General features: G+C 40.3%; 3 protein-coding genes across 4 annotated transcripts; 2 read left to right on the forward strand and 1 right to left on the reverse strand.

Moving 5' to 3' along the window:
* Positions 1 to 31,902: 31,902 nt before the first annotated feature.
* Positions 31,903 to 48,134, reverse strand: smad2 (SMAD family member 2). 2 transcript variants are annotated; one of them, XM_041058576.1, is made up of 11 exons: positions 47,995 to 48,134; positions 44,798 to 45,337; positions 39,878 to 39,967; positions 39,037 to 39,230; positions 38,618 to 38,752; positions 38,278 to 38,340; positions 37,916 to 37,969; positions 37,415 to 37,627; positions 36,873 to 37,010; positions 36,011 to 36,155; positions 31,903 to 34,358 (listed from the first exon to the last, which is right to left on the reverse strand). In XM_041058576.1, the coding sequence occupies exons 2-11, from the start codon at positions 45,052 to 45,054 to the stop codon at positions 34,235 to 34,237; spliced, it is 1,413 nt and encodes a 470-aa protein (XP_040914510.1). In that variant the 5' UTR covers positions 45,055 to 45,337; positions 47,995 to 48,134; the 3' UTR covers positions 31,903 to 34,234. The 2 variants fall into 2 exon arrangements, with proteins under 2 accessions (XP_040914510.1, XP_040914509.1); XM_041058575.1 differs by having other exon boundaries at positions 38,266 to 38,340.
* A 1,707-nt stretch (positions 48,135 to 49,841) lies between these two features.
* On the forward strand, positions 49,842 to 51,182 carry LOC121195246 (N-acetyllactosaminide beta-1,3-N-acetylglucosaminyltransferase 2). The gene has a single exon (XM_041058577.1). It carries the CDS (start codon positions 49,842 to 49,844, stop codon positions 51,180 to 51,182), a length of 1,341 nt encoding a protein of 446 aa, XP_040914511.1.
* Positions 51,183 to 53,599: 2,417 nt separating this feature from the next.
* On the forward strand, positions 53,600 to 54,259 carry LOC121195610 (heat shock protein 30-like). Its single transcript, XM_041059185.1, has one exon. The coding sequence runs from the start codon at positions 53,615 to 53,617 to the stop codon at positions 54,257 to 54,259; it is 645 nt and encodes a 214-aa protein (XP_040915119.1). The 5' UTR covers positions 53,600 to 53,614.
* The last annotated feature ends 17,830 nt before the right edge of the window (positions 54,260 to 72,089 follow it).

Consider the following 72,089-nt stretch of genomic DNA (forward strand, 5'->3'; position numbering starts at 1 on the left):
ATAACTGTGTAATGTCCCGGTAATATAAAGAGCTGATTTTTTGTAAATCAAACCGTGAATATGAAACCTTCCATTACTGAGCAACAACAAGGACAATTTATCAAGGTAAAAACACAACTGGGGCAAGTAATGACACAAACATTAAATAAATCGCTCCTGAAAATCACATCTAAAGTAAACTGTGGACAAAAACAAATAAGCTGACGCTCAGAATACATGATTGAGAATAAATTACAATTCATCTCCATTTACATCTACAAAACTTAAGCCTCTCTCTCAGCTGTCTTTGGAGAGCAGTCGGAAATATTAATATTTCTCACAGGTGGGCAATTTTCTTCTGTCGCCATGAATATTGAACACATTTAAAATGTAACAATACAAAACAAACAAAAAAAAAAAAGAACAACTCTAGTTTAAGTCCCTAAACCAAGAAACCAAAGAAGAACGAAATGAAGAACAATATGAGAATAAATGTAGGAGGAAACAGCTGACAGTCATGACTGAACCAATCAATACGTGGTTCCTTTACTTCCCTCTGGCTGCTGTGTTAGAGCCAACATCTGTCAATTAACACACACACAAGCACACACACAGTAGCATAAAACATATCCATACACAGAAGTTCACATGCACACATTCTGTACACACACACACAGTTTATAACAGCCAAAGGGCAATAACCTCCTATGAAGCTCTGTGGTTTGGATCAGCAGTATTGACAGCTTTCACATTAGACCTATTGAAATGCATTGTTGCTGCAGCGACGACATGAAAACACGAACACACACACACACATGCACAGACACTCTGAACTCTCTGGTATGCTCCACCAATCAATCTGACGCCACAATCGCATTCTTTCCACCTGCTTAAACGGAGAAAAAGAGGCGGGCGGGTCTCGCGACTCAGTGTCACCAATCCGACCCCCAAACCTTGACCTCTAACCTTTGGAGGTCGTGGTCAAGGGTTTAAGAGATGGGAGGGGAGAAGAGAAAGGATGAGGATGAGGGATGATCAATGGATATGTTCTGATGGTTACGCCTGCTTTAGGAGCATAAAAGGCATTATACATCAATTAGGTCTGACATCTGTTTAGTTACGTGTCTATGTTTGCTCACTTGTTTATTCATTTTTACCTCTAAAAATAAATAAAAGCACTTCTGGCTAATAAAAGCTAGCAGCTGTCATACAACACTTAAGAAGACTATAAAAATTAAATAAGGGAATGAAATAAAACTGTAAAGTTTAACTGGTTAATTAGTCAACGTACTATTTCTTTAATGAAATATTTTATAAAAAAAAACTTTAGAGCTTAGAGCGATGAATGGGTCATAAAAGAAAGTGTGATGAAGAAGGTAAGATGGAAAGAAGAAAGGATTTTGCGTCACTAATTTTCAAAACAACCTCGCAAGTGCAGCATGGGTAAACTCGATCCATTTATCGGTCATGCTGCTCGCTGTCAGTCATGGTCACGTAGCTGCACCCCACCCACCCCACCCCCACAGGCACTGTGTTAGCCATCCAAAGACTCATTAGCATAACACCACCCCTGACAGACACACACACACCTCAGGATATCCATGAATAAATGAGCCTATATAGCAGATTAGAATAGAGCAGATTAAACTATTAAAAGACTGGACTAGATCAATGGGAAAATTATTTGAGTTACAAAGGGAAGGTGTAGGTGAATTAACTACACAGGAAAATACTTCTGTATTAAATAAAAAAGTTTCATCCACGAGCTCCCCATATAGTCGCTTTTTTCCACACTTCAGTCTCAGAGTAAGTTGCACTTTTTAGGCCGGTCTTTTCCCTCAGCTTCTGCTCCTCCAAACCCTGGACTGATAAATGAGTCCTACTGAGTCTGTGCTCCATCCACTTAACAGCCTCCACAAATATCAGCCAGATATATATACACACACATCAATGAGGGGTGTCTTACGCCACGATAAACATCTCCCCTCCTCTCCTCTGTCTTTCTTTTATTGTATTGTATTATATCCAATTCCCAGAGGACCGTTGGGTAGCATCCCTCTCCCTCACATTCTCCGCCAGCCGCTCTGCACATCTGTGTGTGTGTGTGTGTGCGCGTCTGTTGTCGCATTGTCAGAGGGGTAAACGGGGAGTTAAACAGATATATCCAAGCGTAAAATCTAAAAAGGCTCCCCAGTGGGCGCCGGAGGGGGTTGTTGGGAATCAAGCACATATCAATTGAGAAGCAGAGAGAGACGAAGTACTGGTGAGAGAAAGATGGTAAAAGAAATAGAGACAGCGGCCCTGCTATGGTAAATTCTGCTCCTCTGACAACTATAAATTACAGGCTTTTTTTCTGAGTCCTCTTCCCCCATTTTCCTCCTGCACCTCTTTTCTCCACCTCCTCCTTTGGTCTCTTCACACTTTCTTACTCTTCGCCCTCCTCTGTCTTCCACTCCAGATATTTTCTTTAACCTGCTTTCCCCAGAGAGATGTAAAGCTGAGTTTGTTGCACAGAACACTGATGGTGAAAGAGAGATTTTCTTGTTTTGTTTTTTTTAATTTTCTCTCATTCTCCTTGCTGGAGCCAGAGTGTGATTGTTCACATAACACATAGAAACACACTGTATGACAGGGAGAATTTAGAATGGCATGAATTGTGTATTGTGCACATAAAAAAAGGAATAAGGTCGGCAGGTATGAGAGAGGGACACACACACACACACATACACAAACAGCTAGCCCTGCACTGTGCGGTGTAATGCTCTACTTGATTATCTCATTGTTGTCTGTAAGTACAAGCCCAAATTGAATCAGCCTGCACTCCATTGTCTCTCTGCAGCTGGTGTGTGTTTGTGTGTGTGTAGGGCTGGTAATGAATGGCCAATCTAGTCTATCTAGAGAAAACCTTCTCATCACAGCGCTCCCATAATTACTAGCTCTCTGCGAAAACTACGCACTGCTTTATTACTTTGCTATGCAGTGCAGTCAAAGCTTGGGACCGAAGTGATGAGATAAACACACAAAGTGTTTCTTTGTGTGCGCACGTTCATTTTATATTTGAGTCATTTACTGCAGCTGATGTTTGAAGCCAGTGAAAGATGACTGATTTACAATGTGTGCAAAGCCTCTGTGCTAAGAACACCAACATAATGAACAACAAATGGTACAAACACACACACATCATTCTACTGGTTCAATCAAAATGTGTCATGAATGTACACTGGTAATTAGTGCACTTGTTAATATTCGTTACATTTCATTTAAAGTTATTATTTGCAAACTGATCACTGCTTACATGTTAAAACATCAATAATTTTACTCTGAAAAGAAAAACTGATATTTTTGATGCTTAAGTGCATTATACTTAAAACACTGCTACTGATTTACACGCAGTATAGTATCAAAAGGTGAAGCTCCACTGAATAACAGGGACTGCAATGCCCAGCCTTTCTGTAACAACTAATTACTAAATGTCACTTACATTCACTTTAAATGACTATCCAGAAGAAAATACTGCTTTCACAAAACACAATCATGATTAATGGGAAGAATATTATCTTTTTTTAATGGCTAAGGCCAAAAAACTCTAATGCACAAAGTATGTGGTTGATTTTGTGAACAAAACATTTAAAAGGTAGATTGTATTATTCAGAGCAGTCCTGTGACTACAGCATCATATTATTTAGCATTCTGTGTGTTCCCTGTAAACCTGCATCCATGAGTCCTCCCTCCTGCTGGGAGCCATCAGACCAAGGGACCAGCCCGAGGCATCTGGGTACCATGAAAGAAAAGAAAGGGTTGGAGTTGATGGGAGGAGAAAGAGGAGACCGAGTGACAAACAGGGTTGAGGACAGAAAAAAAAAGATGAGAGAAAAGTGGGTGAAAAAGAGATGCACAAGAATTTGAAAAGGGGAGACGAAATTAAAAAGACAGGAAGTTTGAAAGCAAAGTTAAGCCCCTCAGCCACCTCCTTCATTTACACTTTGTAGTGTTGTTTCTCTGCTTGTCTCCAGTCATATGAGATACTGCAATTCTTTTATTTAAAGATTAACAAAAGTATTAATGTAATATGATTAATGAGGAGTTGCACGCTCTGGGAATACGTGTTTATTTTTATTATTAAAAGAAAATAATTTGATTTTCTGAATAAATTGATATAACACAAAAATCAGGGTGAAAATCGAATTTGAGCAGAAACTCACTATTAAATGAGGCTTTATGACAACCTGGATGAAAATAAGATTAACCTAATGTTCTTTGAGAAAATCCATGTGTTTTGGGGGGAAAGTGGGGTAAAAAAAAAAAAAAAAAAATTAAAACAGTGAGCATTACAAATATACTATCCAGGATGAGTCCATTAGGGGCTGCTTAGGTGTGCTGATATGGCTGTAATAGTAGTGATTAGTACAAACCCAGCCAGCCATAGAGGATGACAAATGGCACCTGAGACAGAGCGTGATTACAAGCATTTATATGAGCAGAGACAGTATCAGCACAGAGTATGATGGATGACGCCCGGAGCACAGTCAGAGCTGGCTCATAATTAGACCTTGATGGCATTAGTTGCATTTCCTAGTGGGTATGTCACAATAAATGTGCCAGACTTGTTAAAAAGGGACACCTTGACATTTTGAATTTGTGTCTGTTGTTTTTACTCTGCAGGCGACTGTCAAATAAAGCTCTGTACTGACATACAGGCTTGTTAGAGTTATGAATGATTGTGATTAAAACTAAGCAGCATATTTTAGCAAATTACTAATGGACTTCTGTTTGTTGGCATCCTGCTGTTGGTTCTCTTTTAGAAATCTGATCGCAAAAGGCTTAAATTCACAGAAGACTGCTGGCCTGTGATGTTATACAAGCTCTCAATGTGTCTGTGTAAGCTGAGGTAATTATTAAGAAAGGTTACACTGTGTGAAGGTAAGGTAACAGAGTGGAAGGTAATAGTGTGTATCTGAGGTGGCTCAGGTGATATGTTTTCTGGTGTGAGTTTCACCTGTCTGGCCATGTACCTGAGAAGCAAGTGAAAGTCCGGAGTGTGTGTGTGTCTCATGTATCTTTGTTGCTGTTGTAATCCAAACTAGGATGACATCTAATATAAGACTAATTTCATCCAGGAAAAAAAAAATAAAAAATCAGTATCAGTAGTTTGAGTTAAAATAAACCAAATAAATAAAATAGTGGTTTGGCCCATCAGACCACAATCACTGACTATAACTGGTTGAAAATTGTAAAAATGAAGCTCACTTTGAATGCATTTATTTCAGCTTATAAGGTCCAAAATAAGATCTTGTCTGCTATATAGTCCAGAAGTGTTAAAACAAATTACTTTCACAGTGAAATCATTTTAACACAAATCATCTTGTTTGCACACTTTCCTACAATCTGAGGAAGTGTCTTGCTTGTTAACATTACAACTCTAGTAGCACTGTAGCAGCAGAACTACAATAGAATCAGTATTGTGTGTGTGAAATAGTGTGTGTTATTTGACTGTATAAATGTGATACTGAGAGAAAGATGGTGTTACAGTCACAATTCAAACTCATTAGTGCCACACAAACTCTTCTGCATCTGTGTTTACTCTCTCCTCCAGTGATGTCCAGTATATTTCTAGCAATCAAGTGCACTCACCCATGTTTTCTCTCACTCAGATATGAGTTCATACAAAAACATACTGGGAAAATACAGGGCAATGCGACTCCTTCTAGACACATACACACACAGACAAGAACACACATACACACACTCACACACAGAGGAAGCAGCCTCTCTAACCTTATGAGTCCGGCTGTTCAATTAGTCAGTCATAGCGCTCAGCCCCGGTCAGGCTGAGATCATGTTGCCAGTCTAGTCGTAACACAGTCAGGTCAGACAGGTCAAATACCTGTTCAGATAACACACTGTGACCTGTTACTGTTATTTTACCTCAGCTTACAGACAAGGTAACACTCACCTCTCTCTACCTGTTCCATCTGAATGCCTTCTTGTGTCCACAGTTTTTTTTTTTTTTTTTTTTTTTTTAAATGGCATTAAAAGCACCAAAGATCCCTCAGGATGTTGGTAGCACTAGTGTCACTTAAAATAAAGAACAAATCTCAAATCTAGTAGTTTTCTTCTACAAAAAGGAGCATATTGCATGCAGCCCCTAGACCCCACAGCGTTCATGCACCTGTGTGAATGGGATCATTTTGGTTATATTAAAGTGATTTGATTTAAATGAGTTCCCCAATCCACCTTATTTTGCATCATTAATCATGCTATAATCTCCTTTTAAACTCATGCTGATAAAATCTTTTCTCTTTCATTTCCTTTACACATTTTTTAAATAAGTTTTAATTATTTTTTTTTAACAAACAAATTTGAGTTTACAGAATTGCCCCCCACCCCCCCAAAAAAAGTTAAACTGCACTGAAATCCCCACAGGCAGATTTGTTGTGTACAACTACAAATGACATGACTGCACTGCTGTTTGGCATCAATCTGATTAATAAGTAACATCTGGTGAGGTCTTGACCGCCAGTTCAAAGAGGCTTTTGCCTTTCAAGCCTTGTTTTGACTCAGTGAGGCCAAACAAAGACAACTCATTCAATCACAGAATGGTCTGCATCATTCACATGCACACACACAAACATGTACACAAGAATCTAAGTGTATACTGCAAAAGACAAAAACATGAAAATATGTTATTTGATTACTAACTTGATCTCAGAATTTGGTCTTTCGTATTATAACCAGAGCTCAGAGTTGAAATCTGAGTTTAACACATATAAAAACTACGGGATCGGTGCGGTTGAACGAATGTTTGAGTAATTGTTTTCTTTGTAAAGAGGCTTTATGTTGCATTTCATACTATAACAAAATGACATGCATGCATCAAGCTTCCCTAATTGTTTTACTTCAATCACTCACAATTCAGTTCAGTTGCTCAGTCATAAAGTTAGCACATGGGATATGGAAAAGTCCTTTTGTAATATTATTATTTTGGTCGATGATTAATGCCTGTATTACTTCATGACCTTAGAAGCAAGAACAGAAAGCGGGAGTAGGAAAGAGAAATATAGAAACGTGGAAGAAAAAGAGAGCAAGTCACCTGTCTCAGGATTTACATTTGCTGTGGTACAGTCAAGTATAAGTCTGCATGCGTAACCTTTCAAGCTCAATGACACACACACGCACAAACACACACACACACGTAGTAATTAATTTGGTGGCTTCTGATTGCCAGGGTTGCTTACTGGTTGTAGAAGCCAGATCAGGGGTGTCACCTACCAGATTGACTCTGCAAGATTCACATACAAACGAACAAACGAACAAACGCACACACACAAATACACACACACATACACACACACACACACACGCATCAAACCATGAAGACACAGAACTTTAACAGAGAGAAGTGGAAAAAAAAAACTTGGACAAAGTAGAAGAAACCGACAAATGGAAAGACAAAGCACAACCAGAGATAAAGAAAAAAAGATGAAAGAAAGATGGAATTAAAAAAAGAGAAAAACTGCCCACTCTGTTTCTCCCTCTCTCAGTCTCACACACACACACACGCTGGATGAGTGACAGGGCCTTATTGCAGGTGTAAATTGAGGCTGTGAGGTGTGTGTGTTGTTCATTAAAGCAGAGTGAATCTCTATTGGTTTTCATTAAGGGGCCTGACCACACCGACTCGATGGTTAATCTAGACAGCTACGTTCCTCCGCTCACCCCATCTCTATTTGTCTCTCACACAAACACACACAAATGATAACACACACACACATTAAAATTCTCCTCTCAACACACACACAGACAAAACCAGATTCTTATTTATTAAGCAGAGGTGACAGGTACTGAATAAGTTGTTTTCTGGCACTGCGTGTGTGTGTGTGTGTGTGTTTGTCTAGGAATGTTTTGGAAAGTGAGTGTGCCCCTGCATGTGTTTCTGTACAATAATTTCTGCATGTGTACACATTTGTATGTGCATGTTCACATCCATTTGTGTACCACTGGCTTCAGTCATGGGGTGAATTTTTTTCACATAGATGCATCCGTGTGTGTGTGTGTCTTTGTGTCCGTGTCTTTGTGTGTTTGTGAGTGCATATGCGTAGGAGGACAATTGGCGTCTGTGGTTATGAGTTAAGTCTAATTTCCAGGAGGCCTGTCCTGGCTAAACAGAGCTGACACAGTGCTGCTCCAACCAGTTATCTGTCACTGAGAATTAGACATTAACACACACCCTGAGAGATGAGCTTGGGCTCTCTCTCTCGCCCTCTCTTTCTCACACACACACACACACACACACACACACACACACACACACACACACACACACACACACACACACACACACACACACACACACACACACATATCACTACTGTTTTCCCTCTCTTGCTGCCTTACATATGTGTACGTGCAAATATGTACATCAAATGAACAAATGTACGTGGACACCACAAGATTAACTATCACATACAAATGGGTGTGATATCTCATTATGCTATAACAGGCTCAACTCCCAGATAATTCATAAACTTTGCAGTACTTAAAGCATAAAGCCTAAATCACTGATTCAGCAGCGAATCAATGCAAAAAGAGATGATTGTTAATTGAATTTAATTTTTGGCTTTTCAACATAATGGATGTATGGGGAAAGATTTTTTTGTCTGAGGTTTACTCATTTTGGAGAATATTTCACCAAAAACACTGTTACTGCTACAGAAGGCAGCCTCAAATCAGCGTTGGCGAGGGGGAATGTGTGTGAACTGTGAAGTGTTTACAAGTGTCTAGTAACCCAGTTGGATACCAGGAAATACAGCTTGTCTTCTTATCTTTCCATCTCATTATTCCCTCTTTCTTTCTTTCTCTCACTCACACAGGAGACCTTTAAAAAAAAAAAGTGTGTAAGAAAGATGGTTTATGGATCCCATCTGCACTGCCAGAAGTATCTGGCAGCGCAGATGGGATTGTGGTAATACAGCGTCTGATCTCGCTGTCTCATTATTCCGGTTCAGACACTCGGCCTCTTCAAGTGGTCTTGCTGCACTTTTAGCCAAGCCTCAATCCAATCATCTCAATCTATTGTGTGCTCTGAGGGGCCATCCTGTCACTCTCTCTGAGGCTTTGAACATGAGCAGCACCATCCAGTTAGACCTGATACTGATGGAAAATATAAAATTACATCTACAGAAGTCTCTGTTGTATGCTTTGGGCCCCTCTGTCATGTAAGAATGGGAAACTGAAGAGTTTCCAAAATCATATAAAAGAATATTGGATGTTTGTTGCAGAGTGATTGAGATTATAGAAACAGGAAGTAAAGTAAGTGGCAGCATTTTGAACACTACTACTTGTGTCACTTATGGCCTTTTGAAAGTAATCCATTAATCATGTGAGGAGGTGTAACCTCCTTCAGCCTCAACAGGGTGGATATCTCTTGCTGAAATAAAACCAATTACCACAGATTCTTTCATTTTCAGATTTACTCTGAACCACAGTCTCCTTCAATTTGCTGCAACCTTATGTAAAAATGTATTTTTTCAGATTTTTATTTTTCATATTTTGACAGTATAGTACATAACTGAATGCAGTTTAGCATTAAATCCTGGATGTCATATTCTCTCACTGGCACACCAGATTCACCAGACTCTTTGCTGAGATATACTCTGTGATTCGCCTTAAGTGAATCACTGCACTTTCTCAGTCTCGTCTGACTTTGAAATGGAGGTTTAGAAAAAATGGCCAAGCAGTGAATTAATGGACTTAAGATCAAGTCTATGTTGCAAGAGCCAAACACAATACCTCCCCCATCAGTCGTACTCATATTCCATCAACAATACACTACATTAATTCCACAAGAACTAAATAAAAACTTGAATCAGGCACTTAGAAGTAACAGAGAGCATATACTCATCCAGCCCTGCTCACACAAGTATGGCATTAGTAATGCTTTACTACTATTAATAGAAATAACTAAATTCCCGCTTAAGCATTTTGAGCAAGGTCCTGAACCTTGAATGAGAACATTAACTATGCACATAAAATGTAAAAATGCTTTACTGTGGTGTTTTTACAAAGTTGAGATAGTGTAGGGACGGTAATATAAAGACACACAAAAATTGATATTGTATGAATTTTCATTTAAAAATACTGCTTTTGTTTTCAGAATCAAAGTAACACATTAGAGAGAGATTTTATTGGGCTGTGGCTACTTGGAAAGAGGGATTTAGGAGTGTGTGTGTGAGTGTGTGTGTGTGTGTATTCCCAAGGCCTGGACAGGCTATCAAGCATCTATCCATCCTTTGGATCGATCAATATTTATAAACCCCAGAGGACCTGTGGTATGAAGCATATAAACAAGCAATGGAGTAGAGCAGGACGGACCACCAAGCAAACACATGAACACACACACACACACACACACACACACACACACACATTTATATATAAAAGCAAGAACATATTAAAGTGCACACGCAATCAAACACCAATTTAAAAAATACAGAGAAAAGAAGAGAGAGAGAGGGCACAAAGAGGCAGAGGAAGCAGAGGTTCAGACTGGCAATATTTGTCAGAAAATTTCATAATCACATAAAGAATATTGTAATTAGTTTCTCAGAGTCCCTCCCAGTGTGATTTGCTTAAAGCCAATTTACTGTATGTGAAATCAGGTGAAACAATGACTATTGATTATCATTGCAACTCTGCATTTTATTTCTGGCTCAATGATGTGGCGCTGGTTGTTTATTTTATATTTGACAATTTCAAGAGCTGTTTGCACATGATTACCTATGTTTTTTATATTAGCGTATTATCTGTTACAATTCCTGTTTGCTTAATAACAATTTAACAGCTGAATACATTATTGGCAAAAGGACTGCCATTGTGGAGTTACACTTGTCTTTTCTTTAACTTCAATAAGTTAAAAAAATTTAAACAAAAACATTTTTCTACCTGGTCTATTTAATAGTGTTCAACAATCAATAACCATTTATGTTTTTAAATATGTCCCAACATGAAAAAAGGTGATTGGATTATTTTATGCAGATGACAAGTGATAACGGTAGCGATCGTAACGTTTGTATAAAAACACTCATCTGCAAAATTTTAATAAACACACCAGCAACAACAGGAAAAGAGCACATTCATACACACAAGAAGGTAAACTATTCTGATTTTAATGAACCCATGGCCACGGTTTTAGTCCCAATGCTCAACAAAAAGCAAACCTGTCAGTATGTTTATGGGGTGCCAAGAACATTACACCCTTTCTTTTAATTTTTAGTTACCACGCTATACATACATGAACGGCCAGGAGAGAAATGGCCAATTTTAAACACAAATACAATATTATGACTTAAATATCAGCATTATCAGAAATATCACAATACAACAAATGCAGTTTCCCATGATGCATTTGATGCATACGTCAGTTGCCTGCAGGTAATTACATAGTTACACTGGTACAGTTGACCCAAACTATCCACCGCAATTACAACATCTGAGATATCTCAGTCATGACTAGCTGTTTGCAGCTTTGCCTAAAGATTTATATGCACTCACACAGACACACACCCAAGCTCAGACATCTCGTACGCATCCTTGCTGGTTCACAGCTTCTCTGGGCAATGAGCACACATGGTGCGTTCACACACAAACTCACGGATGCATAGAGTACACCTTTTAATCTGCGTGTTGTGCCATCAGAGCAGGTGGAAACATGGTGTGTAATTAACATGTCATAATCAATGTGGGGGAGTTTGACACCTTGTAATCACTGTGTGGAGATTAGCACCCATAGCCCCAGGACACACACACACACAGACACGTGCACACACAGATACACACCTTTGACAACATTTTCAACATGCCTACACATGCACAAACAGCCAAACACATGCATACACACACACAAACAGAAGAAGACATGTAAGAGCGTACACAAACATGTATGCATATACGTGCACCTGGCTTCTCAGGCTTGCATACACACCAGAAACACACACACATGCACACAGAGGGCCTGTTTAATATCATTTACATAATGAGAGAGCAGCCACAGTAATAGCTTTTCCATTCTCTTATTATCATAATTTCACCCTGGGCACCAAATGACAGAAAGAGAGAGACAGAGAAAGAGAGAGGGAGAGAGAGAGAAACACAGCAGCGGTGTCTCGTCCTTGTTACCCTGAAACAACTCTTCCTCAAAGTCAAGGCCAACTACCCCTCTGGTCTTCCTCTGTTTCTGTCTGTTTCTCTCTGTCCCCGCTGTTTGTCTTTCTGTCTATTCTCACTTTTTTTTTTTCTTACAGTTGATGATTAAAAATAAAACAATATCTTATGTAAATGGGTATTCACAGTAGGGCTGGCTGATATGGTTAAGATCAATACCACAATTTAAAAAGATGTTAATAGATCACAATAGAGAAAATGTGCGCAAAATCACAAATAATCAAAGTGATGTTCAAAGCAATGAGCCACATTCCACTGTTATGTATTATATCAGACAAAACTCATGTTGTTATTGATTCCAAGCAAACTGTGATCAAAGGCTAATTTGGGCAAACAGTGTTTTGTAAAACAAAAACACAATATGGTCATATCATCACATTCTAAGACTCAGATACAGACTCCATAGAAACATTTAATGACAAATAAAGGGTGTTAATGTGATACCTTAAGAAAATTTTCAAATGAGGAGCATTTTTTTGATTACTACATATATTACTACATATATAATCAAACACACATCTTTGAATGTTATTACCAAACTGATTTTGTGTTAAAATTCATCGGTTGTGGTTTGGTGATTGAACTGTATCATAGTAATAACTAACATTTAATGAACCTAATTCTCACACACCTACAACAATTAAATCAGTCTCACTACAAGTAACTAATACCACTTGTTTTTGAAAAAAAAAAAAAAAAAGAATTCAAAATAAAAAGAGGAAGTGGACTGGAGATAAAATCAAAGGTAAATTGTTGCTGTGTTTTCCTACATATTGTACAGTAAACGGGTGAAATCTTTCCTGCCCATTTGACTGTGGGCTCCTTCTGTCTTGTGGCGTAACTGTACACCACAAAACCACACATACCGCAATCTCAAAACGTAAGGTACATTTTTAAAATCAATGGGTAAATGTCCGTGAACTCCTTTTAAAGCCCCGAGATGATGGTGGGGTCATGTTCTACTGAAAGCTAAAGAGTAAAAGACATATCGGACTCCCGTGTCTGTGTGTGTCTGCAGAATGTCATTGATTTATGACAAAAATAAGATAAAAAAGACCATGTTTCATCCGTAAAAGAGGGATCAAGTGTTGGACGCTGAAAAGAAAGAAAAGCAGGGGAAGAGAGGAGGAGGTGGAAGATGCATTGGTATCTCCTATTTGTACCTCTTCTCTTTGTCTTGTTCTCCTTACCCCTCTCTCCCCCTCTGTCATTTTTCCTTAGCTTCCCCCTTTTCTTCCTCATACCTGTCATTCCTCTCCTCTTCTCTCTTTGTCTAGATTTTCTCCTTCTACCCTACCCATCCTCTCTGTCCTTTTATCATCTAATCACTGTTTTCTAAATTGTTACTTCGCTATTGTGTTTTCTGTTTTTGACCCTTTTCCCTTTTCTCCTCCCTTTCCCTTGAATCTCTTCCTTTCCTATTGCTCATCCCATGCAATCTTAATCCTTTCTCATCTCATCCCTCTCTTCTATCAGTCCCTCTCCACCTCACTTCCTCAAGACTGTACTCCTGCTGTATGCTAACCAGGTACCCCTGGCCCATCCCGTCCTGTAATACCACTTTGTACCTCAAGAGGTGATAGTGAGTCACTGTGGCATCCAGTCTGCCCTCAGTCCTACATGAGAGGATGAAGAAGTAGTAGCTCTGTGTAGGCTATAAACCTGTGGTGCAGCCAGTGTCTCTCAGTGACATTCCTCCACTATTTCCTCAAGCTCAGCGATTGATGCAGCTGTTCCAGCTGCTCTCCCTCGCGTTCCCTCAACCTCTCGTGGCTCGTCCTCTACTCCTGCCACCACTACATCCTCCCTGGAAAGATTGTGGTCTGCTTTAACACAGTAAAAGTTAACAGTGACTTCATAAACAACATGTTCATTTACTTTTAATCAAAACCACAACCTTTCTCTAACCTTAACCAAAGTTAAAGTTGTATATAAACCCACTCATTATAACTTCTTTCTTACCATCTTTTTCTTTTCTCTCTTCCCTCTCCTCTCCTTCCTTACTCCTGTCTCCTCACCCTCTTTCCTTCCTCCCATCCATTCCCTCCTTCTGTTTCCCTCCTCTCTTCCTCTGTATCGACAGAGGAGTCTTGCATTTTGCTAAAACATTGGCTGATGAATCATTGATGTTGCTGTTGAGGTTTCAGTGGCGCAGGGGCAGCCGGATGTAAATAAGTGAGGACTAGGTATGAGGTATAGCTAGCTGATATTCAGCCCTCCCTCTGAAACATTGATGAGATATGCTGGTGTGTGCGCGCGTCTTTGCATTGTGTGTGTGCTCGCACACGGGTGCAACTGTGAGGGCTATTTAAGAAGGCCAGATATGACAGTTGTTTACAACTCGGGCCAGACAGTGAAGAAGTAAGGGAGGAAGGGAGGGCTGAAGAGAGAAGGGGACGAAGGATAGATGAATGGTGTAAAAAAAATCAGGGGACAGGGGAAGGTGAGGAGGGTAGGAGAGGGAGGGGAAACAAGGAAATGAGGAAGGAAAAAAGGAAGTGAGGGGGTTGTAGATAATGTTACTCGTCTAGGGGACAAATGTTAGACTACAATGACATGAAGCAGACAGACATGTCAGGATAACAGACACAGGAATGCACTCACACTCGCACACACACACAGAATCCCAGTTTCAAGCATACACGATACACATCCCCATTCTTACTCCAACCTCCCCATGCAATACGTGCTGAAGCAAAGATTAATGCAAAACACATATCCAAGCAGCAAGGGAGAAAACATATTTGTAAGTTGTAGGCTTTGTTCTGATAACTTACCATGTCACAGTGTTAAAAAGTATAAAATGAAAACTTATAAAACTTTTTGAACTATAGAACTTTTTGCCACAGCAGTCAAAAAGACTCCAGTTATGCCTTCATTTGCTGCCAAGCCCACAACGGTATCATGTTAAGCAATATAACACAATTAGTGATGTCAAATCAGGCATGTTGCCTCTGAGAGATGCAGAATATCTGTGATTTGATTTGGAGTTGTCGTATTTCCCTTTAAACAACTTGGGAATCCTTGAGAAGTGCCCTCACTTGTGATGGATACTCTGATGTTTCAAGACATTTTGCCCTCACAAATACAGAAATTCAAAAACTCACACAGACAAAACACACACACACAGACACACACTCACCCAATCACTGTTCCACTCATTCACTTAAAGCACTTTTCAGTCCTCTTAGTGTGCCTCCCACCCTCCACCCCTGCATTGAGAACCATTAATACAGTCATTTAGTCCACTAATACATCAGTGTGGTCAGTGCTGTTACATTATGCATCAGTTGGGGTCAGTGCACATTGAACTGTGCTGGTCTTGACTCTAACCACACATTGTAAAAACATTATCTGTTTCCCACAGAAAACAACACTGACACAACGGTGAGTGATTTAAGAAGACATATGCATAGATGTGCCAGTGTGCACACACACACACAGCAGTAAATGTAAACATGCAGGATTGAGCATTCACACTGATAAATAACAGCATGTAGCAACTGTATATACCTTTAATATATACCTATAGTTTGGGCAACCCTGGGCAATTGCATGTATTGCTGATTTTGAATTAGTAAATACAACCCTTACAGGAAAGAGACATAAAAAAAGGAGCATTTTATTTTAATCAGCATGTATTCAAATTTTAATGAAGTATCGCCTTTAATGAATTTAAAAAATAGAAATATAAATGGTAATTGGGTGCTCTTCTACATGTAATACCCTCAGAACGTCATTAACTAACCCTTGTCAGAAGAAATAGCAGTGAAGGGGAACTGTGGAAGTAAGGACAAGATGTGGAAGGCCAAGAAAACTTTCAGATCAAACTACAAACAGGGTCTTAATATGGAAGAGTCATGAATGCTAAGCAACATCTGGATAAGGCAGAGAGCTGCTGTGGACAGATGAAGTTAAATCACATTCACCAACGGCTTGTTTGGAGAAAAAAAAAAAAAAAAAAAAAGGAGCAGCATTTAATGAAATGAGAACCTTTCTAACTATTAAGCACGGGAGTGGAAATATCTGCTCTGGGGCTGTGTGGCAGCCAGTGGCACAGGAAACACTGGTTAGACGGAAAAATGGATTCCAGAAAATATCAGTAAATTCTGCATGCGAAGGTCATGCAGTCAGACCAGGAAGCGAAACTGCAAAGAGGCTGGTCTCTACAACAGGGCAATGATCCAAAGCCGACCTCAAAATCCAGCGTGAACTACTTCAAGCAAACTCTGCACAGAAAGGCTATATGCAGCAGGGTTAGAAGCCAGACCTGGAGACAGCACTAACCAATAAACCACTACATTGCCTCTTAAAGATTAAATGTAAATGAAGGCCTGATATACCATAAAATTATAAATGACACCCTTTTCAGGACAAGACAGGAGGTTTATTTACTAGTCACAATCTGATTACTTGCAGACATTATGTAACAAGATCCAGCTTCAGCTCCATTCTCAGAAAACAAAGTCTGTGCTTGTTTGTTTTTCCTAAACCAGAATTTCTGTTAATTCAGTAATAGTCAACTAACAGTAATACATTTCATAATTATGTCTTACAAATGTTAGGCATTATTATGAACTTATCAATTAGCAACACAGTTATGAGCATGTACATTTTTAATTTCTGCAGCTCAAATGAAATCACTGCTGGCACTAATCTCTAAACATGTAGCAAACACAATACACACATGCATGCACGCACGCACACTCACACACACCACTCCTAACCACACAGTAAAACCCCATTATCTTTTAACCACAGAATACAACAGCACCTTAAGGTTAAAAAACCAAACTCTCTGAAGCACATTAGCTATTCACCGCAGAGCAGAGCACTTTAGACTGGTGTTTTACAGTTAACCACTGTTTCTGCAGCACATTACCTACTTACCGCAGTGTATGTGTATGTGTGTGTGTCTCTTGTTACAGTATGTGTTTGTGTCTCATGTTGGCCATGTGTATCTCAACATGTGTGTGAGTTACTGAGTATCTAAGTGTGATTGTGTGTTACTGTTTCCTGGCTCCGTGTGTGTGTGTATGTGTGTGTACATGTAATATGACACTTTAATGAAGGGAGAAAAAGACTAGAGTGAAAGAGACAGAGGAGAGAGATGACAGAGGAGAACAATATTGAGCGACGTAAGAGGGGAAAAAAAATTCAGATTATAAAGACACACAACACACGTGGACATCAATACTGTCGAACCACAAAGTACATCGGGCACACGAGACAATACCCAGACTGTGTTACAGTGAGTGACAGAGAGATCAGAAAACAGAGGAAGGTAGGGAGAGTGAAACAAACACAGAGGAAAAGAAGAAATACTGATGTTGGGATGCAAGAAAGATAGAAAATGAGAGTGGATGGTGAAAAGAGAGAAAGAGATACTACATACGGAGATGGAAACATACCGTATAACACTGAGATGACAGACAGAAGAGCTGAGCAAGAGAAAAACTAGAAAAAAATAGAAGTAGAGAAAGGATGAGAAACAGAGGGACTGCAAAAATGAAAGAACGGGAAATAGCAGGAGCACAGAGTGTGACCAAAAAAGAAAAACCTGACCATATTAGATAGATATTCTAACTTTTACATATTTGTTTTACTATTATTAAGAATATAACATAATATGTTTTTTCCTTTAATTCTATTATTTCCTTATTTAAATGCTTCTTTGTCACACCAACAAAAACATTGTGTCATGTAATTACAAAAGATGAAGAGAAAAAAGAAGGCAAGAACGAAATTCAAAGGCAAATGAAAAAAAAAACATGGTGAGGGAGACAAAGAGAGAGAGAGAAGTGAAAGAGAGCGAGTTAACAGTGAAAGTCTAAGAGAGAAACTGTGACGAGGCGGCAGCAGTACATCTTGATCAACAGATGACTGATCATATCAGCACTGGCCATCTTTCACCAGCCGCCGTTTGACGACACAACGTGACCCCCTGCACACACACACAAACATACGCAAGCACGCTCCCACACACACGCACACATCCATTTCCCCCGACGTACCCCGAGGCAGGAGCATCAATAACGTATGGCCTGGCCAGGGGCCTCCATTCACACACACACACACACACACGCACACAGACACACATTCATTCATTCACACAAATGCTCGCAAGCATGTGCACAAATACACTCCCATATGTGACACTCGTTCACATATTCATGCATTCATTTGAACATACACACACACACACACCATACCCCCACAATATGGCTCTGTGCCCTCAGGCCTGGGGGTCTTACCCCCCACCCCTGGACCCTGTGTCGTCCTGCTGCCCTGCTGCAGCGCCTCTGTGTTTAGTGACAGCCGAAATGAGGAAATAAGAGGTGAATTAATAGGAAATATAGATGTTTCTATGATAGTAAAGGTGATATGGAGACAAGATGAGAGGGAAACAATAAAAACATATGGAGGGAGTAACAGAAAGAGCAACAGTAACAGAAAGGAATTTGACAGGAAAAGCATTTTGTGCATGTCCATGAAAACTTCAAAAATCAAATTAAAAATATGGATGAATAAATGTCTATAAACAATTACCATTATTTATTGTTAACTAATGTGCCATATTTTATTCTTTCATCAGTGGGATGGGCACACCCTTATGTTTTTTAGGTATAGTATATTTTGAATATTAGTAAGGTTGTATCACAGGGTATAAATTAATCCATCACAATTTCAATATAATTTAATTTAAATGCAAAATGACAATTTCTAAATTAGGTAAGATTAGAAGTAGAGTAAATTAGAACATTTCCTACTTTTAACTTTATTGTTGACTGGTAATAAAAGTTATTGCCACTTAACATTAATTGCCTTGAGGCTGTCTCTGTCAACAGTCTGGATGGGTGTTATATCTTTACATGAAATAGAAACACAGTAATGGCCTGGCTAATATCTTTGGTTTGGTTGGCTGGCTTGTAACACGGTGAAACTTTCCCAGTCAAGAAAAACAAGAGTCACACCATAGTACAAAACACACAAAATGCACCTTATGTTTGTTTTTCATTCTATTCTATACTCAATATTGTGTTTTGTGAAAAACAGACAAAAATTTCTTGACTTTGTCAGTTTCATCGAATACGGACCAAGACTACTTTGCAAGGGACTGGAGCAGCACTAACACAGGCATCACATGAACCCTCCCTACATTTGGTTGGATAAATGTGCTACTTGTTTGGCCTGTGATTGGTCCTTATTTTTTAACCCGAAAAATCACGGCAGCTATTCTAGAAATGTCACATTTCAAGTATCCATGCAATCTGTAGCAAATCTGTAGCAAATCTGCAGCGGTCATGACAGTCATACCACAATGCCTGTCCTACAGGAATAAGAAAAATATGCTAGCAAATAGCTGGTAAAGCAAACTGATAAGGCGTACTATTCAGATGGTTCAGACAATTTGAAACCGGTTCTCAAAAGGAACCGGTTCTCGATTCCCATCCCTAAGGAGGACAGTGGCTCGGTGTCTCTGACCTTGAGTCTGACGACTCCTAAGTGTAATGAGAGTGTACTTTAACACCTGAGTCCACCACATGCAAGCATATACATGTGCATAGAGGTTTTTCACTGTTTATATGATCTCTTTCATATTTTAGTTATATTACAGACTGTCTTTTGTTTGGTTATCCTTTTTCCCTATTCCTTTGACGTTATTAAACAAACACACCTGGTGTCTTGTTACTTGAGGCCACACATGGGTTCTGTGCACTCTTCAAACACAAGAACAGCACTAGATCAATTCTTCACAGCACACATCCAATCATCTTACGTCTCTCTCTTCTTACCTCTGTGTGTGTCTCTTTGTTCAGTGTTTCTCCATGTCCACTTCACTTACAACTAACACTGTTGTCCAGAATGATGTCCAATCAAAGCGGGTCTGGAAAAGAGAAGAGAATCAAAGGGAAGAGGGTCAACTCGAACTCTGCAAGCAGATGTTGTCACAAGTACGTGTAAGTAAATGAATAACAGTCACTGGGAAATTTAGCTGATACAAAATTATTTTGTGGGAATGTTCTTTTATTTAAAGAACACATACTGAAATTCATGGTGTTTGTATAGTTTGCACATGCTAAAACAACAAATGTCAGTACTTATTCATTCTGAGAAGCATTACATTATCTTAGCGTTTCGAACAATGTGCATGGAAAGAATTCTGAAGTGCAAAAATATCATGCTTGGACACTTACTGGTAATAGCATATAATCAACTATGCAGCTACCTCAACACTGCACACCCAAGTCTTTGATACCCACCTTTATCTGATTGTCAGACACATAATGTTCACTATAGCCACACACCTTCACTGACATGTTTTTACTTGTTAATATTTAACCATTCTTTAACTTTAATACGTGATGATTTTGTTTTTGACTATTAAGTGCATAGCTTAAGCCCCAAATAAATGTAATATTGCAACGTTTCATTCTCGCTAGTATCTTCATCGAGCATTGTAAACACCACAAGAAGAGAACAAACATACAGTACACACACAAAGCCACTCATCACACAGGTGGTCATGATCCATATAGTTAAAAATAAATTTATGTTTCCAGACTGGACCAACAGACCTAACACACAGCAGACAGTGTGTCCCAGGCAGAGCAGGGTCAGTGTGTAAGCGGGTGTGTGCTACACACTGCTGCAGCATGTGATAGAGCTGTCCCCGTCCCTCACACACAGGGTCTGACAGAGAGAGAAATCTCTCTTCTGGATGGGGAATAATGAAAATGCATCACAGACAAACGTCTTAATCAGAAACAGAGTTGGTGAGATAAAATGTGCAAGATAACTTTTATGTAGCAATAATAAATGGGAAATCTGTTTTCTTAATTTCTCCAATACTGAGAACAAAACCAATAACGTTGGAGCTTTAAGATACTACTGCCTTTAATAATTTAGCCCCGGGGCCAGTTTCATCCTGGATTTCGGTACTCATCCCTACAGCTGATCAGCCATGTGAGTTAAATGGTTGCTACCTCAGAACTTACATGGCAAAAGTGTCTCCATCTCCCATTAAGTGCTTTAATTCTCTTTCAAAAAATGCTAGAACAACCTCAAGCAAGAGCAAAAACATTTTTTTTTCATATTTTGCCTTTTCCATCAACCATTTCTACTTCATGGCTAGCCAGCACGAACAGTACCAGGATATCCTGAAACTCAAGCAGTTAAAGCCAAGTGCAGAAGGGATCGATGTGTGTAGTTTGACCCAGTGTCTCTAAACAGAATGTGCATGTAACTATTTGTACTTGGCATTTACCAAATTTATCACTGATACAGAAACAAATTAAACTGATCTATAGCAGGTGAGGCACTGCCTCCTCTGGGAAGCATGGCCCACCCATGACTATTTAATAACAGACACAAATTTGCAGCACATAAAGCAGTCCCTGCTTTTTAATTGGACTCTTTAGTTATTCCTGTTAATGTTAAATACTGGCAGAGAGGGTTTAAAGACTCATTAACACACACACACACACAGACTCACACTTACATACACCTTAAGGTTGTATTATGGATGGATGAACTATGCACACAGACACAGATACACGCACAAAAACGATGTTATAGGTGAGCTATGACACACACACACACACACACACACACACACACACACACACACACACACACACACACACACACACACACACACACACACACACACACACACACACACACACAGGATAATTATTACCTTCACATGCAAACGCCTGCAGTGCCCGCCTGGCAGCCTGACGTTTTTTAAAGTGTGTACTTTTCTTATTTAATTAATTAAAACAATCGTCAATGAACTTTAAATTAGTCCAGCATAGAATAATCATTTGCACTGTGTGTGTGTGTACAGTATATGTGTGTGAGTGTGTGTGTGGTGGGTGTGTGCACGCGTGTATGTGTTAATAATTAGCAGGCAGTAAAGCGGCTATGTTAATTGCATTTAGGATCCTGCCTGGGGAGAGAGAGAGAGGGGAGGAACAGAGCAGGGAAGAAAGAGAAAGAATGAGGGAGAGACGGGAAGACAAAGTGCTAGAGAGAGAGAGAGCGAGAGGGGGGAGAGAGAGACTATCTCTCATCTCTTGTTCCTGAAATAGAGAATTCCCATGTATTCTGAGATATAAAATGGAGCGTGGAGCCCCGAGGAGCAGGAAAACACACACATACAGTCTCTCTCACACTCTTTCTCTCACTCACACACTCACACACACACACACAGCCCCTGGGAGGATGGAGCTAACCTTAATTAGCCTAACTCTGTGGTGAAATTGATTGAAATGCAGAACATCAATTATTAAGCCTAACTGTTTTCATAACCCCACACACACCCCGCCATGTAGCACATGTAGGGGGAGGGGAGGGATAACAGGGAAGCGGAGGTGTGTGCGGAAGAAAGGACAGGTGTGAATATACATTTGTGTCGGTGCTTGTGTGTGTGTGTGTGCTACAATATCTCATAACTAAGAAGAGTAATAAGATAAGATATGAAAACAAAGTGTATATGGATCAGAAAGTTTAGATGGTTCTGTGACGGCAGAAATGCATCAGCACCTTCACTGACTCCCACAATGTTGATTTGACTTATGAGTTTAATGATTAAAAAAATAAATCTGTATTATTAAAGCATTATTAAAAACAATACAAGCGGGAGTGCTACCGTGCCATTTTGCTAATCTACGACTTTTGACCTTGAGCTAATGACTGCAGCCCGACAGTGCCAATACTGCACGGTGTAAAGGGACCGTTCAGTGTATTATTGCTATCGAGCTTTTTGCACAACAGACACCAAACATTAAGGACGGCCGTATTCCATTAAGGTGTCCTAGTTCGATGGCCCTTGTGCTGTGCTTGCTGGCTTCCTGGCATCGCCTACTGGGACACTGTGCTTTTCCTGCTATGTCCAGTGTAAACATCTGCCATGAAGAAGGCCTATCATACCACAGTAAAGCTGACATGTGATTAGATTGTAAGAACTATGACATAAAAAAGTGAGACGGTGAATTTAGCATTTTGCAAAGTGTTTCCATATTTCCAGTTAAGTCTGGCGCCTCCCATCTACACAGTGAGCTGAAATAAAGAACAAGCTTACTACTGTACGACCTCATCTTAAGAGTGGTCAATTCTCCCTAATGACCCCTGCTGTTAGGGACCAGTGACCTTTTGAACCCAGCTCGAGTGCAGGTCACGAGCAGGTGGCGGTGATGTCATTCCAACCACAAACACACTTCCTGCTGGTTCATCTTAATGGCTGTGGTTGCTTGAATCATTTTTGGTAAAATGCAGTACTCACCAGTGACCAATAAGAATAAAAAATGTGTTTGCACTCCACTTCCCGAATTGATCCGTGGCAAACTCATCTCAAACTAAATGAGTTTTAAAAAAAAAAAAAAAGAAGCAGACCAACAAAGCCAGAACAATTTGCCCATTAGCATCACAAGTCTGAGGACAGCTGGTTAGTCAGAGGCTTGACTGTTTTTGAATCATTCATTTGGAGCTGTGAAGCAGCTGAATGGTACTGAAGTAGACCAGTTGTGGGTTACTTCATGGTTTTAACAGTGACACCTCTAGGCCTGAGCCACTGACTTTACAATTTTACAGTTAAACTCAGAAGCATGGCTTGCAAGAAAGGAAAAATCAGCCTGTTTTTAGTGTGACAGCTGTGCCTTTTTCAGTTTCTCTACTGCATTTTAAACGTAAGCCCAAGGGTCAAAGATTTACAATCCAAAAAACGTTAGGTCATCAGCACTGTAAACTGTATTAAGATGTTTTAATCCACTTAACACAATATTCATTCTATCAAAGGGTAAGAGTGAGAGACACTGGTTTCCCCTTTGACACCTTTTTTACCTTTCCCTTATGTCCTCTTTAATATCTGTCAGTTTAGAAATAAATTTGGCTGGAGTTCACTGCACCAAATGTTACTGACAGGTGTAACCCAATAGCATTGATGTTAACACTGCTGTTTTCTCCTGTGAGACAAACCTCATTAGCAACAGTAGCAATCTGTTTGATCGGTATAATTACCAGAGTTGAACACACACACACACACACACACACACACACACACACAACTGCTCTAACAACAGCTGGGGCCTCGGCCTCTGCTCCCTGAGGTTCATAGAGGGGAAAAAAAAACTCTTGTAAGAAACTGGGAAACTATCTTAGAAGTCCAGCAGTTCTAAGTCATTGGCCATAGGTTTTATACCCACTGTGGGAAGTTTGGCGTTCAATAACTTGCCCTGATCTCAGGCCCATCCAACACATTTTGGATCGGTGACTATGAGCCAGGGTCTATCAGCCAACACCAGAGCCCGATTTTACTGATGGGGTTGTGGCCGGGAGTAAATCTTTTCAGCCAGGGTCTGAATATTGTGGAAAGCCTTCTCAGAAGAGTGGAAGCTTTTTAGCAGCATATTAATGTAAGTGTTTGATAAAACCATAGAACTTTCAACTTTGGAGTGCCATTGTTAGACCGCTAGGCGCACTAAGCTTTCCCAGTTTATGGTTACAATCCTGCCCATGTTTTTATTTTCTCTCCTTTCTACTTTTTGTCTCAGCACGAGTGAATTTCACCAGGTAAATTCCAGGCTTTCCTTCATTTGCAATGTCTCATTTGAGTTGTTGTTTTACAAAAACAGCAAACAGTCAGTGGACTTTAGGAATGCTCCCTGATGAAGTACAAGGTAATGCCTGTTGCACTTTTATACTGAGAATTTGAAACAGAACAGACTGTTACAGCTCTGATTTTTTTTTTCCTACAGTTGAAACAGTAGCTTGAATAGGCCTTTTTCACAGCAGACATTTTGATTTGTCATAGTAGGAAAAGCACAGGTGTTACTAATAACATTAACAACGGCTCCCTTTAATTCACAAGTCCCAGTAAATCATGACTGTGTGACACTTAGACAGCATCCACAACACCAAGACTTTGAAACTGAAGCAGCTAATTCAGCCATCATTAATTCTATTGTTTACACCTATGTGCTTTTCCTACAGTGGCACGTCTATCACCAAGAAGGCGTATTTGGAATAGAAAGCGACTTCACTAGTACATGTCCACACACAGTCCTGATAGGAACTCTAATCAGCTGCAATGAGTTAAATCACTTGTGTGGGTGTACCATGGCTGTCCAGAGCCTTTAATTAAGAGAGTTATGGGACGCTGTTCTCCACAGCTCCACATAAAATAAAGCCGGTAAGATGGATGTTTTCGTTCACATAAAAACTTTCTTTATATAAGCCTAACCTTGAGTTCCAGCATCTCTTGCCGTGCCTCCTCTCTTCATATGACCACAGCATGCCCCGTCTCCCTGACTCAATGACTCCCTGACCTCCAGTCTATCTTTGCCCCTGTGCTGCATCGCCACGACCCACTGACTCAGTGGAAAACTCATTTAGGCCTAATTACATGGGCCAGGCTTCTGCCTCTCTCTCTTACTTTCTTTCACTGAAGAGGGACTTTCTTTCTTTCACCCCTTCTCTTTTCTCCTTCGCTCTCTCACTGTCCTTTTCTCTTTGCTCTCTTGTTTCTTCTCTCCTCGTGCTCCAGTTACCAGATCAAGGTAGACCTGCACTACCAGCCAGCCAGAACACACACACACACAGGACATCCAACACTCTACGGTGGCCAAGAGGCCGCAGGTACACAGGTACAAAGGCTTTTAGATGGTGCATTGTTATTTCCTCGGGGTCAGCCATAGGTTATGGACCAGTCTTAATTAGTTGCCATAACTTATACATGATTACCCCCTTCAGGTCCTGTGGCCCCTAAACACACACACACACACACACACACACACACACAATGCCTTTCTAAGACCCAAAGCCAAGTAGTAAAAAGAAAAGAGTACAAACACACAAACACACACACACACACAGCAGCATATCTAAGGTTCAGAACTGAGGGTCAGATAGGTGAAATGTAAGGAACCCTGGTAGGAACCTTACCCCAGGACGTCTGACAGCACAAAAACAACATCAGAAACAAAAGTCATATTAATGATAGATGACAGTCAGGGTCAGGGCTCAGGTCATATGTCGGGACCTACGTTGCAATGTCACCAGAAATTTAAAAAAATGGCAGACAGGGAGAGTTAAATGTCCTGTGTGTGACAGGTAGGATTTTACCTTACAGAACTAGCGATAATGACAGGTAGAGAGATTGATAACATACACCAACACTTTAAAAATAAGGCAAAGAATTCAAATCTAAATCTGTACTCAAATGTGTGATTTAAGATGAGCAGTAGAGCTTGGTAAAAGTCAGGAAAAAAACTGGCAAAAAAATGAAAATACTTAACTACTATTTACCTGTCTGAGTGTGTGTCTGTGTGCAAAATAATAATGCAGATAAACTACACTGTTAACAGCAATTCCCAAGAACGTACCTTCTGAAAATGTTGCAGCCTTATTTCTTGAACCAATGAAATCCCATGATTGCACTCTAATAATCTGCTCTTGATGCAATATGGTATTGACAGAAAAATTCTCTTCTGCTTATCAGTAAAGAGATTTGAACCTGCCATCACTCTATTGGACCAGACAACCTCATGTTCATATAAAATCCATAGTACACTATAGCCTAACAGGCTCATGTAAGCTCAGTGTTGCAATATGTATGCTGTTGACTGTAATTTACCAACCTGAATTACTCTCCTAGTTATTGGAAAGCATTTTGCATTTGCAGCCATTGCATGAGACAGAATGGTTACAGCACGTCCGATCAATATCTAGCCCATAAAGCAGACGCCACAGTCAAAGGAATTAACATGCTTCTGTCTATAAACCATTCAGAAACATAAACATAAACTGAAATCCGTTCAGCGACCACAAGAGATAAAAATGACTGCCACCATTACCAGTCTATATTACACTTCCAGAAAGTTTAGGTACACTCAGGATATGGTATTAATTTGTTTGGGAAATGCTTACTGCTCTGTACTGTAATAGGGCTCAGGGGAATGGATGAGATCCAAGGCCAAACCATAAGGAAGCAGGGCAAGCATCAACAACAACAACAACAACTTAATGACGCTCTGGTAATGGAGCACAATTGAGTCACTTAGAAAGAGTACTCACTCTGGAAGGCAAAAACACATTTGGTACACACATGGCAATATGTACACTAACACTTTGTACCCAGCAGGTACGAAGGACTTGCGCATACAACAAATATGGCTAAAATACGTAAGTAGCACGTCCAGACAGACAGGCAGTCCAGGGACTGCAGATGACAGTAAGCAATTTTGCTAAATTTGGTACATTTACCTCATAATGACAACAATTAATGTGCTTCCTCCTGATAAATGAAGTGAATGAACAACAGCCACACACACACACACAGTTTCTTCACTCTCAAAGACTGTTCACTCTAAGTACACCAAACCTTTTAACTGCAAAGGTTTTTAATGTGTTTTAATGTCTCTGAGATGTTTAACTGTGAGGCCGTCATTTCACTAAGTAGCCTGCTGCACTGAGCACAGAGGGGAGGGGTTAAAGGTTTCGCTTGCTGACAGTAAACAAATCTAAATAATTCAGGAGGAGACAATAAGATTTTATTTATTTGTTATTTATCAATTACTGTTTCAGGGTCGCGATCTAATGTCGGTGTGCACGTTAGTGTGTGCATATATCGAAGGGAAAAATGAAAAATAATTGACAATTGTGTTTCAGGAAAGGTGGAATTACAGCAAGGTTTTGGATTTATCTGACCCATACTATTATTTATCTGTGCTAAATCTGCTTTGAATGTGATTTCTGCTTTTTTTTTTTACCAAAAAAGCAACCTAACCTAGCTAGTTCAGGATGTGACCAACAAAACCTTACCAACACGCTTTTTACATCCAGGTTACAATGTCTCAAGTGTGTCAGTCATGAGGGGGAGCTCAAAGAATTTGTTGCAAAACAACTGATCTCTTAAATTAAACAAACAAACAGTAACATTTTATGTTGAGAGATTACACGGACGAAATATAGAAACAGGATCTTGAGAGATTTTAGAATTTGAATGCATACTTTCAACACATCTTACCAATGTGATATAGGATAAATCATAAGAGAATCATATAATCACATGTTATAGTAAGTGTCTAAATGAACACATCTGCAGATTAATAATCATGTAGACTGTTTGGATTACATACTCTGGATGGAGTATGATCACTCCCAAAACTGTTTAGGCTTCCACCTACATGAATACAGGACTGCTTGCTCAGAAGCCTTTCATTTGTGTGCTTCTACCTCCCTCTACTGACCATTTACATGAATTACATCTTGCACCAGCAATATGAAGGGTGTTAACACTGCTACAATGGCCAGAAATTGCGGTTATCCCGTTGTTCCGTGGATGTACAGACTGCATTCAACTGTATAACTTGGATTTTCCTTTTTGGTTTAAAATGAAAGTTTAAGTCTTCATGATAATTCCTAAATTGCACATCTACTGTATTCATGGAATTCAGTAGGTGCATGCAGAACAAGACCCAGGACACTTGAAAAAAAGTTTTTGACTCTACACCAAACATTTAAAAGCAAGTACATTTGTAAGACTTTGTTCCCTGAGCTGTTTGGAGAAGAAACAAATGCACATGAAACAGTGAAGAGGTATCACAATTAAGCTAATGAAGACATCTGATCCTAGTCTCAGACAAGTTTTCAGACAAGTTTGTTGTTGTTATTGTTGTTAGTAAAGATGTGTAATTTTTTGAAGTGTAATTTCCTGCTGGTTGCTTGTTAACATGAACTACGTGTATATGTATATTGCTGTTTATAGACGGTGGGTAGAGGCTGTTTTGGGCTTACCTCCGTTTGGCAGATGTTGTGGTTAGCAGGACCACAGCAAACAGCCAAACCACACGGTGTGTTGTCATTCCACTCACTCCAAAGAATAAACAAGCTTTAGCTAATTGCTAATTGCTTGAACAAACAGTTCACCACAAATAGGAAGAGGACAGTCGTGGCTCTGGTTGGAGCTGCCAGCTAGTTTCATCCACGTGTCAATTCAAAATGCCCACGAAAGGTGCCCCACTACTTCTCAACCACACCTGGTTCCTGCCGAATTGATTGACAAGCCCCGCCCTCTACTTGTCCGTCATTTGTAGATCCAAGGAAAAAAAAACAGTATAGTGACACTGATATAGTCACATTTAAATTATATTTTAAGTCCCTTTTTTCACCCGCTTCAGTGGGGAGAAATTCTAAACTCGAAGATTAAAAAAAAAAAAGACTGTAATGAAAAGCCAATTTTCCGCTGTGTATTTGCCTATGAGAAAATGAGAGCAAGAAAGGTTACGTGTAAAACAAACAATAAAAAAACAAACAAATAAAAAAGAAACAAACAATCGTACAGATAGAGGGCTTTTGTACAGACAGATTTATAAACATTAAAGTAGTTCCACTGTTCCTCCATCGGATGAACAAAAGTAATGTTTCTAATTGTAAAATATTTGACAGTTCATCTGCTACCAGATAGTCTTGTATTGAATGTCTCTAACAACACTCGTAAACATATGCTCAATAAAAGTAAGCAAGATGTTCTGTCTGTTCCAAAGCTTACAAACTGTGGATTGTGTGCCAACAACTCCATTTAATGACTGCAAAAAGTAGTGTTGGATACAGATGTGCAACACAAAGAAGACACAACTTTCTGTTGAATTAAAACAGCTTTATTAGTGTACACTGTAAGAAGTTGTATGTATATGTAGAATAGTTGGAAAGCCTATGAAGATCATCATCAGTGATCGAAGACAGAAATCCTAACAGCTTGTTGTCTAATGGAATATGCTCTGTTGATAGCAATGAAAAAAAAAAGCATTTATGGTAAAATAAAAGCAAAACTATACAATAACACCACTAGTGACATGTAGAAACTTCACTTTCTCCAAAAAGCCACCCTCTTAGAAATTCATCAGAAAGAGGCCTTTTTGGGGTTACACAACTGTCATCACAATAAGAAAAAAAAAGAAAGTACATTATGTGATCTGTAAATAGGAATGTGGACCCTCAGAGTGTGTAAATGTAGCCTACATGAAACCGCATTTGGTTTCATGTCCCATCTCCAAAACACAGAATCTTCAGGAAGTGAGAAAAGGTGGTTGGTTTTGGGGGTACAATGTTAGGTGGCACTCATGTAAAGAAAAAAAAAAAAGTAGATACAAAGGCTTTTGCTGGACCCTGGCAATATATTTAAAACAGTATGTCTAGCCATCAGAAAGTACATTATATGTAGATTTCTTAATGGGGAAATATGTCTGAGTATACAGTCCAAACAATTTGATGCCACTGCATAGAACAAACGTGGGTTAGCAATGATACAACAACCTTAAAGACACTACATTTTCATTTTAGCATTTGTGTACTGACCTTGGCAAAGTAAACTTTTTCCCTAATATATGGAAAAAAAAAAGAAAGGACAGAGATAGATACACATACAGTGAGACAAACATCACTTCATTTGGCTGGTTTTGTTTGGTTACAAGTGTGGCATGAAAAAAAAAAGGTATAAGTGTAGTTCATAAATTGCCTGGGTCAAACCAATATAAACACAGCTTGTCCTGCAGGACCATCATCTGCTTTCAGGACTTTTGAAAAGTGTCAATTGTTTCGCTTTGGTCACAGTCCCTGTAGGAAAGGATGTCCTCTATCAAGTGTGTATCAAATGCAAATTTGAATTTGTCTTCTAAAGTTTCTGCAGGATCTACAATACGAATGATTAAACATCAGGATTTCTGGACTTCTTGTCTCAGCCCTTGTTTGATAAACTTTTAAATGTACTTCAACAAATGTTTAAATGCACATTTCCCCCACATGTTGCAGTAGTGCGCAGTTAAGATAGAAAATGCGAACGTGTTTACATGCACCATCATCACTGTGCGCCGAGTTAAGATCGTCGTGTGTCAGGTTTTTGTCACAGTTTGGGGAAAATCAAACAAGTTATCTGGAATGTGACAGTATGAGCCGAGATGGTGGCGCAAGTATACACCTAGTTCCATTTACATATATTTACATGTCCCGCTTAGAATCCCATATTTCATGGTGACATTCGGCTGTTTATGCTGTGTATATGAATTCAGTGCTGGGATACATATGAGGGATACACTTAAGAGTAAAGAGACCTCAACTGGGATATAATATCATAATACCTGTGTGCATGTAAACACACTCACTGTAAATGAACAGTGTACAAACATACTGAGAATCAAACAGCTGCAGCGCTGAAACTGGCAGCAGCTTTTACACTGCGTACTGGAATGTCCTAAGTTGCTAAAGTAAGACAGAATTCAACAAATTCGCTTTCCAAAGTCAGAGCTTTTGAAATTAACACCAACTGCTGTGATACTGAAAATTAACACTGTATCTCCCGGCTGCTGGATTAAATCCTCATATCTCCAAAAAGTCAGAACTTCAGTTATTTAAATAGCTTTGTTTTCTAATAACTGCAGTATACTGATAATAAGCATGTTTTTTAAGAAGGTCGCTTCATTTCTAGAGCTGTGCAACGAACCAAACCTCAAAAGGACACTGGCAAGTTTAAATATTAACATTAAGCCAGTAAAATGTAATACTTGAAAACTGGAGCTATCAGGTTTTCATCAGCAGTTAGGTTTTTGATACAGTGGAGAGTCCAGTGAACAGGACATACTGTAGATATGTGCATTCAGTCTTTGGGACAGCACTATCAGAATTTGGGTCACATCCCTAGAGCTGAATAATTAGTAACAGTAAGGCAAGAATTTTTTTTTTTTTTTTTTTCCAACAATTATAACAGCTGATAGATTCCAAAACTCAACAGCCGCTTTTACCATTTGAGCAGCCAAATGAGGTTTTGAAGTAAAGAGGATGGTTATCGTGACGGCTTGACCTCTCGGCCATTCAGCACACAACCGGCACTGAGGAACTGTTTTCAGTGGTAAATGTTACGTCCTATGCTACATGCTTCACAAATCATCATCAAGCTGTGATCATTTCAAACAGAGGGCATATTCTAAAAAAATATTGAATTCTAATAGAAAGGAAGAAAGCTTTGAAGATTTTAAATATATTTATATATAAAAAATACATGAAAATACAAAAATGTAGCTAAAAGAATGTGTAAAGAAAATAATAACTGTGTAGTATAACTAGCTTGTCAAATACTTAAAGCTTAAATACTTTGAGTTGAAAAGATTTGGAGTCTAAAATACCAATGTAGGTACCAGCTGGTTTTTAATTCAGGGCAAGAGATCTCATTAAAATCAAATGAATGCTCGAGACGCTTACAATAAGCCAATTCAGACAATATAGTGACAAATTTTAATAGTGAATACTCTAAAAATATGAAAGATTTTCTTTTAAATTTCCTTGACTTCAAATGGGATTTTCGACATTCATATCTGTACATTTCAAAGCATATCTTGCTCTACTTTACATCAAAGGCATCTTTCTAATGGGTGCATGATTTGGGGCAGTGCAAGTACAGTATAGGGGCAATTTTATTTTTAAAGTCCCACACTGCAGGACTTTTCCTATTCATAAAATGTCAAAAATGGAGAAACCGTGCAGCAGTCTGCAGCATATAATCACAGAGACTTTTTCTACATCTGTGAAATGTTAAAGTGATGATGACTGTTTTGTTTTTCTTAGTCTGTTAAAGAGAAGAGGGCGACGCTGAAGACTCTTGGGTTTACACCTGAGTCCTGATCCTGTGCAAGGCTGACATAGGACTCCCCTTCATATACAAGATGATATAATAAAATGAATGTAAGAATGTAAGAGAGAGAGCAAGAGCATGAGCATGCAGGAGGGAAACAGAGATAGTGCATCTTGTTGGGCCCCAGAAACTAGAGGAACTGTGGATAACTTCTTCTGCTTTTATTATTGTCTAAACGTTCAAAGATTTAAGCTGTATGAAGCTCCACAGGGGTGACACGTCATATGCTGTTGTACTGAGGATTCCTTAGCTTACTGTCCAGTTATCTGTGCTCGTTAGCAACTGACCACACTTTATAATTAAAAACTCCTTTGCTTCAGCTCTGATCCACACTCAAATCATCTGCCCCACTGCAAACTTGCTGTTGAACAGGACCAATCGACATTTAGCAGGAAGAGGAAATCTTTTTTTGTTATGTTAAAACAACTGAGTTAAAATAGCTAAGTTAAGTGATGCATGAACCGCAAAAGTGTGTCTCTGTTACAGTATATGTGTGTGCATGTGAGCGTGTGAAGACGGGGTATGTAATATTAATTACAGACATCGACTTATTCTCCCAGTGGTCTCCCTTCTAAGAGCTGAGGGCTGTGCAGTCCATCGTAGTCACGTCTGTGGTTACGACAACACAGGACTGATTGGGAGAGAAGCGAGAGAAGCAGAGATAAAAATGAATTGGAAGTTTGGTCACCAAAACCGAGTAATGCTAAGAAACTGTCCAGGCGTGAAGCTGGCTTTGGTTGAAACACGAGCCTGGAGTGGCAGTACCACTGTTAATCAACCTTGTATAAACAGAAATACTTGATGCTGAGTCAAAGCTTGTGCTGTGGCAGGTAGGTAGTGAAGAGGCAAGGTGGACTAGTGGTTGGAGAGACTGTCCTGTAACTAAAAAGGTCACATGTTGAATCCCAGAAACAGCCATTGCTGTGCCATTGAGGAGGACACCAAGGCCCAGCCCCGCTTCCTGTTTCTGGATCAGAGCCTCGGTCAAATACCAAACACATGAACGCAGTTCTGGTCCATTTTGACATCACTCTCTTCTCAATTTGATATTGCAGGGTGATTTCAATTATTATTAGGTCTGTGATTACTGGAATGTCAGCCTGACGTTGATCCAACAGAGCCAAAAGGTAATCAGGTCCAGTGTGACATCACTGTTAACATTCCCCTGTTGTCCGTTAGTCATGTCATTCTCTCATCATCCAGGTCTGATTGTGAAATCTTTTTTTGTTTTGTTTTCAAAATGTTGTTAGTACATCAGTTTAAGACCGCATGGTTGTCTCCTTCAGGACATACTGTTCAGACGTTGTGAAATGTCAGTTTGACTATGCGTCCGCATCCGTAGCACCCTGTTTATGACATACTGGAGCAGCGCACTGAGGGCGATCCCATCTGGGTCAGCACCTTGTCCAACCACTGGAGGGGGCCGTTGAGATGCAGCTCAATCCAGCAGGGGGTGCTGGTTACAGTCTGACGTCTGTAGGGACAAAATACAGCATGAGGGTAAAGACAAACTTCTTACTAGTTCTCCATGGTCTAACTGAGGTTTAAAGTGGTATGGCATTTGGTATTAGATGGGCGTTTACTATAATATTATTCAAAATCCTTGTAACATTTATAGATAATGACAGGATATCCCCTATTAATTACTAAATAGAAACAGTCACAGACTAATACAAGAGGACGTAGTATGGTGAATGTGTGAGCAGCACAAGAGCACCTTTCTTAAAGCGATTAACAGCAAATAAATAAATTAAATGGGAGCTTGCACTGCCCAGGTCTGACCACATGATCAAACACAGCTGACTGCTCTGCCGTCCTGCCAGGCTTGGCCTGGGCTCTACAAACAGCAGAGACACTCACTGTTAACCAGACAGGCTACATAGCAGCTTAACCCTGGCCAGTGAGGACAAGCCAAAACACCCCCACAAACACTGCTGTCTGGCTCCTGGGAGAACACAACACAAACCCGAGCCAGGAGTGGAACAGATGTTTGCTGGATGGATGGTTGGATGGCCACAGAGACAAGAGACAGACAAATGCCCTGTAATCTCTGACATTTTGCAACACAAAGAGGAATATAATAGAGATTAGGTTATGTTTTATCTGCGCAGAGGATGTGATGATTCAAAATCTGAAGGTAAAATCTAAATTGTCTCTTTCACATCACAGATCATGTAATCTGTATCTCAACCTGAAGGTTTCACACCAAAAGATTCAGCTACATTTGGATTGCAATAAAACTATTTACAAATACTTTTGTAAATGAACTTATTTAGGTTTAAGCAGTTGCACCATTTCCACAAAGATGCTGCGACTATATTTGTAGGTCTATGTAAGTTCAGTCCATTAAGCTGAAGGCATATGACATCAGCCTGAGTCAGTGTTTAGGGCAGATGATACAGCTGCTCTATGCACTAAGCAGCATTTGGAGAGTCTCCAGGCTTTGCTGTGATCTAGCCACAGTGACTTAAGCTCAGCCAGTCCAGGCTTTACTGCCATTTCGAGTGGCCAGCAAACCCCAGCCCAGTGCAGCCTTCGGCATATCATAGCTGTTTTTCCTTTTTTTCCGCAAGCATGTTGCAGCAAATAAAAGAAGAAAGAAGAATAATCTTTGATTACTGTAACACAAAAGACTTAAAACAACTTAACAAAGAAAGGACATACCTAAAGGCCACAATACCACAAAACAGATTAATGCTATTAAGCCTCATACACCAGGATTTATAACAGCAAAATCTCAGAACAAAATTTATCAGTGTCAAATTGCCATGATCACTGGATTTGTACACTAAATGTGAGGACATGGAGAGTCTCTACACAGGAGGAGGCTCATGTTGGCAGTTTCAAATCATCCAATTTTAAATAACCCTACTTTGCAAGAGGAGAACAAACAAGGAAGTCCTCTTCCTACCAATTTTCCAACAAAATAAAAACAACAAACAGTAGCCACGGCACAGGCAGCAAGCGGTCATTATGTCACCAAGCTTCTAGCATGACCCCATTTCACAAGGATGAACGAGTGAATTTCTCTGTACCACTTTCTGGTCTGACCGGACTCCTGCAACCCTCCATTCATCACAGATGATAGTAAAGGGGGACAATGATGTGATTGAGAGTATAACACACCTGTACTCTGCTCCCCAGCCCTTGACGAAACTCATCCTGATGGTGCACATCCTGGTTAGCTGGTAGACTGCCTCGAACCCCTGATTGACTGACTGGGCCAGGAGCGCAGCAAACTCCTGGTTGTTAAAAATCTTCAGATTACAGCCTAAAACAACACAAATAAAATAGGCGAGAGAAATAGACTGGTCATCATCATCATCATCATCATCAGAGAGAGAGAGTTCATTCACACATAGAACACCTTTTTCCATCTTGGTAGAAGAAGCTGGACTCTATGCCTGATAAAGTCTGGTTTGTATTTTATGAATTTATTAGGTTTATTTATTAGATTGTCAAACACTAAACCCAAAAGCTAACTATGAATTATTGCTACAAGAATGTATATTTTCAACACCTAGCTGACAGATTTGCTTCACCATATCCTTGAAGATAACTTAAAAGCACCAAGCAGAGGCATTGTGAATCTTGAGGTGTGGGTGTATTGTGTGTTGGTGATTATTCGCCACACGGCTGACAAGTCCAACCCCTGAGTGTCTACGAGATCCTTGTGTTTCCTTGCAGTACAGTTCTGCGCCTCGGTAATGATACTGTTCACAGTGCTCATTTGGCCAGAAATGAAATGTTCAAAGTTACATGGGTACAGATGAGTCAGTGTGTGTGGGTGAGACTCTGAGAAAAAACTGTCACATTGTGGAGGGCAATAGAGCGTTCCACAATGTAGTCCTCAGTCAGGTCTATTTTCAACATAAAGGTAAGCCATTATGCATCAAGAGTTGAGGCTCCAAGCTGTCACATAGATATGCATATTGCATTCACATTGCATTCTTGAAAAACTAAGAAATGCTATGTGTTTGTTTTAAACCTGGTGGTATTTTGCAGACTGTGGCAGGATGCCAGCCGTATCGCTGGTTGCAGTTAGGACTCTGGACAAAAATGGCACTGTCACTCAGGCACTCGGCGAACACCTCCCCTCCGATGTAATACAACCTCACGCCACGACCTGCAGAGTGTGAGACAGGAAAAAAAAATGTGAAGACAAAGAGAAAGAAAGAGAAGAGGACATAAATCATGAGGTGGGCTTACAGGTATAGTCTGGACATATATGAATGAAACTCATATAGCATTTATCCAGCAGTAAGTCTGTCATAAACTGATTTTAAAAAGCTGTTATTGTGAAAACTACCTTATTTCTAATCTGCCCTTGATCCCCAAACCTTCTTTTATCTCTACAAGTACAGTCCTTTTAGCTCAAACAAATCAATGTAAATAACCTGAGAAAAGCCATTATGCTGAAAAGGAGAACTGTATCACCTGTACTGTGAAAATCCTTTCAACCTTTTGTGCTGATAATGTGCTGATAACAACTGCACAATTATGTGTGCGTAGAGGTGCGTGCGCTTGTACCTATATGTCTCCTTGTCATTTCAACGGTTGCGTTCCTGTTAACATTGCTGAGAAGCCCTAGACAGAAGCGTTCAGAGTTGGAAGGGTCAGTGAAGCCATCGACTGTCAGAGACGGCTGCGAGGCGTGGAATGTCTCTCCAACCCGCTGGTTTAGCTCATAGTAAGCTATAGAGCACCAGAAAGCTGGTTCACTGTAGGTCACTGGCTGAAGGTCTAAATCACATGGGGGAAAAAAAAAAACACTGAAGAAACATTTTACAATTTTACATGTCTGTCTTTTGTCTGAGTATGTTTTTTTTTTATTTCCTGAATTTGATAGCTTTTCTAGACCTTTATATCTTGACGAATTTTTAAGATTTTACAATTCCAACTATTACATCTACCTTGTCTACAATAATTCAAACAATTTCTCTTATTTTTTTTTTTTGAGAGCTAAATGCTGTGTTAAAACAAGGTTAAAGAAAACTAATTACAATACATATACACATAAAGCTGTCTTACCCAGACCATGACTGACAGGCGACAGGGTGCTTGGTGACATTTCTGCTGGTGAGCCTGTGAGGGGGGAAAAAAAAAAAAAAAAAAAAAGCAAACAACACCTTTTTGCAATCTGCATTACATCTGATATAGATTGTGTAAACTGCTTTTTAATGTGTCTCATGCTCTTTGTAGATAAGTTATTCACAGCAGCACTGATGTGTTTACCAACACGAGGAAATAATGCAGAAGTGTGGCATTGCGTATGACTTTAAGTTGTCGAAACTGATCTTCTGACCTTTAATAGTACGTTATTTTCCAACAAGTGAGATACACGATGGCATTTACACCACCACAACACTAAACTAGTCTACCTGATTCCATACTTTGATTCATCTGCTGGTCGCTGGTCTCTCCATCCTCACTGATGTAGCCAGGTGGAGGAGTCTCTGTACACACACACAAACATGACATAAGATCTGTTTTACACAACACTGTTTTGCACATGTGAGATAGAACTGGGGTCTTTGAGTCTTCTTTTAAGTCAATATAAGGGTTATACCTGTGTAATCACATGTACAGGGGAAAACAACCACCAGGCTGGCTATCCTACCTTTAATTAACAATATCATATGACAGATAATGCAACAAGTGAATTGAAAATGAAAAAAAAACAAAAAACAAAAAAAAAACACCACGGTTTCACTTCCTGCCCTGCATACAGACCTGGTATATAGTTGTTAGGAGGGTCTATACCGGCAGGGAAGTTGGTATTTTCAGGAATGGAATTTGTAAAGTCATCTAGAGGCGGAAGCTCTGTCAGAATCTCTGTATGCCGTGGCACCAGCACCGCAGGCAGCACTAGAGATAAAAGGAATTTCATAGACAAAGGCAAATGTAATTTTTATATACACATCTCAAACATACGTATATATATATATATATGTATATATAAATACACTTTTTCCCAAGCTATATTGTGCTTCTTATACACACATGACCCAGCTGGACTGATTTCTACAGCACAAACTGAATGAAACTGATTATGAATGACCAACATCCTTTGTTAAAGGGCACCTTGAAGATCATAGCTGGCAGTAAGCCATTTTCACAAAATCACACACACAGTTCTCAAGGATCATTACCGGGCGTCTCCACTCTCTGGTAATGGTAGGGATTGACACACACTTCATCCTTCTTGAGGTTGAAGGCGTACTGGCAAGTGTCAATGGCCCTCAGCTCATGGTGGCTGTGAAGGTCAGGCCATCTCCACAGTCTGCAGTAGATGACGTGGGGAAGGCCTTTACGATGGGACACCTGAAGACGTCCGTCCAGTGACCTGGGGTTGGAAGAGAGGGTGGCTAACAGCTCAGGGAAGCCTTGACAGCAGACTACAAGCTGGGAGGAAAACTTGTGAGGTGGTTGTGCTTTCTTTAGTATGTGGGTCAGTAATGTAATAGGTAAGCAATATCCAGATAAATACAAACAAGTAAACAAGAAAGCCCATTAACACTTGAACCAGTGGATTGCAGGACACTGATAATGTCTTATGGCTAAACCTGACAAGACGAGACAAGATTAATCTTTTCTGTTTCTTTGTAAAACTGAGTTAAAATTGACTAGCCTTGTTTTACAGAAATCTATTAAAATCAAAATGAAACGGATCTTTATTCAAGTATGCTGGTCGCTCAATCTGACAGCACAGGCATCGCTCATACTGTGCGCTTAATGTAATATAATATTGCTTACTGCAACTGCATCTAGCTGCCACTTAATAGATACACATTTTCAAACATGACTGAATTATTTTCTTATTGCCTGTATTATATTATGCATTATTACACAGTGTTGCCAGTAATATGGTTGTGTGATAAATGGTGATAGGCCCAGACCAATGCGTTTCACTGTGTAACTTCTGCAGCAATGAAGAGGTGTATAGCAATTGTTGAATCGTTGTGTATTTTGCGTGCTCGTGAGTGTATTCACCTGCTGTGGTCAGGATAGCCGTACATGCCTGCAGAGTCCCACTGCTCTATCGTGTGGCCTGAGCCTAGACCCCATAGATCTGAGCAATTGCTACAGACACACAAACACACACACACACACGCGCACGAAAGACATGCACACACATGTACGCACACAAACACAGGCACAGGACAGGTGCAAAAAAAAGAATAAAAATAAAAGCAAACAGATGGTAAACATGAGATGTTTCATTCCAAATTAGTAGGATGAAATCACAAATATTTACAGCTGGTCTCTTATTGACATGACTGAAGGCAAAAAAACAAACAAACAAAAAAAAGATGCACCCTCTCTGTCTTCAATAAGAGACTATAACTGGATGATAGGTGATCATATGACAAATCCAAATCTGACAGTGATGTAGTGCAACCAGGGAGTGCAGGGGGCTAGACGGGATTAAATTGCAGCGGCCTGTTAAAACTTTTAGGTGAAAGGTGACACCGGGATGAAATAATCTTCTGTTTCCGCTTTCCTGCTCACGTGAGATCTTACTCACATAGTAGAGAAATACGAAAACAAATAGATGTCGAATGATTTCACTTGTCTTCTGGGCTTAATTTTAAGCAAGCTCCTGCAATGCCTGACTGCACAATAGTATCAGAACTACACACACATATGATTCACATTTCTGTGTATTATTTCTGAACCATGAGGTGAGGTGTGTGATTTGACGCAACGGGTCACACAGGAAACATATGCATCTAGACAACAATATGTGCATGAGGAAACAAAGAAATTCAATATGCTACATCAAGATGTGTCAAGACGTGACAACAGAAAAAAAAAAAAAACATACAAAACAAATGCGTGTATACAAATACAAAGTGTGTATATGACTGAGGAACTGAGCACACATCCCAACTGTCGCTAACTTGTTCTCTAAAGCTCTTGTGATTTATCCCACTGTCTTGAAGAGAAGGAGAGGAGAAGAAAGAGGAGATTCTTCTGTCCAATCAGAGCGAAGTAATTGCCAGGCCTGTCTGTGCAAGACCTGCTATCTCGACACTTATCAACCTACTCAAAGAGTTCTACAAATACAAGCTCCAAGTATACTATGTATAGACACAGCTAATGTCTCGTCTTCATCCTTTCTCACTTAAAAGGTCACCAGTACAATCGCTAAAGTCTCTGTCTGTCAAAAGCTGTCCTTCTGAGCTAGCCACTCTTGATCCTCATCTATTGACCTATAAGTCACTGTTAACGAAAGCTAATCAGCTGGAATTGTAAATTAAATTTGTTTAGTTATCAACTAAACTGGATTATGTGTAAAATATCATGAGTGTATTGTCACTCCAGAGGTGATGCACGTGGTTTCTAAACCCTTTATCTTTCTCTGAGGTCATCTAGTTACCTATGCCTGCTATCTCTAGACACGCGAGCTGTTGCACTCTTCCTCTGTCGCATTTCCTACCTACACTCAAACTGAAATCTAAAAAGCCCTTCACCCGCTATCTCCTGAAAATGCTCTTGATACCATTCTTACATCCTCCACCCCCCAAAAAAAACGACAGGAACTACAAGAGCAAGAGCAGTTTATCTCAGATTTTAATCAACATTACTTCTCTGTGTTCAGAGGGAAGTGAGCTGTGCATCAAAATGCCTGGAAAGTTATCTACCAAAAAACTGCAGAGTACTGCCAAATAATACATCCGGACCTACAACTTCACGGCAGGGCTTCCCCTAACTTGTAGGCACTTAGGCCAAGCCACTGGCTCATTTTGCATACAGCAACGCATCCATTTAAACTCACCTCCATTTCAAATCAACCGATTAACACAGGGCCACGTGTCTGTTAATAAAAATCTTTTTTTTTACTGATCTATGGCATCAAGATAATACAAGAAAACAAATTTCAATAGTTACAAACCTTGAAATCCTGTGTTTAAAAAAAACATCAACTCTTCCTTCTAGACTGAGGACAGCAACACTATTCATGCAAACAGCTAACAAGAACCACTATCAGCTTATCAGTACCACGTCAGAAGCTATCTACCCTACATTCCTCAGAGTGAAGAAACAGAGAGGAGAGGCCCAGCATCCGACTCTTTTATCTCACAAGGTTCTGCAGTTCTACTTTTTTACTCCCCCCTCGCCTCCACTTGTTACAGTTACAGTACCTCTCCTCTCTTCTCATCTACACTCGTCCTACTATTTCCTTATCACTCAGAGCACTTTCAGATATACTGTTCAGAATACAGTGCCTGTATATGTTTTAACATATGCAGCAAGATAAATATCCACCATGTGTTAACCTTCATTATTCACTCATTTTAGCTTTCAGGTTACTCCAGCACTGCTCTGCTTCACACTTTCATTTTCAGAACTTCACAACACTGACACATACTGGGAGCTACCAGCGGTACCAGCTCCCCGGACCCGAGCCAGCACTGATGCTTTCACCCATTCAATTCTACAACTTAAATACTAAGCCATATTATGCAGCATGTCGATGCAAAGTGTAAATCTACACAGAATGCATTAAAACTGCAATGTGATTAGATTTGTCTGAGCACAGCCAGCAATCTGTGCAGAGTGCACTGCTGAGAAAGTAACTACCTACCAGGAACAACATCATCTGATATTACTGGAGCCAAAGAAGGCGAACACTTCCATGCATAAAGATAAAGTAAACACATGCAGAGCATTAACACCTCCTCTGCTAAACCTGCATCTGCCATGTTCATTTTCCCTGTCACCCCTCCAGCTTCTCGCCATGTAACAAAGCATGCAAAACAGTTATGTCAATAAAATGCTGTCAATACAAGTACACAGTCAGACTGCTGTCTAGACAGATGCGTATCACATTTGCTCAGATTGAATTATAATGCCAGGTACATATGAGGTCTTTTCCATGTTTGTTCCTATCGGTTAAAACTAGAGGAAACATGGTGGTGGAGAGTTTAGGAAGAGCATCCTTAAGTGAAAAATCTGGTTTCAAGATACTATGATTAAAACAAGCCGCCCAGCTGAAGTGTCTTTGAGCAGGACATGAATCTGAAGAGGGACTTTTCTCTCTGTGGGGATGATTTTCATTATTGATACTTTATAATTAAATGAAAATAAGAGAGACAGAGAGAGAGAAAGGGTAGATTACATAGAAAATCTGAGAAGGGAAGCTCATAAAATCTTCACGGAGCAGCCTAGTTATCTCCCCGTTTCTGCTGGCCCTCAGTGGATTGATTGACGTTAATCACATGCTTTTCACGGGTTTCCCTTGACTTTGCCACTTTTGTCATGATAAGGTTTCACCTGGTCTGGTGACTTGGCTTGTGTAACTTGTCATGCGACACTGGAGAAATCTATACTGAAAGACACATGAACCATTCAGGCCAAGTATCTACATTAGCATTAGCAGGTTTGGGTGCACAAAGGTTCTTTCAAAAAAAATTAATACTTCAAAATCAAATTTAATCAAAGTCTATTTTCAAGTTTGTGAAGTGAGTTTTTCCCAAGAGCATTAACCATCTTAACCATCAGCCATCAACAGCCATTCATACTACCTTGTTTCTTTGTCTCCTCACTTAAATATTTTGTTTGCTAAATACTAAGTCTGCCAAACAAATGCAGGCTTCCTCGTTCTTCATAGATTTCAAGTAGAGATGCACCAATAGCATTTCAATACTGATTCAGGCCCCAAGTACTTCATTAAATCAAGAGGCCAATGCTGAGTACCAATTCAAACACTTAATTAGTCACTCATGCTGTTGTCAGGAGTAACAGATTTGATTATTACGCCTGGGGAACATTTAGGAAAATATCACAGTATCTAAACAAACTTAATTTGCAGGGGGCACACATACTGATGCTGCAGAGTACTGGTGCATCTCTACACTTAAAGCCATTATAAATACACCAACTGCTGGAGTCAGTGACAAGCTCTCAAGTCATTTAATTCAATTCCTTTTGATTAAATTCCTCTGGTCTTAATCTAATTAGCACTTTCCAACAAGTTGTGTCAACTTAACTAATCAATGTAATAGGATGAAAGGCAATACTGGAAGTTTCTGTAGCTGCAAAAGATGACAGCATGGATGCAATCAGAAGTCTTCTGTGACTGATTGTAATGGAGCAAACCACCAACAACGCTGCACATAGGGTGAATGCATACATTTTCTGCATACGGTCAAGACAAATTTAGTTGGCATCATGTGTTGGACATCTGTTTCCTCCAATCAGGTTTCACTTCTGCTGCCTTGCTAACCTATGCCACATCAGAATGGGGAAGTGGATCCATTGTTGCACAACTGAGACTTTTCTTTCAGAAAGCCTGTGGGTGCCTGTCACCCTCATGCTCACTTTCATGTGTGTTGATACACCTCACTGTGCTGATCTGTATTGGTGGTAATGTGGTACACCAGTGCATACATACTACGGATGTGTGAATGCGGAAGCTATGAGTCAATTAATAGAATAGTTGTGATCGAACAATTTGGATTATCAATTAATCATTTAAGACGTTCATCAAACAAAAACAGTGCAGATCTGCTGGCTTACGTTTCTCAAAATTGAGACTTTGCTGCCTTCAATTTAAAGTTGGCCTTTGGACTGTTGGTGTGACAAAACAAACAACTGAAAGGCTTCATCTAAGGCTCCGAGAGTCAGAATGGGCCTTTTTCCATTTTTCCAGGCATTTTAGAGACTGAGGAATTATTGAAAAACAATAATTGGCAGTTTAATCTAAATTGTGTCTGTGTGTAGTAAAGTTGTTTGTCTTACCTGAGTATGATGCTTGCTCGCTTACTGTGTTACCTAAATATCTTGACACACATGAACACACTATACCCTGTAACAGTAGCCATGTTTTATGTGTGTGTCTGTGCAAATATGCACAGAGGAGAACAGGGTTTTGTGTGTGTGTGCGTGTGTGTGTCCTCATCTCACCTGGGTATGGTGACACACTTTGTGTTGCTGTTCTGTGTGCTGATGGCTTTCTCTAGCTCATCTAACTGCCCCGTCTTCTTCAGCTTCTTCACCAGGCTCTTCACAGCTTTTTCACACCACTTCTCCTCCTGTCCTCCTCCATTCTGCTCCCCTACTCCTCCTATTCCTCCTCCTGCTCCCCCACTACCTGCTGGAGTCTTCTTCCATCCCAGGAGGCGTTTCACTACCGGGGGAGTGAAGGGAAGGATGGAGGACATGGTGGCCAATGTGAGTGTGTGCGTATGTGTGGGTCTAAGAGTGTTTTTGATGCCCCTCTGAATCTGACGTGAAGAGAAAAAGGGACAGGGGAAGAAGGATGACGGCAACGGTTGTTGACTGAATTCCGACTGGAGATTTAAAAAAGCTATATGCACAGAATATATGTATGTATTTTTGAGTTATGCCAAATCAGGACTAAGGCGTAGATCTTGAGGAGTCTTTAGAAGTATCGGATGGAAAGCACTAAGCAAAGGGAGCAGAGAGGTGCACATCCAAGGAAACCTAAGAAACAGGAGAAAAACAGAGACAGCACCTGTGAGAGTAAGACAGGACGGATAAGAAGATACAAAGTCTGATTTTAAAAAAAAAACAAAAAACTCAGTATTTAACATTCATTTCTGTAACGACGAGACCAATTGTGCCCACACAACCAGATTCATGAACAGTTTATCTGTCCAGAGCCATGACTCCGATTTCTATCATAGCCCCCTGCTGCTAACTCTCCCACCATGTACTGTACTGTATGTCAGCTAGGCTGGTAGTCATAGTACTCCACACCACCCTGTGCAGAATTAACTGACTGTGTTTTATATTCAGCATTTGTTGGACAACCTCTGATGAATATACCCTACTGCTAGTGCACACTTAGCTGTGCACTTGTGCCAAAGACCACCTCTTTGGATCCCATAACACAAAGATTTTTAGGCGTGCATGATGAATCAGTCACCTTACTGTGTTAATGTGCAATAATTATAATAATTATTATATTATAATTAAATGTCCCAATTACAAGACAGACGAGTAGTTTCCTGTGCATTTTTGAACACTTTAGTGAATGTTAATGGGGGCAACTTTTTTTTTTTGTTTCTTGTTTTTTTTTGTTTGTTTTTACTAGATGCAACAGGGTGACACATATATCATCAACCAGCATTTCACCATACATACCAGACTACTAGGTCACAGGCCAAGTACTTAACCTCTCATTACTGTTCATTCAGCTGTAGCTCTGCACAAATCACATATAAACGTTCAGTATTCCAGACCTTCATTAGCAGAATTTTTAATTTTACTCAAAATAGCAGGGACTGTAGATGATTACATGTCAAATATGTTTTTTCTTTATTTAGCAAACCCTTAAAACTTACAGAATAAAACTTGAACCGAATGTATAGTTATATTCAAGCATCACAGAGGAATTCATGTCTACTGTGGGAAATCTATGTCAATATCTATACTAATCCTTAAGTAAACCTATCCTATTATTGGGACCACTGTTCACCCTTTCATAGGAAGGCTGAGCAGTGTCAAACTGTGTTAAACCCTGGTCAGGAGCAGGGTCTTAAAGCCTTAGCAGATGAAATGTGCTGCCCCATTCACATCAACTGCAAATCTTTTAAGTTTAGCAGATCCTTCCTTCAGGTCATCAAGCATCGCGGCAGGTGAGCAATTTATCATTTTAAAATTCATACTGGTGTGAATGAAACTGTGGAATTCAATGGCCCCAACACACACTAAACAGTTAAATCTGGGTGTTGACAAGTGCTCTGACTTGAATATGTAACCTAATAGTATATTATATTTCTCATTTTATTGCCATGATCCATTTTCCAGTCTAATGAGGCAACACACATGTCCAGACAGAGAAAATTCAGAGAGGACCTACAGAGAATACTCTAATTGAATTATTAAATCAAATTTGAAAGCTTATCTTTCTCCCTGGACCCAGTCCTCTCAAAAACAGAAACATTTTGTTGTGTGCACATTACTGCAGCATATTGATCACTGAGGCTTTAATAAATATAGACAGTACCACTTAGTAATGCAAATTTTTCTACTCAGCTGCCAGGGAGGAAGGGATAACTATCCTCAGCATGTTACCCTGAAAGTCCAAGCTCCTTCTAAGAATTAATTTCAAAGGCTTAACCCTTGGACTGCTTACTATTAGTGCAAGTGTATGAATGGCTTTAAGAGCGAGTCAGACCATTCCTGAAAATAATTAACTACAGTCTTAGTCCCTGCAGTCCATTGATATTGTCAAAACATCCAAGCATGCTATCCATTAGACCCTTAATAAACTACACAAATAATAGGTTTTGGGAAAAGACTTTGATGCCAGAATAAGAGACAGAGGCTGGGAAGACAAAAAGTATGTGAAAGTAAAATATTGTAAGCTGTCCAATACCTTGATTGGGGTCCTTGGAGAGTGATTCTTTGGCTAAATAAAGGATCACTTAAATTCACAGTTGTGAATTTGTTGCGGTTGTTCCTTTTGCTAAAGGCTGATACGTGAAGGAAATGTTGGGACTAACTCCTAAAACAGCAAAAGCTGATGGATTGCTGATGGGGGTGGACCAGGAACAAAATCTTGTCGTATGTGGGAGCCTTTCAAAGTGAACAGAAAGTCTTAATGTAAGGAACAAAAAGCACGAAACGTGCTGATATGGCCCCAATGCATATGTCTACTCGAAATGCTGACCACGGCTATCAGGGCCTTTCAGACAAAATAAACAACCTTGTTTTATCTGAAAGGTTTTGTCTTTTTTTGTGAGAAACTGTCTGTTTGGGTTACTTCTTCCCCCGAAAGCATACACATAACAAACGCACGGTTAGAAGAATAAGCTAACGCTACTAACTGCTATTCGGACTGAGCAGCCAGTGAATGTAGACTTTGTCAAGCCACGAAAAAAGCGACTTGATTTTACTGCCGAGTGTCATTTTGCTGTGATACACACACACGGTGAAAATATTCAGGTTTCTTTTGTCTCGAAATGACTGATAGTCCCCCACCACCACCACCACCTCCTCCTCCTCCTCCCCTCGCCTCCAAAAAAAAATCCGCTAGCAAGCTTGCTACTTTGTGTCACAGACAAATAAACAGGTCTGTTGCATGTTTTCTCGATTGCAAACCAAATATGTTCCATTGTTAAAAACACACTTACCAAACGAGGAGATGAAAGGACGCTGAACGCTCACTCGGGTACCTGTCAGAAAAGCCTGCTTGTTCATTATAAATGCATCCAGAGAGACTTTAAACTGTATTTTCCACATCCGAGCCGCCGGGATGATGATGGCCCCTCATTCAAAGCTCAACCAAACATGTATAGCAAAACATAAACGGCAACCGCCGCCATCACGGCCCGCCCTCTCTGTCTTCCTATTGGCTGTAACCCGTGGTTCAGCCGATAACCTGTTGCCAGACGGGTGTTTTATTGGCTCGAGGTCGTGTCCGTCATACGTTGTTACGTACGAAGGTATGTCGGTGATGTTTATCAGTGGGTACCTTGATTGTCCTTTCAGAATTGCATAATACAGTGGCTCGTCACTAGAAGAGAACAAAGATAAATGGAGACTAATAGAAGAAAAAATTAAACAGCATTTTTTTTCCATGTTTGCCACTATCTGTGGTAGAACCCTTGTACCATTATATACACATGACAGGCCATATGGATTTTGTATAACAGTAAAAGCATACAGTATTAAAAAAAAATGCAAATGATCCTGAAGAGCCTCATGCCAAATAAACTGTGGAACAATATCATGTATCATGGATCATATATCCTCTGAAGTAGACTACTTGAGCACATTAGATGTAGTACTTGTTCATGTTTATATCAGTAGTAAAATGTTTAAAGCTAGTCCTTTTAAATCACTTTAAATGCCCAGGTTGAGTTTTGGTCAACCTTTCATAGGCCATTTGGTCATATCATGCAAATATGCAGGCATGTACCTGCAGCACCTGTATGCAAATCATTTCCTGATGAAACTGCTCCCTGTGTCAGCAGGAGGCAGCAGCCTATGTCAGTCTTGTGAGTATTTTTCCTCATCATATAGCACAGTGTCAAGGAGCCATGGGCGCATGCTCTGTGCGCACCTGTGCACTGCAGACCTTTTCACCTGAGACTTGTTGCTCGGCTGCGGATGTTACTGTGAGAACGTCTGTTGTAGATTTAAATGATGCTTCTCTTTATCATCCATCGTTATGGACATAAATGATGTGCTACAGACCTGCCATGTTATGACCAGTCTATAACCAAGCCGGATGAAAAGACGAAAACAAAAGGTGGGCACCACAAGTCAGTGTGTCTTTTATCTCCGTCGGCTCAACGAACGAGAGAAGTTCACTCACTTGTAAGTCTTTTTATGCTTTGGCTTTCATTCATTGTCTAACTTAGTAAGGGTCTAGCCATTGTAAGAATCACTGTCAGTAGATTCCACTGCAGACTGTTGCAACTTTGCTCTGTGGCCTATTGAGAAACATTATGTTGGACACTGTAGGCTATCAAGCTATCAGCTATTTTTCATGCAGAGGGAATTAGGTCATTGAAAACAAAGTGCTGCTGTAATAAATAAATAAAGAAAAAAGTACATGTTTAAGAAATGTGAAGGGTGAAGAAATGCTAATGTGGCCATGTTTACCCAACTTTAAAGACTGAAGGAAAGAGGGAGTTAATCCACTACATTGCATATTACATGTTCCACACTGTGTCTACAGGGGCTGTGTGCCTGGTGGCAGGTAGGTAAAGGATGATGCTCTGAGTGTGTAGACAAGAAGAGATAATAACCCTCAATGGACCATCACCAAGGAGACCGAAACTCCAGAGGGTTGACTGCAGTGTTTGCTATAAAAATCTCTTAGGTAGACCCATTCCACTGCAGTAGTCTGAATTCAGCGAGGAAGGAGGGTAATTTAAATGTTTTCTCCATTCTGAGTTTTAAAAAATTGTATTTCTTTATATTCTTTTTTTGTCTGTGTGCAGGTGTGTGTCTGATTTGTACACTACAGGCAATGGGCAAATGCTGCAAATGCAACAGGAGACTGCTGTGCATGTGCTTGCTGCCTTGCATGATGACTGGCCACCTTCTGGTTTATGTCATGGTGTCCATATTTGTCACCATCTCCTACACTCCTCCAAAAATAAACGTCCACTATATTGCCCCAGGGATTTCCAGTAACTCTTCTGCTTTGGCCTCTCACCCGCTTGGCCCTTTCTGGAACCTTCGTCTGGAGGACAGTGCACTGTGGAACCAGTTGCAGCATGCTTGGGATCGTCAACACAATCCAATACTGCGAGGAAACACAACTGGGGTAACGGGGAAGCCAAGAGTCAAACTTTTATCAGAAATTGAGGAAGAATGCCTTTCTGACTGCATGTCACACAAGTGTTCGGTCCCTCGTATGGATGATATAAACAGCCTGCCAGAACAAATGAGGGCATTTATCAGATCAATGCACTGCAGGGAGTATCCACTCCTTATCAATCAGCCTGATATATGTAAGAGGAACAACATTAGCTTTGGTCTGGAAGGTCCCATGCTGCTCATGGCCATCAAATCTCAAGTGGGAAACTTTGAAAACAGGCAGGCCATCCGTGAAACATGGGGACGCAGTGGTCTGGTGAAGGGGGAATCAAATAAGAAAGGCCTATTAGTGTACACAGTGTTTCTACTTGGAAGGCAGGACTCAAGTACAGGTCCTCATCCAGACCTCAAAAACCTCCTGGATCTTGAGAACCAGAAATATGGGGATATCCTACAGTGGGATTTTAGAGACACTTTCTTTAACCTGACTCTAAAGGACTTGCTGTTCTGGAACTGGCTTGAAGAATACTGCCCCACTGCCATCTTTGTGTTCAAGGGCGATGATGATGTCTTTGTTCGAACAGGTGCCCTTCTGGATTACCTGCACAAGCAGTGGGAGGAGCACAACCTGTGGAAAGCGTATACAAATGAAACCAGCATGAATTTGTTTGTGGGGGATGTAATCAATAACGCAATGCCAAACCGTGAACCATCCACCAAATACTACATACCAGAACGTTTTTACAAAGGCGTCTACCCATCGTACGCAGGTGGAGGAGGGGTGGTGTATACTGTCTCACTTGCATTACGACTGAAAGAAATGTCAGAGAAGGTGCGCCTTTTCCCAATTGATGATGTGTATCTGGGCATGTGCCTGCACAGACTTGGGATCTCTCCTAGCCATCACCCAGGTTTTTTAACATTTGATCTTCCGGCGACACACAGGAACAATCCTTGCTCTTACAGTTCTGTTCTGCTCGTTCACAGAAGGACTCCCAAGCAGATGTTGACGCTATGGAAGCAGATCCAGAATCTTAGTCAATGCTAAGACTAATTTGCCTGCCAAATAGGATTCACTGAGTACAGGATTAATGTCACCACCACACTCAACGAGAAAATGTACACACTGTGATTGCATCCTCTTGTCAAGAAGGTAATACCCTATCAAGGTTGCATTTAATGTACCTGTCCTCCAAAGTTACATAACACTGAGGAGACTAATCTACCTCAAAGGGTACTTCTATTTTTCATTTTGAGGGCATTACACTATTTTTATTTTTTTTTTAATAATACAAATATGTATTTGTACTAGTTTAGCATAAATGTTTTATTTTAATACTCTAGAAAAGAAAACAGAAATTACAAACACCTTACAAGTAAATTGCTTCACAATGTCTGAAAAGAATATTTTTATTAAATTAAAGAATTTAATTTCTGTTTAAGTCAGCAGTTCCAACCAATAGTAGATTTCAAAGTGTCTCACATCCACTTTGCCCGCCATTGATAATGGAACTGATCCTGATGGAATTTCATGTGCGGTAAGTTTACTAATAATTTATGTCAATACCTGATTTTCACAGTGGTTGTCTTTTAGCCAGGGGACGTGTAATGTTTAGAAGAATTATTTTGCCTGATTTTGGAATGTTCTTGTGTTGAGAAAAAGAAAAAAAAAGCAAAGGACCCTTCACATATTACTAATTATGTTTCACTATTGGTTTCTAAAGACAAAAGACCACAAAGATTGAAAGTTTTTCTGTTATGGATTCAAACAATAACAATAAGAAAAATAATAATGGGGCTGACTCTGGTTATGTTATGCAGTGTGTTATCTGTTTAATGATTTTATCTTCAAATTAGAAGGGGTGGGGTATTACTGGAGATGAACCAACATGAATGTTATTTGTTGATGTCCTCAAGGATTGCTGTAATCACATATGATGCTCAAGTAACTGCATGTTTGTCTCTAAAAATATGCTCTTATTGAATATCATTATTTATTTGTCTTATTTATGGTGTTATAATTAAATTCTATTTTGATTGCAATGAGATCTAAAAACAGGATGATGTGCTTACCCTCTTTAGAGGGTTTATGTGGTCAGTCGTGCAGGTAGCTGCATCACTGTAGAATACACAAAGGAAGACTGCAGATGTGTGTGTGTTTGTGCATTAAATAAAATTGTTGGATAGAGTGTTTGATACTCCACAGTATGCCCAGATATATATTATCTGCTGGACATAGTAGATGTGCACTGACTTTCATGTGGATTTTTAAACACATACAGAAAATGTTATTTTTGAGCTTTCTGATGTGTTCTAGGTTATGACTAATTCTACAAAATACAAAGGAGACTGTGCATTGTATGGAGGCAAATTTCATGAAGGAACATTGTAGTTGTGTGAGCATAAACAAAGCTTAGTATACTTATCATACACACCAGAAATTTAAAGAAAACAGTAAGTGAGTAAGTGTGTTTTGCTCCTAGCCAGACAACGCTGCAATAAAACAGAAGAAGAAACATGTTGCTGGAGGATGAAGAGGAGGAGATGGGAAATGAGACCCAGGGAGATGAATATTCTCCAGGGAGAGTGAAAATTGTTACAGAAAAACAGAGGGCAGATAAAACACTGAGTGCCACTGTGTCCACAATGAACAGATATAAGATGGCTAAATTATGAAATGAATATTAATTATTAAATAAAAAAAAAGGTGAAATATACTTAGAAAATGCTTCTCTTCTCTTCTCTTCTCTTCTCTTCTCTCTTTATCATATTAAAGTCTCTTCTCGTCTGGTCTCCATCATTGATTTTGGTACTAATAGGCAGACAGTGGCTTCAGAGTAATGTGGTTGCAGAAGAAGAAAAGTCCATCTCAGCACAACAGGAGGAAGATTACTGAGCTGCTGCCCACTAATGAGGTGGAGTGGACAGATGGAGATGAGATTAATTAAATTTTAATGTAGTTATAATTAAATTCACCTACAAACTACATGCCAAAGATGCTCTCAATGGCTGTTAATACCACGTATACTACTACTACTGCTACTAGTAGTAAAGGGTTCAATTCCTAGTCTTTTATTGTTCTTAGTAAGAATCTGTCCTTCCAGTAGTATCTACCATGGTTACATACTGAGATAAGTGAGGCAATGTGATTATTGCAAATTGGTTGTAGTGATGCTTTAACATAGTCAAATGAGTTTGAGTGCCATCTAGTATTGAAGTCCTGAAATACAAGAGTGCTCCATAAAAGACAGGAAGTATCCAGTGACATCAGGAGTCCTGAGTAACAGCTCCACCCAGTGGAGAGCTGTGGTAATGACAGGAACGTTCCTGAAGACTCTGGACCTCCTCCAGTTAGAGTATAAAAGCTGGGACAGTCCCACTGCTGAGACACAAGAAACACAAGCAACACAGAAGAGAACAGACACTTGAACAGTGTTTCATCTCACAAGAAGAGGACTCAACACTAAACACACACTGAAGATGCTGTGCTCTCATGGATTCCAGTCTGCCCTCAGTCCATTCATGGACTTCTACTGGCCTGTCCGCTGTCTGTGGCCAGAGGTCAAACCTCTGCTCTACCAGCAGGATCTGCTGCACAGAAACCTGCAGGAGCTGCGCGGCAGTGTGGAGCTGATGGACAAACTTCAACATAAGATCCTGGAAGAGACGGAGCCTTTCCAAAGCAGTGTGGCCGTGCAGCCAGTCTCCTACCAGCTGGACAAAGAGGGACAGCACTTTGGCCTGACTCTGGACACTCAAGGCTTTTCCCCCGAGAAGCTGTCTGTCAGGCAGGTGGGCAGGAAGCTGAGAGTCAGTGGCAAGACAGAGAAGAAGCAGGAGGACGGGAAAGGCTCCTACTCTTACAGACTGCAGGAGTTCAGACAGGAGTTTGATCTGCCTGAAGGACTGAACCCTGAAGCCGTCACCTGCTGCCTGGCTCCAGACGGGAAGCTCCACATCCAGGCAGCCAAAGGTCCATGTGCTGAGGAGGCTGAGAGAGAGCTGACTATCAAGAGGAGCCTGGAGGAGAAAACACAGCAGAGTGTGTGTTCACACATAGAAGGCAGCAGCAGCAGCACAGAGACACACAACAGCACACAGGACAAACCTGAACACATGGACTGATCAGTGTTGCTGTGTGATTTTACAGGAAGAGTTTTTGTACAAGTGTTAACTGATGATGTCTGCTTTTGTAGCCTGTTTCTATGATTGAAGAAAATAAATAAATGTGTTCACAAGTCAACAAAGGTTTCTTGTGTTTTATGTCAAGTCAGAAAATATTACAGCGTGGCCAACATGATTCTAAAAGAATAAAGTTTTAAATTTTAAAATATTACTTCAACAAAAGGGGCTACTGTCGGCTCGTGGTTTCTAATTTAAGCATTTACATTATCACACATTTTAGTCAGTGTAAATTAATTGTAGCATTTTGAATTATAAGCACTTTTCTCTAGGCATCATTGTTGATTCACTTGCCTCACCCAAACTTCCTCAGCAGGTCTGGGATCAGACAGATACACCGCAAACTCACTGCACTGTCAGAACTGACAAAAATATAGTAAGGTCATGTGACTATGGTAGCTACCTCACATTTAAAATACAGTGTGATTGGAGACAAAACTTCAGGTTTTATCTCTTCAAGTGCCTCAGAAATGATGTAAAATTTTCAACTCAAAGGATTTATCAATATGTTAAACACTACTGTTGCTGGGAAGAAAATCAGCTTGGGGAGAGGGGCTGACCTTTATGGCTCTACACTAGCAACAAAAGTAACGATAAAATATTTGGAAACAGTAATGTACTTCATGGGGTGTAATGAGCAGTATAGGATCCACCTGATCATCAAAACTGATGTTAGAGAACAGAGGCCAACTTATATGTCCTCTGATGCTATTATATCACAAACAAATAAGAAGCAATTTGCAAATACTTCCGCAAAGTAAGTAAGTATTCAAGAATTCAAAAACTGTCATGTCAGTTTTATTTATGTTTTCATCAACTTTTTTGAGAAGTTTGACCATCAACTTACTGGTAATGATGAGAACAACTCAGTCAGTGAAAAGTTGTGCAAAAAAGTTGTTCCTGTGGCTCTGGAAGAGCTTTGACTGGAAAAGTAACAGGGAAAACTTGGCAACTATACATTTTGAACAAAGCCTGTGTTACAAACTATTAGTGTGGGGATTTGTATTATAGGAAATGTGGGTTTATTCAGTGTTTATGGAGAATAACCCCTGCTAGGGACTGAAAGTTGGGATATCTCAGCCTCTGCTGCTTTGCTTTGTCTCTTACAATTTGTTCAACTATGTAATTGCGATACTAAGTCAATGGAGTACTTTGTAAAACAGCTTTTACAGTGGCTAAAGCATATTTATTGGAAATCTGCACCGACACACTGATCATTATAGAGGCAGGAGTGTGTCCACACTGTGGAATGTGTGTAATAACTGACGGAACTTTCTCAGAATTCCGCCACCTTATAAACTGGAACTTCTCCTGTTTGGTGACACTTCTTCACCAAGAGCTCAACAAGAGACAGCAGATTAGAAGAGCAGCAACTTGCACACACTCAGACCAAGACAATGGCAACACAGCATCCAATCTGTGAAATGGAGAAAGTCAGGAAACTGACCCCTGAAGAGAGAAGGAAGGAGATGTACAAGGAGTTGAGAGAACTAGAGATGGAGCGAAGGAGAAGAGTCGCTCTGGAGGAGGAAGAAAGAAATAAAGAAGCTGCTGAACTGAAAAGACAGCAACAAAAAGATGAGGAGAACAAGAAGCAGGAGGCCAAACAAAGGCAGGAAGAGGAGGAGAAGCAACTGAAAAGAGAAAGGCTTCGCTGGAGAGAAGTGATGAAGGTGGAGGAGCTGCCCATCACAGAGCCCAAATCCACACCGGGTGAAGGGAAAAGGGAGCAGCAGAGGAGGCCCAAGATCAAAGAGCAGAGGAGAGAAACTCTGATCAACAACTGGGTTGGAGAGGAAAAAAGAGGTAAGACCTTCAAAAATAAGGTCTACCCAACCAACTCCACCCTCGGCCCCCCTGCTGAAACGCTGAGCCTGAGGTCTGACAGTAAGTATGTCATTTGCATTGAGTAGTATTTTTACAGTTTATTTAATACTGCATCTTTTTCTATGCTTATGGACTTATTTTTTTCCTTGTCAAAAAACAGCAGCACCAAAATCCTCCAAGCCCCTGCAGTGGCTGAAGGACACACTGGGCTTTGGAACCTGCTGTGAAAAGATCAACACAGAGGTGGAGAAGAAGAAACAGGCTCAGGCAGACCAGAAGCTGGAGGCTCGCAGGCTCAAGGAGAGCTACAGAAAGCTGGAGGCCTGTAAGGACAGTCGTCTGTACCACCTGCCTCAGCAGGTTCATGGATACAACCTGTCCAGAAACAGGATCCTGAAAAAATCCCTCCTTTCTGTGCCTCGCCGGTGATCTGCCCCTCCCTTTTCCACTTTGTTTCTCTCTAGCTCCCTCCCCTCCTCTCTCTCTCCTACCCCTGCTTACCCCTTACTACCCCTCCCTCACCCCCCCCCTCCCCTTTCTACCTCCACCCCCTCTTTCCCCATCACCCCTCTATCGCTTCCACTATCCCCCAACCTCCATTATACCCCACCCCCCCTTTCTATCTTTCCTTTCTCTCCCCCTCTCTCAATCCAACTCTGAGAGAACTTTTGTAACTTTTCATTTTTTCTTTTCAAATATTTTTTGCATTGTAAATAGTTTACGTGTATTTTGCTTGTTATTAAATCAGATGTACTTCATTTAACTAAACTGATGTGTTGGTCATGTATTTTAGATGAGTGACATTTTGTGTTGATCAAAGAGCCTGAAGAATGCTGACTGTGAAAACTTTATTTGGAAAAGATGAAAAATCGTGGTGAACAGAGCAGGGTGTTCAAAGGTGAAAAGAAAGAGACTGAAGGGAACAAATTCTAAAATTCAAACATTAAGGACGACATACTTCACATATTCTACTGTATATTGGGGGGTCAGATTGATATTTTCTCCAGTGCAGGAGTTGATATATAACAACAGGCCTTCATCACAGCAGACATTTTGACTTGTCATAGCTGGAAAAGCACTGGTACATAATAATATATGGTGTTGTTTTACAATGCTGTTGTGAGTATAAGTCTCATGTCTGGACCACTATGTTGAATCAGGCTAATCTCTGCCCTGCTCCTTTATCCTGTTAGTTAGTTAACTGTCCCAACTTTTATACTCTAACTGGAGGAGGTCCAGAGTCTTCAGGAACTTTCCACAGCTCTCCACTGGGTGGAGCTGTTACTCAGGACTGTTGATGACACTGTATCATTCCTGTTTAATCTTGAAGTTTGTTGTTGAAAATAATTTTCTCATTTCTTATTATTAAAGATAATCAGCTTGTGTCATTTCCTAATCTACGTGCCATTGTCAGCTTGTTAGTCTTTTTTTTTTTTCAAAATGGTCATAAATTGAAAAAACTACATTCTGTAAAATTTAGCAAAAAATTTCAAAGATGAAAGATGATGGAAATTTAGTCATTATCATGTCACAGATGCAACACACATTGTTTTAAAAATCTAAACATAAAGCTCTTAATTTTTCTGATCCTCCCTTGTAATGTTCATATCTGTCCAGCAGATGTCAACATTTACTTCAACTTACTTTTACCAGGAAACTTGTCCCCCAAACCTTCTCCAAGTTGCTTTCCTGCTTTCTCAGCACTTTGCCACTAGCTGTCGCCCTAGTTCAATAAAAGACAAAATTAATGCACAATCACACAAGAAACTGCTTCCCTGTTCATTTCTCAGTGATGCAGAACTTCTAATTAATGTTGTCACTGTTAATTTTTAATGAGTTGATTAAACTATTTCTCCCTCCTTTCATTATATCACTATTTTTGTAACATTTGTAACTGATTTTTAGTTTTGATAAAACAAAAAAGAAACAAAGAAAAAAAAAAACCAACCATGTAAACGCTATAATGTCAGATCTACTTTGTTAAAAGAGATCATTCATGTGAAAGACTCTGGATGCACAGGTGTAAAATTAAGGAAGCAAATATCACCTGTTTATGTTTAATGAAAGATTTCAATTCCAAAAAAAAAAAAAAAAGACAAAGAAATATAAACAACACATTTCTTAAAATGAGTTGTTGTCTGGCCTTGTAGTATCTGATAGGAATAATGTGCTGTCATTTTAAATAACATTTTATTTACTTGTTTATAACAGTTTAAACCGTTCATCTGACAGTGTTAGATTTTTTTTTTTATCCAGACAGTGTACAGCAAAGATTGCAAAGATTGATATGGAGGACTGAGCAGAGAAGTAGAACAACACTGAAGGCAGAGTTTAAACCCACAGTCTTCTTTTCAACATATTATATCACTCCCAAAAAAAAAAAAAAAAGGATGGATGATGAAACCTAGACTGGCAAACACAGCGCTTTGCTGCTTGGGGATATTGTGTCAAGGCTAGTGTCAGTATTTTTGACATATAAAGAGAATATATGAGATTTTTGGGGGGGTAGAGATTTTTTTTTTGTCAGGCGTTCACCTTTGGATGAACTCCCCAAAGTGAAGGCACGATAGAAGTGAGGAGGAGGAGGAGAATGAAAGGTAACAAAAATAGAGGAAGGATGAGGAGGAGGATGAGGAGGAGAAAGCAAAGCTCAGCTCCATGTAAATCATCTGCATTGTTCTCCTAATGCTGCATGTATGCACAAACACACATTTATTGAGGCTGTCGGAATCAAGCATCAAACACACACACACAAAAACAATCTTGGCCACAAATTCGCACTTCCTTGTTCCTGTCTTAGTTTGTCCCTCATGGAGATGGTTTTTAATGCGCCATAATCCCCCTCTTTCCCCAGAACACATAAAAGAGATATCCTTCTATCTGTGTAAGTGGTTCTGACGGCCACCAGCTCACCACAAACACACACGTACACACATACACATAGAGCCGCCAGCTCATCAACATGCAGTTATTCCTTTGGCGCTGGATCGCAGGTTGTTAATTGGCTGCCAAGCAGAATGTGTGTGTTTCTGTGTGTGTGTGTGTTTGTGTCTGTACTGCAGAGCTGGGTTTGCTTAGACATTCCTGTCACGTCTCTGAGCCTCGATTAAGACGTTGCTCCAGTTTCGAACAGACAGACATGTGGGGAGGAGGGGAAGTGAGGTAGAGAGAGAGAGAGGGGGGAGAGGATCCAGCGGGGGGGTGGGGGTGGGTGAAGATGAGGGAACGCAAGACAGAAAGAGAGGTGATGAGGCGGGACTCGGCAAAGGGGGGAAAAAGTGAAGGACGAGTGAGAGAGAGGTAGAGAAATGCTGCAGTGGCTCTGTGTGTAGGACCTGCAACTGATAACTCTCCTGCACTGCCTTCCTTATCTGTACCATAGAGTTGCAAAGTACGAGGAGGTATTTCAAGCACCTGGAGTTCCAGTAGTGGAAGTTCTGTTCTGTTTGTGGACTTTGTTATGGCCCTCTCTTGGTTTAATCTTCAGTACAAAAGAGGAGCATCTGCATTAGTAAAATCAACATTATGAGATCCTCGCTCTGCTTCAATTTTGAATGAATTCAGCAACACAGGGTTTTGTTGCCAAACTTTACAACAAAATGTTCTGAATTTGAAGTAGCTCTGATTCTCGCCCCCTAACTTCTCTGCAGCAATGGTAACCCAAGGACAACGCATATTGGTGGCACAGACTGCAGAGGCTGTCCTCCCAAGACCATCAACAGCATTAGTAGTTTCCAAAGTCACAACAACAACATACGTTTACGTTAAGCTGACAAAGCCCTCTATGAGAATGATGGCTCTTGTCCATCAGGAGCTAAGGAGGAAGCAGTGTCACAAAGCCCACAAATAGAGGAGGCAACAAAATGTCAGACTTTAACATGGGAGACCACAATTTGTGTCACATTTCCAACCAATCATGGCTGCAGCCGTGCCTTGATCTTAAACAAGTGGTTATTACCACAATGGTTCCTAAACCCCAACCTAACTTATTTTAACCATACTGGAACTAGACAACATCATAAATACTTATAAAGTGTGTTACAGTTTTGGTGAGGACAGACAAATGATGCCATCCTCCTGATAGGAGCACGGATCAGAAAATGGCACTCTTATGTGTATCTTTCTGGAGGGCACTGATAAACAAAATATTTTATTGTTGCACCTGCAGCCATCCGCTCATGTCAGGATACGTTACTGTCCAATTTCCCATGGTCAACAGGCACCACCTTTATCATATTCAGTCCCTGGATCAGCACATTCAAAGCTCTACTACTTCTTCTATTTGGGTGGATATGAATAAATGATAGTTGAATAGCACATCCAGCGTGTTCAACAGGTGCCAAATGATGCAACGCTTCAAGATGCTGCTGATGGGCGTTGCATTTTGGGCTCACAGGGATTGTAGCATTTAAAACCACATGCCGTACAAAAACGAAGGTAAAACGAGTTTTCAGAAATGAGCTGAAGTTGAAATAATTAAAACTGACATAAACATAAACACAATATCCTTCAATTATCCAGGAGGCCGCTGTGTTTCTGAGCTGAGGAACACTGAGGACATCATTAAACACAAAAAAAAAAAAAAAAACTTTTGAAATGGGAATTCAGAATGGGGAGAAATACTTTCACAACCAGCGGCCCCTCCGCCTTCACAACTCCGTGAAGACTGAGTGGCAAAGAGAGGAGGTTGGGCGTGGGGGGGGGGGGGGGGGGCAAGACAAAAGCATCAGATACACAAAAAATAAGAATCTTGGCATGAGAACATATTCAAAAAAACAAGAAGAAAAAAATGAGCAAAACATTGACACAAAAAAGACACACACACACAGAGTCGCAGAGTGGGAGAAGAGTGATAATTTGAAGGTTATAGATTCTGAACTCTCGGTTTATGCCCTAATGAAGCCATGAGAGACTGTTCGACGTTTCTAGGTCACACACACGCGATGCACCCGATACTGTACACACACATACACAACACACGCAGATTGCACTGCAGATCGCCTGTTATGTAATCATGCCAGAAAGAGAGAGTGAGAGAGAGAGAGAGTTAGAGAGAGGACTGGCACCCTAGCCTAATCAGACACCAGCAGACACCAGCAGACACACACACACACACACTTCTCACAGCTGTCTGTCAGACACTGACTGCAAGCCATGTTGCTCTTTCCCAGCTGTGGCAACCAAATGGCTTGTTTTGGTTTGTTGTTGACAAGTCCTCATCTCTCCAAATATTTTGATTTCAACCAGAAAGTCTTTATCATTTATGCCTGGTCAGACGGTGACAGCAGACAGCAACTGCTCAGCTGTTTTTGTTGCAGACATAAACAAAGCTTTGTGAGCTGACACTCGAGCGGCAGCACAAGCATATAAACTCCAAACCAATGATATTAAAACTGACCATCAGGGAGGAATTAAATGCGAGAAATCAAATAATACTATCTTTCCTAATTAGCCTTGTGTTACTTTTTTTTTTTAATTCTCTGTTCGCCATGTAAAGGTCAGGGGGTTAATTAGAGACAATCCTGCTATCTTTGCTCTTTTGTGGATAAATGTATGTTTTTCTCTGCTTTGGTGACCTTCATTCTCTCTTATTTTCTGTGACAGTAAAAGTAAAAAGTGTATGCTATCTCACTCTGTGTCTGTGTGCGTGTGTGTGTGTGTCATCTAAGTGATCTGAAGGTGCTATCATGTTTGTTTGATGGAGGATAATTAAATAGGTAATAGAAACCACCCTGCTCTTCTCACTATTGATTCATGTGCAGCACACAGGCATACAAACACACAGACACACAGACACACACACACAGACACGCACACATGCCAAATACCCTAAAGCTTCTGGTCTCTAAGAGGAGATGTCTGATACTCCCACATCAGCTATCAACAGCCTTTCATGTTTTAATGGGTCTGTTTAACCTAACCCTCCACCCCCCATCCTTCAGCTCCACCCCCACAAATTCTTGACATCAGAGGCAGTCCAAATCCATACACTGAGTCCTTCACTGAAAAGTGTTTGTTTGATGAAAATCAAACAAATAATCCTCCAAAAGACTTGTCCTCCACCACAAGCTTTCTCCTTTCTCTAAATCCATGAATCTGAAGCGAAGCCAAACCACAAAGAGGTGATGGAGACAGAAAGGGAGCAACATGTCTAGAAATTATAAGACTTTCACCACAAATTAAACGATGACAACTCTCTGAATAACAGGATTGTTGCTGTATAACAACATTTTGCATACTTACGAACTGCTGTTGATGCATCTGAGTATATGTCATTGTTTCTTGGTGAGAGAAGACATATCTCAAGTTCCTTACTGTAATAAATTAAAAACATAATAAATGACCAGCCAGTCATCAGTGTGGTGATGGAAAGAAAATCCACTGCCAGTGATTATTTTTGGAGACACAGAAGGCTATTTTCAGCCTTTCCTATATTCACAGATTGAGGACTAGATGATCACTTGTGGTGGAAGTGTTTAATTTAAGCAGCACAAAAAAAAAACCCTGTTGGGGTGGCCCTTTAATGATGAAATGAATGAAACCAGATTTCCTTTTCCTCCAAGCTCAATGTTGATATTTTTCTCTATGTACTTTGCTTCCCCACAGTTTAGCTGACAAGAATCCTTGAACACACATATTTACATTTTACATCCATACATTGTGCATGTGGCATCTGTTTCCGTGATGCAATAAAGCCCCTGTTGTGTTTGCCTTTTCATTGAACATCATTTAATTTAACACGAGCGTCATAAAGCCCAACACGTTTCTCTGCTCCGTGTGCGCCTTTGTTCTCTACATGTGTGCGCCTTTGTTCTCCGTAATGTGTATTGTTTGTCTGTGTATCTGTATGACAATGATTAGCTGTGATGGATGATAGTGACCCAATAATTGTGACAAGGACACAACATTAACATTGAAGCAGGGACAATGGCAGTGCAGCTGCGTGGCCACTGCATTATTCAGACAGGATGGATGGAAGGAGAAAAAGGGGAAGGGGAAAAAATGGGGAGTGGGGACATGAGGAGACAGGAAGGAAGGATGAGACGAGGAAGGGAAAAGGGATGGGATGGGAGTGGAGCTACGTATAGAAGTGGAGGGAGGGTAGATGGATGTATTGAATGGGGGGGCATGTTTGTAATGGAGCAAGCAAAGGTGGATAGGTTTGGAATGTACTAACAAAAAGAAAAGAGAGGTGGATATGTCTGCAAGGGTCATGTAGTACTGAGGTGTCACACAGATAGAGTGAGGGTCGATGAGGAGCAAGACTTATCGGACAGGACTTTTGCTGGTCTTGAGGTGGGTGGCAGGGAATGGGGGTCCGGTGGGAGCAGGGGTGAGGTAGGGCAGTGGGGAAGCGTGGCTGGCAGAGCCTGGCTTGACAGCTGGCAGACAGCCAGAGACGCAGGCTGGAGAACTGGCAGGTGAGTGATGATCCTGAACACAAGAGAAACAGGTTAGAATTTGCACAAGGAGAATGAGTGTTGGACTGGAACATTCACTGACGCTGTGGTTGAAACAAGGATGTGGCAAAGAATGGCTGAAAGAGAGCCGTAGTAGATGTACTGCAGGTTGATGGGCTAATGGAAGGCAGGTGTGCAGGTGATCAGGAGCCTGGAGCCTGGACAACACACAGCGACAGAGAGACAGACAGGGGACCACTGGAAACACAAGGCAGGGGAGTAACACAAGGAAATACTGGGAAACTACTGTGGCATCAGCACGATATCAGAGCCCTCACTGAATGCATTAAATATACAAAAAGGTGTCATATTCTGTATAATTGAAGGGGTTTCTTTAAATACATATGAATTCTACAGGGAGGGTCATGATCTGAAGCCGATGATTCAGTGTATCTAGAAAGGATTACTTTTGTAAACAACAGGCTTAATTTATTTAGTATAATTTGTTTTTAATAATTTGTTTTGTCCAGAAAGAAATGTGCCTCACTTTATCCAAAAAGTCGGTTCTTTGTTGGATGCAAAGACTGTACACCATGTGACTAAACCAAACAAAATAAGCAAAAACTTACTGTGGGTGTCATGGTCATGTTGTTGGGTACAATATCTGACAAAAATACATATCTGTGGTTGTTTTCTAAAATTTAGAGAAGCATTTGTCAAAGTATTGCATATAATAATGATATGAAATGACACTGGCATTCACGTGATAATCAACATTTTACCTTTTCAGCAGTGGTTGGCCCGACACATCTGGAGAGACGTAAAGAAATGAACAAAAGAAGAGAGAAAAGAACAATAAGACCACTACATACACCCACATACATACACTCAGCCCCCAGCCTCTATGCCATGGAAACTTAGTCGAAACACTATGGGGACTCCTACATAAAGGCTCTCATTGCCAGGGTTCTGATCTGTAATCACCACTCTTTTAACGAGGAATAAGGCAAACTGGGCCCTGAGGACTGGTCCATTGATCCTAAAGCGGTATCTGTTCATTCCATCTCAGAACTGGATGTAAAATATCATGTTTACATAACTGTCTAGACTTTAATTTCATGTACTTTCCCCCCTGTTTAAATAGCCAAAACAAATCTAAAATAGTTAACATTTAGGTTTTTTTTTGGCTCTATAGACAAGGTTAGAAGGCTTTTGGCCAAGGAGGTCAGGAGGTTCAATATTGCAGCTCCTGGTTTTGGTCCTATCATGGTCTATTTTAAGTTTTGCTCTATGTTAAAATTTGTTCCGTCTTGCCTTTGGTGTCAGCGAGCTGATAAAATATGCATGGTTTGGACTTTTCACCTTTCCGATTTTTATTCCTTGTATAAATCAAAGGAAAATGGAGCCTTTTATGGTTGGAGCTCATCCATGTTTGATGTGCAGCCAGGAGGGAGACCTAGATAATAGAAGCTATCAGAGACATACAGCGCTCTGTGTGTGCGTGGGTGTGTGTGTGTGTGTGTGTGTGTGTGTGTGTGTGTGTGTGTGTGTGTGTGTGTGTGTGTATGTGTATGCATGCGTGTGTGTGACTTTTTTCAGATTTTGTTTCATACCCAGGCATTAATGGACTTGATTGTATTACGACATAGACTTTCAGAAGGTCTGACACTGAGCTAAGTGGGTTCACGCACACATACACACATCTACACATATAAATGTGTGTATTTAATAACCTTAGTCTGACTTCAGTAAAATGCAACAACATGAGACACAATCAGCCAATGTGCCAAATGAGGTCAAGCAGTCAAGAATTTCTTTTTCCTGTTTATAATGTCAGAAAGCAGAAGGACATTTGAAGTGTGCTCTGAAATACACTTGTCTTAACCTTATACATCATTCATCCATTCCTTATCCATTCAGACAAATTCATCCATTCAAAGTAATTCAAACAGTCATTGATTTTTCTGCCAGGGAAGACTACAAAATAAGACAAAAATACCTCCAGGGGAATATCAGCAAGGGAAAAGCACAAAGTGATCAAAGTAGCAGCGAAGTGATTCATCATCAGCTGTGGATTGTAACTGATCATCTGCAGGGATTGTCCTTTTTTAAGCTTCACTCATATTTCTATCTGTGCATTTTGTCGTGGCCCTTAGCAGCTTGCTCTCGCTGCAGGATAAAATCAATAGTCGTTTTAGAAACATGACTTAATAATGACTTATTACACACTGTAGTGAGCACTACTGATGGAATGAAGGTCAGACGAAGAAACCATTCCTTGGAGACTGATGTTCATATGCAGCTATTTTGCATTAGCTGAATACATTTTGCCAGCTGGGATATTTGGGGTATTTTGAACATATCTGCAAACTGTTAGCATTTTCTCATTTCAGTCAGGAAAGGTACGCATTAACATGAATGCAGAAACTTTCTTCAATAAAGACTTCAGAGCTGACCATGTCAATTAAGAAGATGTATAGAGATAGAGCCGTGTGAACACCAGCCGATCTGAGATCCCTGGTGGTGAAGGGTTGAAAGTGCAGGGATCAAAGACTGCAATGACAGCAGAGAGAGACAACATTTGACAACTTGAAGTATAAAATGAAACATGAACCCATGCCTCAGGTGTTAAAGTGAAACGCTTAACATGCCCAGCCTCCTTCACACGTTCACTCTGCTATGCCACATGATGTCACACCACCCTGTGCATTGGCAATTAATGTGCATTGGCCAGTGAATGCACCCCACAATTCAAATTCATTGTATAGGCATGAAAATCCAAGGAGACAGGGTTTAAACGAGAGCCACTTCATTACACATACATGATGCATTACACATATGTGATGCAACAGACATACAGGGGAGGCTGGGAGAGAAAAATTGCTGCATGCTCAAATAGCAGACCCACACACACACACACACACACACACACACACACACACACACACACACACACACACACACACACACACACACACTTTTTTTTTTTATTGGAATACAATATCCAGGTGATGCATTGCAGTCATTAGTTTGTCTGTGCAGATCACAGTGAATATTAAGACAAATAGGCTGTTTTACCCAGACACCATGACATTCTCACAGCCATTAACTCCGGTTTACACATATTTGTGGAAAATCACACATTTTCATATCATGTACTACAAAAGTGGTGTTCAGTGGTTTTTTGAGTGTTAGTTTTTTCTGGGATCAAAACATTTCATCATCTACAATTAACTGAATAATGCAGATTTAAATCTCCTAGATGATGAAGACCAATAGATTAACAATGTAAAAGTGTATTTTGTAAAAAGGCAAAATTTTTTCAATCAAAGATGTTTTGACTTGATCAAACTGTGAGAAACATCTGGCCCTTCTGCCCCTCAGGACTCACTGCGGGTTGCTGCTGCTTTGCATTACTGTATGTTAAACCCAGGCTGCAGCACTACATTTGCTGTTCTGTTGTTGAACTGCCTCACTTATTATTAAATAATTGATTGCATTGATTAGTGACAGGACTCATTACATAGCATTTGCATTACATCATAAAACAGTTGCCAGGCTAATTTTTGGTTAGTAGCTCAATTAATTTTGCAGCAAAAGCTGTCAAAGTGGTAAAAGACTTAAAACATTCCTTTAGGTTTTCAATAAAAACAGTAAACCCTGCAGAACTGAGGTTTAGAATTTGACCAGTAACTGTACTGGTAACATGATTGCTTTAATTGAATCATGCATCTTTATTACAGAAAAAAAAAAATGAAGCGGCTGTGGTTCATTTGTAACATGTTATCCTCATCACTGTTACACATATATTTTGTACTCGCGCACAGGGCATGCACTAATTTATCCATGCATGGCAGCGCTGATTATGCCAAATGTATAGCAAGCAGACGCTGTGGAGGATAATTCCCTTCCAGCTCTCAGTGGGTAATGTCAAAATAATTATCAGATGAGACAGCTCAGTGGGCAGGCAGCACCTCTTCATTACAGAGCAAGGTTGAGGGGGCTAACAACCTCCAAATGTGGCAGTGCACACCATACAAGGTTTGACATGAAACTCTTCAAATCCTTTTCACCTTTATCTTTAGTTTTTGCTGCTGTTTTATTTTTATTTTTTGGCACTCTATATGATCCTTTGTGCAAAGCACTGTTTCACAGCTGTACAGCTGTGTCTCTCAGACTTCCTATGGAAGGCTTATCATGGAAGGGTGTTAGTTTCAAGCATCTGCAAATACAAACAGGGTTATAGGACTTTTTAAAGATTCAAATACAGATAATACTTTCAATATATTCTTAATAAAATATCACCAGTTTCTACGTATTTTTTTTACTACATCATTTTTTAAACTGATCATGGAGATGAATATTAGACTAATCTAGCTTTATTAAGAGGTATTGCAGCTCTGGCTACATGATGACTCGAGTCTTCTTTACAATTTTGACATGTTAGAAATAATTATGACATATTTCCGTTTGCATCATGGGACATGCATATTAATACGGTCATTGCAGTTGATTTCATCACTAAACAAAGGAAATGGCTTTGTGAGCATTCAAGAGAATCATGAATGAACTTGTGTCGGACAAAGAGGCTTGATTTTGTTTTTACGGAGAGACAAAGAGGAACAAAGAGTGTGTGCCCAGTGAAGCCACAATCTGTGTGCGTGTGGGTGTGTGTGTGTGTGTGTCAGACCAACAGACCTCATTAGACCAGAGAAATGGCTACTGTATGTATGTGTGTGTGCAGTGTGTGTGGTTGTTATTAATATATTACTTCCCTGTGTCTCAGGTTAACTGCACTTTCATCTCACCTTGACCAACCTTCCACACACACACACACGCGTGGGTGCACGCACACAAACTTAAACACACGCATGGAGCCATTGCACCAAAGGGACTTCACATTAGGGACATTTCTGCTCATATGATTGACTGCTTCGAATAAAGGACCTTGGAAAAACATCTGGGCAAGTGACAAATATGTCCCTCTGGCTGCCTTTCCATGAAGGAGACAGATATGGTGGAAGGGGGAAGGAGGGAGAGAGAGAGAGAGAGAGAGAGAGAGAGAGAGAGAGAGAGAGAGAGAGACAAAGAGAGAAGCCAGTGTGTGTTGCGTTATCGCCAGTGCTACACAAAGACCTGCCAGACTGCTATCGCTGGCGAGGTTTCTCTCTCACTCACTCGCTCTCTCGCTCTCTGTGTGTGTGCGTGTGTGTAAATGTGTGTCCTTGCCAGCCACTTGACATCACACAGCCCTCTCATGGCAGGCTTCTCGGATCAGTAGCAGAATGGATAAGGCTATTTACCAGCAGCTTATTTGGTCCGGGTCAGACCTCTAGTAACAGTTTAATGGGCATTGAGGATGGCTGCTACACGGAGAGAGCGCTGCTTTATCTGTCCACATGCACCTTGAGCTCGCATCTACACGAAAAGTGATTCCAAAAAAAAAAAAATTACATTTTGACAACAAGGAGGCCAGGAAATGGACGTAAGAAAAACATAACTCCAGGAGAATATGAGGAAATTTAAGGATAAATTTGAAATTATATCAGGATCAACTCTTAAAACCTGCCTGTGCTGCTGACAGATGGCAAGTTGACTGTGCTGACTGCAGTGTCTTCAGAGACACTGGCTTCATTTTCTCATTCAACTGATCATATGCTTCAGTGAGCATGCTATGTAAACAACATCTAAACACTGTTGAGATTTCAATTTTGAATTATAAAGATGTAAAACAAAATAAATATATCTCAATATATTGACTTTTTAAAGGTTATTTAAAATATGCACTTTCACTGAGATTTTAATTCAAGGAAATTGTTCCAATTGTTGTTCTTTTAATTTAATTCTAATTGTTCTTTTTTTTTTTTTTTTTTTACAATGGTTTACACAATATGCAAGCATGCACACTGATAAATATGCACACACACAAAAGCATTACATTATTTCAGCTCTGAGGATGATTCCTTCTTGGAAAAACCAATAAAAGTGTGAGGTGACCGTAACCTCGCAAAGCTTGTAATTTCCCTGCAAGTTTCAGCATTTTAAAAAGGGGGTAGGTCAAGTCTGCTTTACAGCAGCACTGCCGTTTTGAACACCCAGCCTGCTAGAAAATCTGCACCAGCACCAGCTTTTGACTGCTAAGTACTTCCTGCACCCCTTTCCCGCAGGGGCTCTTATGATAACTTTTTTTTTCTTTTCACAGTGCATTAAAATGTCATCATCAGCACACCTAAACCAAACATCCAAAACAAAAACAGGCACAGAAGTCATTGCACATGCAGTACAAACACATACAGACACAGAAATGCACACATACACCCACAGACATGCCGACATTTTCACATCCTACAAAAAGCCCATAGACTCACAGACGCCCACACAATCACACCTAAACTGACAGCTAAGGTTCCACTGAAGGTCATTCATAATGATTAAAGAGGCGTCTCTGCAATGATTTTCAAATGACCCTTGGGACTTCTCGACCACTGACACCTCTTCAAGAGAAAATTACTTTATCGTGCCCTGGGATACCTGACTTCAGACTGGTATCTAGTGACAGTCTAATTGACAGCGAGAGAGCAAAGAGCGGCAGACTTGGAGAGAGATGTAAAGGCAAACAGAAAGCCAGACGGGAAGACCTAATAAAGTCGCAAGCTGAATGTCGTGCAGATATGGAGATGTACAGTACAAGCGTGTAACAGTCAAGCAGACGGAGCCAGTCGCAGCAAAGAGAGGTAAAACAAGCAGGCAGGTATGTGAAGACATGCATACATAAAGAGAGAGGGCCAGGCTAGCCCAAAGCCAGAAAGCTGTCCATCCATCCAAGAACAATCCCAGTCAGCACCAGTGGGAGTATGGTCCTCAGTGTGCACAGACACACACACACACACACACACACACACACACACACACACACACACACACACACACACACACACACACACACACACACACACACACATACCCTGCAGCTCTTTTCTTTAAGCCGCTGATACAGAGGTTTTGGTAATAGCCATGCTGATGGTGTGATGGCTAATTTCACCTTCATACACTCCATGTGTGTGTCAGTGTAATAATCACCTTGAGCCATGCAGGCAGTGGATTCCCCCAGAGATCAGCTAGGCCTGATTTGACATCACACAGGCAATCAGACACACACACACACACACACACACACACACACACACACACACACACACACACACACACACACACACAGCCATTTGATGAGGATATTTACATACAAACTACTGTAGCAATGTAAGAACTGAGCATCACCTTCACGCATGATTCAAGGTTATCACAGGAATCATGTATGTATGAATTACAGATTTTTCATGTTTTGCAAATGAGATTATGTAAATGATTTTCTATTGTAAAAGTAAAACCTGTCTTGAGAATTTAAAGAAGAAAAATTCCATAATGTATGTTCGCTGTATATGATTAATTGTTACCAAGGCTCTCGCACTATTCACTCTTTTGAATGAGCGCAATCACACAATAACAGGAGCTGCTGACATCAGCAACTAATTTCACTGCATCTGACAGACACATCGTTGCCGGGGCTTGCATCATCAGGTTTTAAAACATCATGCATTTTACAGAACCTCAGAGCTCATTATCACAATAACCCAGCAATGAACTGTATTCTGCTTGATTCTCTCGCCAGCCACATTGCACCACTGACAATGAGTTTTACCAGATAGCTCAACACAAAGATGGGAACAGTGTTATTTAGGGTGACTTTCTTTTCTTATATTTTTTTTTAACCCTAGATAAGAAACTGTCTCTGTGTTCATTTATCCATCTCCATCTATTCCTTCCTTCCACTCTATCAGGATAAACAGAAAAACTGTTAACTAGCTCCCTTGTTACCCTGACAATTGTTATCTCAACCAATAAACCATGTCTAATTGCATTGCTGGGAAACGTCTTTCAGCAATTACATTGTTTGGCAAAAGTAGCTCATTACATAGAAACCAACAAGGGATATAAACACTGACAAAAACAGATCACAAAACCTTACAAAGTACATTAAAATAAAGCTCACAGCCTGCACTTTGGTCTCTGGACTGGTGAAGATGAACAGCAACAATAAGAAGCTCCAAAGCCCACAGCTGCATAGATAAGACATTCATTACTAACTTGAATATGAGGGGTGATTGATGAGTTTGTGGCCTAAGGTAGAACGAGATGAGTTACAGAGCGCTCGTTACATGCACATGCAGCTCAACTCTTTAAGTGATTGTGCTGAAAGTTTGAAGTTAATAACTTTTGTGATAGTTCTGTTTCGGGTATTTGAAAATCGCAAGTCAGCACAGTCTGAGAAAATCGACATCAGCCTTCGTGCAGTCATCCGCTACCTCAGTCTCAAGGGCTTATCACCCAAGGAGGTCCACAAAGACATGGTGGCAGCACTAGGGGAGGGTGCCACTTCTTACAGCAGGGTGAGGAAGTGGGCTGCAGAATTCAAATGTGGAGAGTCTGGAAGATGACTCCCATCCTGGCCAGTGACAGTCACCACACAGGAGACTATTGACGAGATC

Source organism: Toxotes jaculatrix, chromosome 16, assembly GCF_017976425.1.
Source record: "Toxotes jaculatrix isolate fToxJac2 chromosome 16, fToxJac2.pri, whole genome shotgun sequence".
In the NCBI taxonomy this organism is placed as follows: Eukaryota; Metazoa; Chordata; class Actinopteri; family Toxotidae; genus Toxotes; species Toxotes jaculatrix.

Excerpts from the sequence above, each read along its gene's own strand:
- smad2 (XM_041058575.1), bottom strand. The coding sequence starts at position 45,054 with ATGTCCTCCATCCTTCCCTTCACTCCCCCGGTAGTGAAACGCCTCCTG. Across the intron at positions 39,968-44,797 it reads AAGTGTGTCACCATACCCAG|CAATTGCTCAGATCTATGGG; the intron begins GTGAGATGAGGA and ends GTGTGTCTGTAG. Across the intron at positions 37,011-37,414 it reads AATGACAAGGAGACATATAG|GTCGTGGCGTGAGGTTGTAT; the intron begins GTACAAGCGCAC and ends CACACTCTGCAG.
- LOC121195246 (XM_041058577.1), top strand. The coding sequence starts at position 49,842 with ATGGGCAAATGCTGCAAATGCAACAGGAGACTGCTGTGCATGTGCTTG.
- LOC121195610 (XM_041059185.1), top strand. The coding sequence starts at position 53,615 with ATGCTGTGCTCTCATGGATTCCAGTCTGCCCTCAGTCCATTCATGGAC.